Source organism: Aegilops tauschii, chromosome 4 (genome assembly GCF_002575655.3).
Source record: "Aegilops tauschii subsp. strangulata cultivar AL8/78 chromosome 4, Aet v6.0, whole genome shotgun sequence".
Lineage (NCBI taxonomy): Eukaryota > Viridiplantae > Streptophyta > Magnoliopsida > Poales > Poaceae > Aegilops > Aegilops tauschii.
The window spans coordinates 352,594,744-352,666,177 of NC_053038.3; the positions used below are offsets into that span (position 1 = coordinate 352,594,744).

A 71,434-nucleotide genomic window follows, 5' to 3' on the forward strand; every position below is an offset into this window, starting at 1 on the left:
GCCTTCTCAAGCAGAACTATAATCCGGCTGCCGAGCCCCTGGACACCACCAAGAGGGTCCGGACCACACTGCAACAGGACAGCTCGGCTCGTCAAGAGCTCGATTAGCAATACGGCCTCCGTCCCAGTCCCGATGAGGTAGCGGCATTCGCACCACGCGTACATAATTACGCACTCAAAATCCCATGGGCATCGACGGAGGCACAGCTAGCTTGTAGTCCATAGTTCGGCTACACCGATCCTGGACTCACTTTTATCTTTACTATTTCCTTTTTTAGGTCTCTTTTATACAGGCCTCCTTCGATGGCCTGGTTACTGGTCCTGTCAAAGGACAAGTACACCAGATTGGCACAGAGCACATGCATACTGGGGAAGCCCTAGAGGACAATCCAACGATCACTCTACCTGTTTTTCAGTACCCAAATGCAGCTCTCCTTTGGTTATGGCATGTTAAATAGCCGGTTGCTTCTTGCACTATTTGTATAAATGCGCTTTGACGCATTAACCCAACTATAATGGAAACAGTTCACGGCCAAGTCAAGGGGCCCCAGATACTACCTCTGCTCTCTTTCTGTTTTCCTTTGCCATTAATTACTTATATTCTCGCACCTGTGCACTTTGGCACGTTTCATATTCGCCAGAGGCTCCCCATCGCCCCATAATACGGCAACAAAGTCCGAACACTTCTTATAGATAAGTTCGGCACCCCGAATTTAGCATTATATGCATTGGCTCCAAATCATGTCTTTGGTCAATAGTTGGGTTGCCCGGCTCCTGTGCTTGCTACCCTACGTTCTGCTACATCGGCTAGGGTAGTAAAGGAGAACTACTACGATTGTGCCCTGGTCTAAACCGGATGAGCACCTCAGTAGAGAAAGCCGAAAACTGACTGTCATGATGCGGCGAGAGCTGGTCAGCTGTTTGGAGGTCACAAATCGTTGGAGATTTTTTCCGCATTCCATGAAGGATCGGTACTTCTCGATCAGACGCTGACAGCACTCTGGTTCGTATACCAGGTGCTGGGCCCATGTTTTATTATAAAACTCCTATGGCTAAGTGTGGGCGTTTAAGCCGCATAGTCTGATTGCCTGGTTCGTTGCGCTAGACAACTCCTTCAAGGACCATATAATTGGATAAAGATTGTTTAGATTCCATCCCGAACACCTCCGTACTACCTACGTGAGGGCAGAAGCTGACGACTGGCCAACCCTCAGATTTCATACAACACGGCCGCACAGGAGGAAACAATTAAAATATAACAAGAATTATATTACAAACCGGCTTTGTTTTTATCATACAAGGCAAGGACAAAACACGAGTGTATTCATTCGAACACAATGTCCTGCCCGCATTGCGCTGCTGCAAGTCGAGACCCTTCTAGGACATCCGCAAAATATCGCTCGGGTGTGCGGTGCTCCTTGCCCTCTAGCGGCCCCCTGGCCACCTCGACGGCGTCCATCTTTGCCCACCACATCTTGCAACGGGCGAAGGCCATGCGGGCACCTTCGATGCAGACTGATCGCTTGACGATGTCTAGCCGCGGACAGGCTTCCACCACCCGCTTCACGAGGCCAAAATAGCTGCTAGGTATAGCTTTGGCTGGCCACAGCCGGATTATCAAATCCTTCATGGCCAGTTCGGCCACCCTGTGCAGCTCGACCAACTGTTTCAGTTGATCGGCAAAGGGCACTGGATGTTCTGGCACAACATACTGCGACCAGAACAGCTTCTCCGTGGAATTCCCTTCTCTGGCTCGGAAGAACTCCGCAGCATCGGACACGCTACGTGGTAGATCCGCAAAATCCCCTGGGCAACTCTGAATCCGGGTTAGTAAAAGGTACTTCCTCTCCGCATACTTGCTTTGCATGTTAAAAGCCTTACCCGCTGCGACCTTCTTGGCCTCCTGCATCTCTTGAAGAGCGTCCCGGGCCTCATTCGTGCAGTCTCCGAGCTCTGGCGAGCCTTGGTAAGTTCGGTCTCTTGAACCGACGCATCGCGCTCCAAGGCTTCACACTTCTTCACCGCGTCCTGGAGCTCCTGCTGGACCTCGCTGACCCGGGCCTTGAGCTTCTTACGGGCGGCTTGCTGCTGGACAGCCTTCCCCTCGGCTTCGGCCAGGGCATTTTTCAGGGCCTCGACCTCGGTCACCGCCCCTACACATATTATGACACTCCGGTCAATACTCACCGCTTATTCTTTCTGAATACACAGCAAGTCGTCACTCACCTTGCTTCTCCTGGAGCTGAATCTTCACCTCGCCGAGCTTGTTCTCAGCCCGCTCCAACCTCTGCTTCAGTTCAGAGACTTCGGCAGCATGCGAGGTCGCGGCCAACAGCGGCGCCTGCTCATTCATACATATCAAGTTAGTCTCCTACAAAGGGTTGATCCTCTGTCCGGCCTTTCTTTCCAAACACCGGACAGTGTCTTAGGGGCTACTGTCAGCACGGGGTGTTCTCTTTCTACGTGACTTACCTCAAAACCTGTCAACAAATTGTTGCAGGCCTCGTTTAGTCCGCTCTTGACAGACTGAACCTTCTCGATCACCGTACCCATAAGGACACGGTGCTCGTCCACAATGGAGGCGCCTCGTAGCGCCTCCATCAGGTTATCCGGTGCCCCTGGTTGGACAGGGGCCATCGGTGGAATTGGCGCACCCCCCTCCTTCGAAGAAAGGTGCGCGCTGGATTCTGGGGCTGCATCGGTCCCCGGAATCGTATTCGGCTGAGGGCCGAACTGAATACGTCCCTCCTCGCCAGTCTCCATGGGGACCTGCTCCCCCATGTGTTCGGCAGCGGAGGTCTCGCCTAGTGGCGCCTCCTGGACAGCGTCCTGGGCCCCTCCCCGGCTCGGAGCGGTCCTCCGGGACAACACTTCGGTGTCGTCCTTGGCCTCGGGGGAATAAGCGGGCAGCGGCGACATGCTGGCCATTTCCGCCGGATCCAACGAACCTCCAGATGAGGATCGCTGGATGCTGTCACGGGCCGGACTGCAATAGCACAATTAACCACGTCAAAACAATAAAAAGGAGAGGCCTGGTACACTTGTATACGTGAGTCATAGTACTTATGATGCGGCCCGACGCTTAGTGCGGAGGCGTCGCTCCGGACTGCTGTCAACGTCCCACGCGGTGTTGACCGCAAGGGTGCCCTTCCCCTTCTTGGGCGTTCCCGCCTCCAGATTCGTGGAGGCCCCCTTTTCTTCTTTCCCTCCTCAGGGGGAGGGTTCTTCTCCTCCTCCTCCTCCTCTTCCTCGTCATCGTCCTCAGGGACGGAGGAATGGGCTTCTTCGTCTTCGGATATCACGTCCGAAGCGCCCTTGCGATGGGGGCCACTTTTGGCCCCCTTGGCCTTCTTCTCCGGCGCCTTATATGGTGCCGGCACCAGCATCTTCGCCAGACGTGGGATGACCGGTTCTTCAGGCAGCAGAGCCGGACACTGGATCCGCTTCGCCCTCTCCATCCAATCCTGAAAAAGTAAATGATAAAAGCTCAGACATCATTCTCGAAACAAACAAGTAGGGGATACGTTAAAAATAACACACCTCGCTGGCGAGGTGTTTAATGTTGTGCCCACGGTCTGAATTTGTGGCCGGCGGTTTCTCGTTGCCCTTGAAGAGCAACTTGCACCTTCGTGAGTGGTTTCGAAGAGCCTCACCAGGGTTTGATGCTTCTTCGGATTAAACTCCCACAGAGGGCGACTTCTGCGCTGGCACGGGAGGATCCGGCGAACCAGCATCACCTGAATTACATCGACAAGCTTGAGGTTCTTGGCTATCATGCTTTGAACGCGTGTCTGCAGTGCAATCAGCTCATCGGGCGAACACCAGTTCGGACTCTTCTCGACCCAGGAGGTGAGTCGCATGGGAGCGCCGGAGCGGAATTCGGCAGCTGCGGCCTAGGTGGTGCCGCGGGGTTCCGTGATGTAGAACCACTCTTTCTGCCACTCCTTTACTGTATCCACAAAAGTGCCTTTCGGCCAGGAGACGTTGGACGGCTTACTCACCATGGCTCCTCCGCACTCCGCGTGCTGGCCATCCACCACCTTCGGCTTCACGTTGAAGACTTTGAGCCACAGCCCGAAGTGGGGTTGGATGCGGAGAAAGGCCTCACACACGACGATAAATGCCGAGATGTTGAGGAAGGAGTTCGGGGACAGATCGTGAAAATCTATCTCGTAATAATACATCAGCTCGTGGACGAAAGGGTGGAGTGGGAACCCTAGTCCGCGGAAGAAATGAGGGATGAATACCACCCTCTCGTTGGGCTTCGGCGTGGGGACGACTTGTCCCTCGGCCGACAGACGGTGAGCGATTTCCTTCGCCAAGTATCCAGCCGCCCGAAGCTCAGTAATGTCCTCCTCCTTGACGGAAGAGACCATCCACTTGCCCTGACCTCCGGATCCGGACATGGTTGAGTGCTAACTCGAGCGGAAAGGAGATGAGAACTTGGGCGCTGGAGCTCGAGACTGGAAGGGCGGAGATAGAGAGAAGGCGTGGGAGAGGGAGTCCTTATCCCCTTATAAAGGCAGTAAATATTGAACGCCTCCCCACTCGCCTTAGAATTCGCCTATTCCCAAGGGTTGTATAAACGGCACAGTTGGGTTACCCATGCCCGCATTGATAAAAATCCCACGATAAGGGGACACGATCTCTGCTTTGACAAGACGTGCCAATGACAACCGCGTCTCGGGACGTGGAGCGGCGGACACAAAAACGGTTCGGAATTATGACCGGTCGGGCATGATGTCATGCTACAAAAATTTGTCAGCGGATTAGATTCGTGTAAAATTATATTCTCTCTGTGGTTGAGTATGGTGTGTGTGACAGGTCCGGATACTATCATCGCGTCCGAATACTATCTTGGAGTTCGGAAAAAAGGGAACCCGCCTTGCAATGCCGAAGACAATTTGCGCGCCGGACTCCTCGTCATTGAAGCCAGGTTCAAGGGCTACTGAGGGAGTCCTCGACTAAGGGGTTCTCAGGCGCCCGGCCTATTATCAATGGGCCGGACTGGTGGGCTGTGAAGACATGAAGGCCGAAGGCTGTACCCGTGTCCGGATTGGACTCTCCTTGGCGTGGAAGGCAAGCTTGGCGACCAACTATCAAGATTCCTTCTTATGTAACCGACTCTGTGTAACCCTAGACCCCCCCGGTGTCTATATAAACTGGAGGGTGTAGTCCGGAAAGGATATACTCATTACCATAGTCATACAGGCTAAGCTTCTAGGGTTTAGCCATTACGATCTCGTGGTAGATCAACTCTTGTAATACTCGTATTCATCAAGATCAATCAAGCAGGAAGTAGGGTATTACCTCCGTAGAGAGGGCCCGAACATGGGTAAACATCATGTCCCCCGTCTCCTGCAACCATCGACCTTAGACGCACAGTTCGGGACGCCCTACCCGAGATCCGCCGGTTTTGACACCGACAGTCGACGAGATCACCTAAACCTATCAATTAGGCTCTAGGGTGGCTCGGGGTCGACGAAACCACCTAAAAGAATCAATTGGGGTTTTGGGTGGCAACATAACAAAAGAATGATGAGGAAGCATTTAAGCATAAGAAACTATTCCTTTCGCAAATGCATTTAAGCATTAGTATAACATAAGCATTTTCCAATGCTTTGTATGTCATCATTTTCAGCAACAAACTAGCAACCATTTTCAGCAACAAACTAGCAACCATTTTTCAGCATCAGTATAACATAAGCAAACAATACTTACTGGAGTTCAACACATTATAGGCATACACAACCATTGTTCACAATACATAGTGGAGTTCAAATGCACAATCCATCCTTTTCTCACAACAGGATGAATAGCATAACTACTAGGTACATAAACAACCAGAGTTCACAATTACTAGAACCATACATTACACAACCATAATTCTAAGTTACTAGGTCATTGCACAACCATCCTTCCCAAAAGGACTGCAATGCCCACTAATCTCACTTCATCTTGTTCAGTTCTGTAAGATGGCCTGGATCCCCTTGATCTTCCCCTTAAGCATTTCCTCTGCCTTCATGAGCTCACTAATCTTAAGCTCTAGCATGTACTTCTTTTCATTATGGGTTTCCTTGAGCTTCAGCAGATCAGCAACCTGAAACTTCAACTCTAGCTTCTCTTGGGTGAGCTTCTCCTCAAACTTTGTGAACTCTGCATTCTTCAACTCCAAATTCATCCTAGCCTCACTAAGCAATTCCTTCTCTGTCATATTCTTCAATTCCAGGTTCTGGATGACAGTTGCTTGAGCACTTGTCAGGTTGCACAGGAGTTCATACTTCTGTTGAAGCTTTTCTGTAACTGCATCTTTCTTTGCCATTTCTGCCTTCATACCAGCCACCAATTCAGCTCTGCATTGGTGCTGATATGTGATGTTGGACTACAGACAACTAAAATCCACAACCCTCTCCTCCTGCATATCCACAAGTTGATGCACATCTTTCACTAACTTGTCATAGTCTGCATCCAGCTTGTTCTTTTCTTCTGTCAAATGGTGAATAGTTAAAGCACTTTCAAGATTATCATTCACCCTAGCAGACTTGCTCTCTTCAACCATTGACCAAAGCTTCAACAATTCATTCTCCATTGTTGGGGGCCACTGCTCATCAACCCACTGAACAAACCCACAATTCTGACCTTCCTGGAAAAATAACAAGGGCAAAATTTAGTACAATACAACTACTATGAGTAGTAAGCAACAGTTAGTTCATGGCAGTAGCTAATGTTGGTACTGACCAACACTGAATTTGCACAGCCATGTGCTAAGCAACAGGAGCACATTGTAAAATAACTTAATGTAATCCTACAATGGGTGATTAGTATATATTTAGCTGAGTAACACTCCATTCAACTTAGCATAATAACCAACTTAGAATTGGCCATTAATATAATGGAATCCTACAATGTGCACTACCACTCTACCAGTGAACTACTTTGCCATATATCACTAACAAATGGAACATAGACATCACTGAATGAAGGTTATCAAACCAGACTACATTAGCCTAGCTAAATACACTACATTAGCCTGCAGCAACAAACTAGCTAGTGACAGTACCTACTGTCAGCAGTGAGCAATAGTTACTCATTAGGAGTAACACATCAGCTAATGGAGGGGCTAATGTGAGTACTAAGCAACACTGCATACAAGTATAAATAAATAGCATGTGCACACAACAGAGCATGCTTGAGCCTATATTTAGCAAAAATGCACTCCGCTGAACTTAATATTCAGCATTCCTATAATGAGCACTACAGTAAGGCATATATGACTAACAAAATTACCATAGACATAACTGAATCACACTTGGCAAACAACACGTGCCACTTTCAATGAACACATCCTGTGCATAATCTATAAGGCAAGAAAAATACTGGCTCTGCACATGCTAAGAACCTTCTCCTAGTCATTGTTCCTTCAAATGCAACAAGCCTCTCTGATGGCTTTCCATACTTGTCGCAGAACGACATCAGATCTAGCTCAAGGCCCTTGTAATCCGGGTCCTCAAGTGAGAAAGGCACCTGCCCAAGCAAAATCCAAGTTACCATCATGTGCAGAGGGCGAGGACAAAGCAAATCAAACGAAATCCTCACAACAAAGACCACCTACACAGAAAAATCGCCAAATTTTTTAAACCTAACCCTAACCCTAGCTCCAATGGAGTAACTGGCCTGGTTGAGCCCATCGGTGGAGGTTTCAGAGTACATGTACGGGAGGCTTGAGTTGTCATCGCTGCTCTCGTCCTCCAAAACCATGGTTGCGGCCGCGTCGTGTGGCGGCCGGCGGGGGCGGGCGCAGGCGGTGGCGAGGCAGAGAGAAGGAAGAAGAAGGCAGAGCAGAGCGGGGGGAATGAGCGGGGGTTGGCTCGGGCTGCACCAGCCGCGCCTAAACGGTTCGACCTGGGGCTCGTCCGAGTCAGCGCGCGGGCACGCGCTCACTGGCCAGCGTGGCACCTGACGGGCGGGCCCAACCGGTCAGATTTCATGTCAATCTTTACCTAATAATAAAGCAAATTGGGTTTCTTTCGTCCGTCATGGCATTTTTCAGAAAAGTCCCTCTATTTCAGAGAATTCAACCCGCCGTCCGGATTTAAGTCACACCCGAACCGTTATTTTACATTTTTCGAACCCCCCCGATGTTTTAGGTAATTCATCTGCGGATCATATTTAAGTCAAACAAATGCTTTTTAAAATCATCCATATCTTTTAAACCGTAACTCCGATTTGAACATGTTATATATGAAATTTGATTAGAAAAATATGTAGAATATGAATATGAGATTATTTTTATCTGCTAAGTATTTTTAAATATTATTTTGGAATATATTTGAGTCAAACCAAATGATTTTTTAAATTATCTGTATCTTTTAAACCATAACTTCGATTTTAACATATTATATATGAAATTTTATTAGAAAAATGTGTGGAACCTAAATATGATGTTAATTTTACCTGTTAAATATTTTTTAAATATTGTTATGAAAGCAAACTTATAATTTATAGCGCAAGATCTTTTTTTCATACCGGCGGCGATCCAGGTTGCAAATAAACACCCCACTATAACCATATAGGGAAAAGAAAACATCGATAACTACACATGCATACCCCTGAAAAATGTCGCAGGGGAAAACAACAGATTTCTCATCGCGAGAATGAGAGAGAGCGAGCGGGAGAGAGAGAGGGGGAGGAGAGAGGGAGAGAGACGCCTTAGGATTAACCATATTCAACACACGTTTTTTATTGTTTTGTGTGAACACCGAGGCCATCGCCGGCGAGGGTGAGATGGAGGATAAGCGGCAACACAAATATGATGCCTCGCAAAAATAAAGGAGATGGACCTATTGTGGTCTTGAGTGATGGTTGTTGAGTTAAGAGCGTGTGTTATGTTTTCTCTCCCGTTGCAACACACGGGCTCTTTTGCTAGTATGTATAAAACGCACTTTTAGCCTCTTTTACAGCGTCTCGCCCTAAACTTGGTACCGACACGTAAAAATTACCAATCTTGGTACCAATCTGCTTCCAATGCCCCAATTGTGGTACTTCCGTGTAATTTACTCAGCGTGGCGTCTAGCTGTTGGACGCTACACAAAAGGATTGGCGGGATGAAATACTTTCACCAACAGTTCAATTTGTGAAATACTTTCGGTCATATTTGTCAATTGTGTCTAATGCCTACATTTTGTGCATTCGGAATCAGAGTTGTGTTCAGAGGCCGTCGTGCAGTGCAGACTGGAGACGGCAGTGCTGTGTTCAGCACCTATCCGAACGAAAATATCCGCGCCACTCCATGAAAGCCCCACCGTCCAAGTCACACTGCTCTGGCTTGGCTCTTTCATCTCCAATCCCCCAGCTCCTCAGCCTTCACCAGTCAACATGGGGATGGCCATGACCTCCTCCCCACAGCCACCACCTCCCCCGCGCCGCCGCCGCAGCCGCTTGCACTCGGCAACCACAATCTCCGCCCCCAGTGCCAACCCCAACCCCAACCCCAAGGCCAAGGTCATCCCCCTTCTATCCGACGTCGGCCGCCTTCAGTCCGCAACTCCCACTCCCACCCCAAATGGCAATCCTAGCTCCAACTCGAAGGGCAAGGTACTCCCGCTGCTCTCCGACGTCGGCAGCAACCCATCCGCCATCGACTACTACTCCCGCGTCGCCTCCAACCTCGCCGGCGCCGGCCGCCTCGGCGACTTCCTCATCGCCGCAGAGGGCCTCCGCGCGGCCTCCGGCGATGCCGGATTCGCGGCCCGCATCAACTGGCGCCTCCTCTCGCGCGGCGTCGTCGCCGCGCTCCGCGAGCACGGCCTGCCCCACGTGCTCGAGTTTCTCCGCGACGCCGACCGCATCGGCGTCCACGCCACCGTCATGCTCGACGCTGATGCGTCCGACGCCGTGGCGGCCGCCTGCCGGCAGCTGCTGGACGAGCGCATCATGGCGGAGTTTGTGGAGGCCATCGAGGCCCTAGCTAGTAAGTAATGTCGTCTCGAACCTCCTTATCCTGTGCGTTTCATCAAGCTTGGTGATACATCGATCGGGATCTGGTGCTTACCAATCATCACTCGTTTACCTGCTTTTACAATTGGTTCGTGCAGAGGCTGAAACCTCACAGTTACTGTTACTCCCTCCTTCCATCTATATAGGGCCTAATGCGTTTTTTCGAGGCTAACTTTGACCAAATGTTAGAGCAATAATATATGACATGCAACTTACACAAAGCATACGGTCAAATTCGTATGTGAAAGAAGCTTCCAATGATATAATTTTCACATTATACATCTCATGTGCCTACCCCAACTTGTTTGGGACTAAAGGCTTTGTTGTTGTTGTTGTTGTTGTTGTTGTATTATACATCTCATGTACTATTAGTCCTGTCAATAGTCAAAGGCGGTCTTGAAAAACGTATTAGGCCCTATATAGATGGAAGGAGGGAGTAGGTTTTGCTCTTAGATGCTTTAATTCCTTGACTAAAAAGTAACATTCATAGACCGTACGTAATCGAGTTTATCGACTGATTCAGATGTTACATCAGCACGCTGCACTTGTCAGTTTGATATGGTTACTCAATAGTTGTTTTGTTTCAGAAGTACCATTTCTGTTTGCCAAGTAGCAGTCCGTAAATCATGTAGTTGTTACTATTTTTTGTTCACGATGTTAATCCTGAAGACGGTGGTGTTATTTCTGCACGGCGTCCTGTTGGATTCATATAATGATATCTGTCATATGAATGTTTATATTACTTGTTAACATACAGTTATAGTAGCTTGGTATCTGGAATATCTGGAATCCATGAATTTTTCAACACCAGTTGGTACTTGGTAGCAGCACAAGGGATTGTGGTTTCATTCTAGCATCAGTCCTGTATCATGTTTCTTGATCAATATATATTTTCCCATCACTTGAGGTACAATTTATTCGTTTTATTTAGCAGTCGCACATCGAATGTTCAGTGTGCAGGAGGATAAATTCTTATGTATATGTTGAAGATATCTTTGTATTTAATTTGGCCCTATTTTAGTTACTTACTGAACTTTTAAGGAACTTGGTAGGGTAGGAACATAAATTCTCTGCCACGCTGAGTGTAGACATGATATGACTCTCACGGCCTGTTGGTTGTGTGTTTTTTAGTCACATGTTACATGTAAGTATGATTTAGCTATGAATTACGGATGGAGTGGCAGTGTGGCACTCACTGTTCTGCTGATTACTCCACTTAGGGCTTAACATTATTCACATGCAGTTTTCTTATTATGGATTTCTGCTATTTCATGCTTTGGATGGTGATGTACTTGTGAAGCCCATGTTAGTTTGAAGTTACCGCTGTTAATGTTTTTCTTTGTTATTTTTCTTTTAGACTGTGGATTCTTTGTTAAGGGCATCGTGGATCCAATGGATGTACTGAAAATATTCGTCAGGAAGCGAGATCCAGATATGGCGATCAGGTGATCATACTTGCTACATTTCTCTTCATTCGGTTTTACTTTTGCCAATGACACTTTCTTGTGGCAGATTTTTGTATTTATAAAAATCGTTAATCAATTTGAAAACTATGCTTTCCGATGATCAGGAATTTCACTTTGTGATACATTAGATTTTCCTACTCTTTTGGGTATCTTCATACCTGCTCATGCATTGCCTTTGACATGTAGGTATGCACGTATCTTTCCACACTCCCAACTTCTACTCTGCAATACTATGGAAGCTTTTGGGAAAAGAAAGGAATTGAAACATGCCCTAAAGGTCTTTGGAGCACTCAAGGACCAGTTGGGAGGTATCAATATGTTTGCGTGCCGAAGTATCATCGATATATGTAGTCATTGTGGTTCTTCTGTACAGGCTCGGATCATATTTGAGGTATGGGACTAGCGAATGCAGTTCAAATTTATACTTGCATATGGGGTCCTTCCTGGTGGGCGTACGGAACACGGTTGGTTTTTCTTAGGAAAAACACCCGTTTTCTCGTACGCCCATCCTTTCCCAACGTTGCCTCGGATGTCCCGTCGTTATGCCATCACGAAGGTGCTGGCCCGGTCCCGTGTACGTCTCGTGAGAAATCCTAACCCTACGGCCGAACGTGGCTCGGGAAACAGGAAAGTACCCCGTTACGTACACGATCCGATCGACGGTAAACAGTCGCAACGGTGTGCCTCGAATGTCGCCTCCGGAAAACCGTTGCCCCCCGGGGGCAACGTCATCGCTGTCCCGGTCCCCTGTACGTCTCAAGTGAAATTCTGACCCAACAGCCGAATGCGGCTCGGGAAACAGGAAAGTAGCCCGTTTCGTGTGGAAAAACTATATGAAGATCTAGGTGAACACATTCCTGATGAGGAACACTAGATGAGAAGAAAGAAAACACATGCCAGATCTGTTTGGCTACTTCTAGATGCTTCCACTCTAGTGTAGTATTTCTTTCCTTTTCTTTTCTATCCTACCTACTGTTTTCTAGAGTCTTCTAGTTGTGAGTAGCTATGAGTAGAATGGTGAAACTTACATAATGTTTTCTAGAGTATTCCAGCTATAAGTAGAAGTATGTGAAGGCTTCCCAAAGCCCTATAAATAGAGGTCCTCGCCTCTACTTTGGAGGAGACTATGTACCCCTACCTATAATAGAACTTGTTGTTCTTATCTAAGATCTTGGAGTAGATCTTGTGCCCTAGGAGTTCTGGATTGAACTCTTGCTGCCCTATCAACCTACATTCGCCTCTAGAGCGATATCTAGCGCAGCACGTTGAAGCTGTTCCTTCAACACTTGTGCTGTACACATTGTAGCAGCAAGGTGGAGCTGCTCCTCCACAAACTTTGTGCTGCTTCAATTCCAGAGCACCATAAATCACAGGTGCTGTTAGTTCCGCAATGATTCATCAATTGGGAAACTCCTAAACATAAATCAATAAAAATATCTTTCAAGCTGTACTATTTCTGGTAAAAGAAACTGTACTATCTAGGATGGTAAACCAGAAATTTTAGTACACCTGTAAATTTCTGAACAAATGGCCCTTCCTTAATCTTTTCAGTTTGTGTCGAAACCTCAGATGTTCCCCAGAAGAGAAATCTATGCATATTCCTTGAGTTGGACCATAAAAAGATATGAAGGAAAAAAAAACATCTGCAATTAACAATATGCATCTAATGAAATACTACTACCTTGTGCTCACCTTTTGTAAACAAATGCTATACTTTAGGTAGTCAGGTTCAGTATTCACTCATATGTATGGCTCTTACACAGGGGCTGCTTGCTGAGAAGATTACTCCGAATACACATGTCTTCAACAGCCTTATGAATGCGAATGCCCACAGCATGAGCTACAATTTTTCGGTCTACAAGCATATGCAAGTAATGCATCTTCTACCCTATTGTTGCTGTTCATAGGTAGGCTATTTAGCTTCAAGCGATTGTTTCCACTACATCATAATAAATCTTCCCTGCAACTCCACTTTTCCCAGTGAAGCTTCTAGAGGCTATCATATCCCCATTTCTTTGGCTACTATTTATTTGTTCTTACATGCTTGCTCAGGTTGTTTTGCATTATGAGGCTAATTCGTTTGCTGCCAGAATTTGACAAAACCAAAAGTTGGTAACTTTTTTGAGAGATGGGCAAGAACCAATTGATAGCCAATTTTTTGAACTTGCCGACCAAGTAGACTCTATATTCACTAGAATAAGCGTGTATGTTGTGCGTGCGTCTAGTCGCACCTTTCATTTTTGGAATAATTTCATGCTTGCCACTATAAAGGTTTGGGATTTGCCATCGAAATCTTGCTAATTGGCACCATAGTCATGCCATAGGAAAGAATGGAAATGAGTTTTTGATGTGCACTGTTGGCTCCAATTTCCATAAATTCCCAGTCTACCCTTGTACTTTCTTTCATCCTTGTTATGCTGTCTTCTTTCCTTTCAAGTTAGAACTGGATGAGCTGTTTGCTTTCATCGGCTTCGATGTCAGTGCCTGCAACTGTGAGGTTGCCGCTGCTGTGACCATGGCCCCTGGGATAGCCTGATCCTGTGTCTGCAGGGAGGTTTTGGTGAAGTTGTGACTGATGTGGAGCGTGACCGCATGGATATATACGGAGCTTGCGCTGGAGTCCCAGCCAGTGTCCCTGCACAGAGCCTGAGATGGGGCTGGGGTGCAAGGGGCTAGCATGAGTAGGCATGGTGGAACCGAACTCAGCCCGACTTGCCTCGAGCCATCATGGCACGGGACCAGCTCTGATTAGCGTTCGTCAATGCACCTGCATAGTCTGTCTCTCTGCACATACTTACAGCTAGGGCCTTGCAGTGGCGGGTACCTCCAAGACCGTACCCCAAGGTCATCATAGTTGTGCTGTCCACCCAATCTTAACTTGGGTGCACCACCTGCTTGATGAAATGCCTGAATGCTATGTTTTTTGAAAAAAAATAACGGGTTAAATGGTCATTATCACGGGCCAACTCCGTTGACTCTTGTTGGAGTAGCAACTGGCCAATCGATCTCATTTCCCATCTTTGCAGTGGCAAGTATACAGTCAGCTCAAATCTAGAAGCAAACATGCAAATCAGAAACCCTAACAGAAAGTGTTCAGTCCTGGTGGATTAAATTACACAACTCATGTGCAGCAACCTAATGCTTCACATATTCCATTTTGCAGAAACTTGGTGTCCGTCCTGATTTGGCGTCATATAACATACTTCTGAAGACATGTTGCAATGCTAGAGAGTTCAACACGGCACAAGAAATTTATGAGGAAATGAAGAAAAAGGAACACGATGGGATTTTAAAGTTAGATGTTTTTACATACAGTACGATGATGAAGGTATGAGGCTTCTGTTGTTATTGTCTTAGTCCATATGTGTTTCCTTTTTATGCCCCCGTAATTCTTCTCTTTGAATTTCAGGTGTTTGCAGAGGCAAAAATGTGGAAGATGGCTTCCAACATCAAAGATGACATGCGGGCAGTTGGTGCTCGTCTTAACCTAGTCACATGGTCATCATTAATCAATGCTTATGCAAATTCTGGTTTGGTTGATGGTGCCATAGAGATCCTTGAAGAAATGATAAGGGATGGCTGTCAACCTACTGCCCCATGCTTCAATATTATCCTTACTGCTTTGGTCAAGTCATGCCAATATGATAGAGCTTTCCGCTTGTTCAATAGCTGGATAGAATTTGGAATCAAGGTATCTCTGTCGCTTGAACAGAAAGGATCCCTTCCAGACAACTTCACATTCTGTGAAGAGCATCCGGGCACCAATGGCGGCACTATCTTGGTGGTTCCATTTAGGCCAACAGTTACAACTTATAACATTTTGATGATGGCATGTGGTACTAATGATGAACGTGCAAAGTCTGTAATGAATGAAATGAAGCGGAATGGTCTTTGTCCTGACCGTATTAGCTGGTCCATTCTGATGGATATTTATGGAACATCTAAAAATAGGAATGGAGCTATTCAGGTTAGTACTAAAGCTTTAAGTTGATAAGTTGATATGTCTTGTTGTAGCAACTGATGAACGAAGTATGATCACTCCACACTGAATGCTGCTATGATATTTCCCTGATATCCTGTCGTAGCAACTAATGACCTAAATTGTCTCTTCATTAGTTGAAGTATTCCACTATATAGAGCTGACTGCGTCTCTTGTAGAATCAATAACTAATAATGAATTTAAAATACAATCTGCAAGATTTTGAACTATTTATTAGTACAGCCAATCAAGAGTCTTCAGTTTTTCTGCAGTTTAGATGGTGAATAGTCCCTCCTCCATCTAAGACCACAGTGCATACTACTTTACTGTATGAGTATATGACAGTGTAATCATGGAGAGAGAAGAGTTCCTAAAATTAGTGCATATCATGGAAGAGTTTTTATGTAACCATATGACAATTTGCAAGTGTTATCTCATGGTTTATTTCTACAAGTTGCTTCCTTGCTAAATGTGGACTAATGTCGTCTAATTTTCCGGGTACAGGCACTCAGAAGAATGCAACGTGTTGGAATAAAACTTAATGTCTCTGCATATACTGTAGCTATTAAGGTTGGCCATTAGACAATGTAGTTGACTTGGTTAAGATACAGGGCACCGCATCATGTTTGTTGTAAGCTTATAGTACCAGTAAGCTTATGTGTCAATTTCCTGCAGGCATGTGTAGAAAGTAAAGATTTGAAGTTGGCGTTGCACTTGTTTGAAGAAATGAAAGCACACCAACTGAAGCCCAATATGGTGAGTCTAAATTGTTGATTGTTATCGAGGATAATTTTGTTCTATTTGACGACTCAACTCTGTGGATGCATGCATATTTTCTTGCACTATTCTTTCTTATATTCTGAGAGTACAGATTTTTTTTCTTATAACTGATTGTTGATGTTAGATAGTATCATATGGCACCTGGTCTCTCTGCTCTTCACCGAACGTCCATGTTATTGTTAGAGGAATTAAACTTTTGATTCCTATGGTCAATTATCAAGAATTGCATTGATGTAAGGTTGCATCAGATACTGAGGTACAAGTTCATGTTCCAGGTGACATACAGAACTCTCCTGACAGCGCGCTCCAAATATGGATCTTTAAAGGAAATCCAGAAATGCTTGGCAATCTATCAGGAAATGAGACAAGCAGGGTATGTGACTAGAACTTCTGTATACTGTTTCTTTGGCATTCCTTTGCTTTTCTTCTCCAGTTCTTTTAGTTTCGAAATTTGTGCTTGTTTAGATGGATGTGTCTACTATGCCGCCCATGAAATGTGCCTTGAGATCCACACACGTTCTCTTACCCTATCTGAATAAATGTAGGCAATCAAGTGATAATGTGTGCGCATCTGAAGTCACATTTCGTGCCGAGAAAATGTGCCTTGAGATCCCGCACATTGTATTGCCCTATCGCAATAGATGTAGGCAATCAGGTGAGAGAGCGTGTGCTCATCTCAAGTCACATTTCATGGTTGAGATATTAGGAGCATCCACCCATACAAGGACAAAATCCAATCTCTTCTTTCTAGAAGAGAAGGGGTTTAAAAGGTTTATTTGATATACAGGTTTCTGTATAGAAGCGCTTTCATAACAGAGATATATAGTAGAAATTCCTTCAAGTTACGAAGTTATGATTTATAAATAATACCAACAAATATCAACAGAGGAGCAATCGTGCGAGCATTTTTGTTGTTGTTGATAATCCTTCTATTGTTCCATGATAGGAAGCATGCCGAGCTCAGCGGATAGAGTGATACTATCACAGCAAAGGGTATATAAGTATATGTTTTGTTTCTGGGTTAAATTTGTTGTTTTGCCCGTGACAGGTATCAAGCATATGACTATTATCTCAAGGAATTGATAGTGGAATGGAGTGAAGGAGTTTTGTCTAGTGATGGTGGGAATCGAAATTTTTACCATTTAGATCGAAAAGATGAGAGGAACGAATCATTCAACCTTTTTCTTGAAAAAGTGGCAAGATTCTTGCAAAAAGATGTTGATCAAAATCAAACTGTTGATGTTCGTGGGCTTTCAAAGGTAATCTGAGATTGAGAGTATCTGTCTACTAATGTATCATATGCTAGTGTTTCAAATCTTTGCATTAATAGAAGGGAAGTTACAACCCACAGACCTTACAATCTGTTGTACTAACTGGAAGTGTCATCTTGCATCAAAGTGATAAATGATTCTGCATGAGTGATGTAACTCCAGTGGCATATTTTGAGCTCCGTTGAATATATTCTAAGCCGTCTACTCAACTGTATGTTTCACAGGTTGAAGCTCGCATAGTTGTTCTCTCAACTCTCCGCAAAATTAAAGAGAAGCATCTTTTAGGTAACCTTCACCACTGTAACTTTATCTGTATGACTATTAGAGTCAAGATGGTGTATATTCTACTGACAATTCAAGCATCCTACTTGGTTATTCTTATTTTTTCAGGAGTAGGAAGAGCAGTCCAGGATGATTTGGTCATCATCACGGGGCATGAGAAGACATCATACACTGATGTTGAAACGACTGCTACCGACGTCAAGCATGCAATAACTGCTGTTTTGACGGATGAACTGGGTCTTGAAGTTTTTGTTGGACCAGAAAGCCGCCCTCCTGTTTCATCCAAACTCAGAGCCCCTTCACGCCCTAGGAGACCACAGGGAATGATAAAAATAACTGTCAACTCACTGAATCATTGGCTGAAGAGGAAATCTGCGAGGGATGTACAGTGACATTTCCTTGGGGCATTTCTTTGGCCAATTTACCTGCAAGACTATCCTGGATGGATGATGTACATACAACAATAGGGCTGTTGCTCTGATGTCCCCGGGACTCGGCACAGGAAGATACCAGAAGGAAAGATTTGTTGGTGGCCAATGTAGTCTGATTTGGTCCAGTATATCAGATATATGGAAAATCACATTATTTGGGGCTGTAAATGTAACCACGTCAATCCTCAACCGGGTAGCATCCCAGGTTAAAATTTTGAAGTGATTAGATGATTGTTGTAATCGCCAATCTTCCACATCAAATGATAAACATTTTGACACAGTACTGATTTGTCCATCTTTTCTCAACAGATTTATGGGCCTCTTTAATTCACAGGATTCTCAAAACACAGCAATAGGAAAAAAAATACAGGATTTGAATGTCATGCCTATTCCAACCTTGCATTATTTTGGTTTGTTTGATTGGGAAACAAAGGGTTCGTTTCAAGAGGTTTGAGTGGATGCTAACTTTGATATGAGATGTAGTACAGTGGAATCCTTAGGAAAAGTTCCTATAGGTTCCAATCCTAACCAATCCACAAATAATTTCTGAAGAATCAGAACAACTAATCGGGAAATAATTTCTAAAGATTCTAATCCTCCAAACAATCTACGAAAATCATTTCAACCAAAGATAAATATTGAAACGAACTACATTTTGTTTTAACAAGATATACAGATAAACATAAGTATCCCCACCAAAAAAAACTAAAGTATGGCAGTAGCTCTCTAATCTCTTGCAACCCATTTTCCAGATGCGAATGCTAGCTTCTAAATACAGGCATCAGAACTTACACCAAATTCTATCTTCAGCAGTACAAGAAAAACGCAACATACAAATTTTCAAATACACATAAGTCATATCTAATTCCACAGATGCAGATACTTCTAAATGCAGGTCTCACAAGTACACAACATACGGTTTTTCAAATACATAAAATCATACAAAGGGACTGCCGCACAAATGTTATGCAGCACAGATGAGGTATTTTTAAGCTAGCCCCCCGCGGGTGTCAAATTGATGCTCCTAGATCAAGCTGCTCTTTCTCTGTATCATCTGCAGCTGGAAACATGATACCAGGTTTAGTAGCAATATTGGTTAACTCGTGCATCCTGATTGAATATTCTACGCTTTGTCAGTCGACTAGTCATGAGGAAGGATGCCCTTATGTAATGCCAAGGTACACTGAATACTACGTAATTCTCAGTCACAGATCATAACATTTTTCTACTAACTTGCATAAGGCTTATGTCCTTGGTAAAATGCATCAAGAAGATGAGAATGTATTGGATCACTAATGAAATCAACCAAACTTAACATGAACACAAAGATAAAGAGCAACGCGACCATCTATTCACCTGCCATCAGAAGAGATCTCAAATCCAGTCCTCCTGCTGCAGCTTGAGGGGTAGATATACCTCAGTCAGGTACTGGAACCCAAAGGAGCTGAGAGCCTGAATCTCAGCCTTTTGTTTTGTTCGCAACATCGTCTCCAACTCCTTCACCCACCCTTCATTTTGCTTCACGAAGTCTTCCTCTAGCATCTCTTTTCCTACCTTGATATCGTGATCAGTCATGGGAAGCCGGCACTGCTCCGGTACCCTGTACTTGTCCAGATCACTTGGCCGCACGCCGAGCCACTTGATATCCGGCGTTGTAAGATTGGCACTGTCATACGACATGTTCTTGGAGCCACACATGTACACTGACAAGATCTTCAGCCCATATGGATCAGAGTCCACCAATGCGAGAACGGGCAGCTTCAGCTCTACCTTAAGCCGGCGCAAGAACAACCTGGTGGCAACATCCGGCTGCCCCTTTGCTGTCAATATGATGCATGGAAAACGGTTGTAGAACCGGTCCTCGGCGAGGCGCATGAAAGCGGCATCTTTCTCCACAAGCAAGATGAACAGAGCGTCGCTCTCGATGCCTGACACCCTGTCGATGTTGGGCGGGATGGCCTTACCGCCGACGCCCATTCGCGTGCAGTCGATGACGTCGCCGTCATCAGCAAAAATGAGGCGGCCAACCACAACGCCCTTCTCAGAGGCGACGACATGGAGCGACGAGCGGGTGCACCCAAGCATGCAGGAGACGTCGTCGAGGATGGCGTCCGACTGGGACTGGTCGCCGAAGAGCTTCACGTCGGTGTAGAAGAGATCCCTCTTGGTGACGTGGATGCCCCTGCGCAGGACGGCGTGGACGAGGGAGAGGACGCGCGCGGTGACGGTGGCCTTGCGCGCGGTGGCGACGTTGGCGAAGGGCCTCGCGGACTCGCGGCGGAGGAGCACGATGCGGTCGAGGTCCGGGAGGTATACCTGGTTCGAGGAGGCGCGGGAGGGGACGGCGAAGGAGAAGCCGCGGCCAGCCAGGATGCTCCGCGCGACGGAGAGGACGAGGCGGTTGATGCGGGAGGTGACGGAGGTGGTGTCCTGGTCGGCGACCACGATGTAGTTGGAGGAGGCGGAGGTCGGGTCGTCCTCGGAGAGGGCTTTCGCTCCGGCTGAGGACGCGGCCGCGGGCTTGGATTTGGAGGCGGCGGAGGCGAGGGCGCGGAGGGAGGCGAGGATGGAGGCGTCCGGGCGGAGCTTCGAGCGGAGGGATTGGGCGTAGGATGCGGCGGCCGAGGCGCCGCGCGGTTTCTTCGAGGTCGAGCCCCCCGCGGCCGCATCTGCCCCAGCCCGGCGCTTCCTCTCCGACATGTGGAGAGATCTGAAGGCGGAATCACCGGGGACGAGGGGTGGGGGGCACTACGGCGGAGACGGCGGCAGGATTCGAACTGGAGTGTGGCTGTGGCTTTGGTTGGGGAGCATGGGAGGGACGGAGACGGTCCGCACTCCGCACCTACCCTATGCGCCAAGCGCGCGGCCCACGAAGCCCGTAGAAGCTCGGCCCAGCAACACGTCTCGCTGACGTCTTTTTTTCTTGTGCGCCAGATGTCTCCGTGAAGGTTAAAAAAGAAAAGAAAAGATGTCTCCGTGAAGTTTTTTTACTCGCTGTCCATCTACACCCGGCGACAATAAATTCAAAAAAATAGTAAAAGATATCAAAGAATCTGAAAATTTTAGGCATCCAAAATGTTCATATACGCAAGATTCGTGCAATTTTTTGTGGTATTTGGACATCCGAGGAGCTTGTGATATTTGGACATCTGAAAGGAACACTATTCAGAGCCGAGAGCCGATTTTGTTTTTTTTATGAGCTCCTCGGATGTGCAAACACTCAAAATTTACATGGACATGAGCATCTTGGATGCCTAAAAGAGATTATATTATTATTATTCCAAATTTACTGTTCATCTGTTGTAGATGAACCTAAGCATCGTTTTGAATTATTAGATGACAGACCCCTATTTTATTCTTGTTACAGCATCTTCAACAGCCCCCCTTTCCCTAATAAAATTCATATATTGGGGGAGTTAGGAAAAAAAAACCCTGTCCTATCCGTTTGGACAAATAGGGAGGATTTAGGGACGCTCTTGGAGATGCCTTGAGCGTACCTTTTGCATCAAATACCGTGTGTGCCCCATCTGTCAATATTATAGAGTTTCATTTTCACTGTACATCTTATTTTTGTGCGATCTAAATTTCAAATCGAAATATGTTTTGCTAGGCATCCAAATTATGAACTATTTTCACCGTTGAGGTTTTCGCATTGATATCTTGAAACTAGATTCAATTGATAGACTAGTGTACAATGTTTCATTAATAGCACGCTATAGTATGATATATCACGCCAATAGCATATTTCAAGACCAGCGCTATTTTGCCAATGGCGCATTATTTTTTTTCGTTGGAACAAACACATGTCTATATACATCTGACTCAAAAAATAAAAATTCCAAATATCTTACATTTATGAACGAAGGAAGTACTTGTGTAACAAAAGACCTTGCTTAGTTACGTGATCTTAAGTATAAAATACTTCCTCTGTTCCTAAATACAAGTCTTTTTAGAGATTCTAATATGGACTACATACGGTGCAAAATGAGTGAATTTGCACTCTAAAATATATCTACATTCATCCATATGTAGTCCATATTCAAATCTTTTAAAAGACTTATATTTAGGAACGAAGGAAGTATATGAGAGTGCATGTTGGGGATGCGATTTGGAGGTTTTGCTGGAGCGGAAGTATAGGGTATAGGGATATAGGGGTGAGGTGTTTTGCTGGAGATGCTCTTTCGTTTGACGCTTGAAAGTACTGATGCAGGTGAAAGCAATGTTACCTACAAAAAAGAAAGGTGAAATCACAACAAGTGCAATGAACATCATATTTTTATAAGCTAATGCAGTAGGTTTACTAGGCTTTATACAAACACAACCAAAGCATCGCACGCGCTATGCTCCCTAGTTCATATGAACATATCTTGTTTTCACCGGCGCTGGACAAGTGTTGCTGGACTCATGATCTATGCACTGACTAGTACGACTATACACGAGAACATTTGATAGTGGGGATACTAAAGGAGTTCTACTCTTATTTTCGAGATCAAAGCAATACTAAAGATCTAGGAACAACAAGCTCTCAAAACATCCTCCATTTCAGGGTCATCTCCAGCTTCTTTGTCCTGTTGCACGATCACACAACACAAAGTTACAACCATTAATTCACCATCCAGCGAATGATCAAATAGAAAATGTTGTCACGAAGGGCTTGCTTATTGACCTTGTGGATGTAGGAGATGTTGTCGATGCCTGGGCCTGCAACAAGGAGCCCCCCTTGATACCTAAGAAAGAATAGACAAATGTTCCTAAACTGACCCATGACTAACCAATGCCCCGAAGAGAATTATATCAGAGCTCCAACAGCCAAAGCAAGGCCGAAACATACCATCCGCCTTTTGTCCTGGTGTTCTTTTCAAATGACAGTTCCCAGTCCTGCCTGTATCCTTCCCTGTACAGTTGTATAATCTTCAGACCCGCCTGCGACATGATGAACGTTTACGTATCTGTAGATGAACAGAAACTACACAATAGGAAAGTTATCCAGCAGGACTTACCGATGGAGTAAATGTTGAGAATAAGCCATTGGCAAATTCCAGAGCCTTATATGATGAGTAATCTGGATCGGCATATACTTCTGCGAAGTGTTATTGTCAGATTTGTATAGTGGAACAATTCCCACAAATTGTCCAATCTGAATCAACATCAGTACTCCCTCCGTAAAGAAATATAAGAGCGTTTACATCAATACTTTAGTGATCTAAACGCTCTTATATTTCTTTACAGAGGGAGTATGATTTATACAGTCAAATACCTTTAACGAGGGATCCAAATAATTTTCATTTCCAGTTTTTAAGAACTATTAATAAACCAAAATGTTTCGTCAACAACTCATCCCCTTTCCCCAAAAGACTACTTAAGCTGCCCTTGTTGCATAGTTACTGGGAATTTGTAAACTTTGAGCTTCAGGAGCACTCTGTGCAAAGCGTTTCATGAGAAAAGGTTCATAATTAAGAAAACTGGTTTCACGCGACACTGATTATTTTGAAGGCTAAAATACTTCCGCACAAAAAAGGTTCCACATACTTTCAGAACCTAAGTGGAACATGCTTTCAAGATATACTGATGCATCACAACACTGAATCATTGCTACAAGTGGCGGAGCCTGAACCAAAATGTAGAGACGGCCAATAAATTATGCTACATAATTCAAACAAACTATTGCTAACTTCCTTTTGGTTGGTGTATAACTAGAAAGTAATGATACTTAGTAGTGAGACTTATATTTAGAAGGGACACTAGGGCCCACTCATCACAACTAAACTCCGGCCCCATGCTACCACTTTAATATATATACTAGAGGACAATTTATTTAGATAATTATTTAATATTTATTTATGTCAATGCATATACTCGCATGTTAACATTGTTCTAGGTGTAAGTCATACGGGCTAGAAAGAGATGATTTAATAATATTACCTCCTTTGAATTTCGTTTGATCAGAAAACGCCTTTGCCTGGATCAATACAAAAACAGTATTATTTCATCAATTATTGACATGATAGATTATCTACAATTAAAATGGAGTCCATCTATCAAATAACTAATTTAATCAACCACCGGAATACTATGTGAGTATGCAACTTTTCTTCGCAAGTTATACTCAATTTCAAGGGCCTTAGTTTTCCTTATACAGTAATAAATCAAACTTCAAAGAAAGTACAAGATCAGGGGTCAATATATATCACAATCAAGGCAAATAAAGCAAACAGACCCTTAGAGACAACTACATGCCAATTTGTTCATGAATAGAAGTACATGTAGTATTAAAGACTATGGCATATGCCCATCAAACCATGATAATAACGCATCTGTGGATTCGTGGTTACTTCAGGAATAGGTGTCTACCACAATATCACATCAAACACCAGTACATATTATCCTTACCCTCCACATTAGCCTTTTGTATTTCACAACCACCGAGTACACCAAAAAAATGAAGTGTTCTCATACTAGAGCACATACCTGTTCAACAGTACCTGGTCCGATTAAAACAAGAGAAACTCCTGCAGCTTCCATTGCCTCCTGGATATGGGAGTTAAGCCCAAAAATTAAGATTAGAATACAAAAAAGGACAGTTTACAAAAGGTATACGCCGTATTTAGGAGCTACATAAACTAATGAAACTGAACGCATCACGTTGACTTTTGCAAGCATTAACTAACTTAGGAAGGCCTTATGATGTGCCGAATTACTGAAACATCTGGGCAGCCAACAGATATTCAGCAGGTGTTAGTATGTTACCCACGGCCTCTGAAAAAGGGAGTTTCATTTTAGTTCAATGGCAAATGGCAAGCAACAGATTGTATAGCTTTGAGCAATTGACGGCATTTCTCATGTTCCTGTATCACTAGTAATTAACAAAGTGAGGAATCAATGAGACATCGATTTAACCTGCTTAGCCGCCAGAAGGTCAGCCCTCTTCCGGCAGAGCACACACCTGCAAACAACCAGCACCAACAATCTCAGCTACACAAAATAATCACCGTAGCTCGACAAATTATCCCGTCAGAAGCAGTGAAATCCACCCGAAATGGCGGGCGAACGCAACCACAGCCTTCCTGTCCTTCCATAGATCAGCGACGCGCACCGCCTTCCCGCTCAGGTCGAACACCTCCACCCCCTGCAGCGACCTCACGAGCCCCTCCGCCGGCGCTGCAGCAGCCTCCGCGGCGCTCCCTGCGAATGGCGCCGATCATGTCGTGCGTGTGGCTTTCACAGATCGAGCTGAGAGCATCACCAAAGCGACCAGTGTGAGCGACGGAGGTCGCGGGATACCTATGGCTCCGGGCTTGGTGGCCGCAGCGGCAGGGTGAAGGTGGCGCAGCCGTTGCTGCTGGTTGGTGAGGGAGCCGGACCGGCAGTTCGCGCGGCAGAGGCTCGGCGAGGTCGCCGCCGGGGTGAAAAGCGGTGCGGCCAGTCGCGGGCCGGCGGTCGCGTGCGGCACGGTGAGCAGCGCGTGCGCCACCATGGTGGTGGGCGCCGGTGGCGAGTGGAGTTTGGGTGGTGACCAACGGGCGGTTGTGCGGCTGTCACTGCCCCGAGAGTTGGCCTTGGAACCGGAGCTGGAAGAAGAGGGCGCGGCGCTGTAGCGGGACGTCGGTCCGCCACGTCTTGTGCTGCGGCACACACAACGGGTGGTGGCCCGCGTACGTCAGCGAACCCGGAAATAAAGAGTCCGGAACTCTTTTTTTGTTGCGAGAAAAAGAGTTCACAATTCGCCACGCCACGTCGCGTTCTCTGACGGCATGAGGGGCTTCCGCTCCGCTCTCGCTCTCGCTCGCGCGGCGGCGCGGACGCGGGCGGAGCTCCAGGGCACGCGCGGCCGCCGACTGTCCCACTGCGCCGCGGCGCCGGCTAGGCCTTCCTTCGGCATCGCCTTCGACATCGACGGGGTCATCCTGCGCGGCCGTAGCCCTATCGGGGGCTCGCCGCAGGCCATCCGACGCCTCTACTCCGACGATGGTAATCCCGTGCTTCTCGGAACCTGCTGCATTTGCTTGAATTACCTCGGTGCTTGTAAAGGACGTTATAAGGGAAGTGTTTCGTCCGTATTTGTGCCGGCGGATTGGCGACATGTGCTAGGCGCCTTTGCGTTATTTCATCAAATAGGTCGTAGGCATTAGGTTTGTGTTCGGCGTGGTGTTCATGCGGACTATGTCAATTTGACTACAGATCATCGATTTTTGTGCTGTGCACTACTAATAGCTGTGTTTGTAAATTGATGACTTCCTAGAGAGCATGTGGTCAAACAGTCAAACTTATAATAGTATAGTACATAAAAGATATTTAGGTTGCTCAAGTGGAAATAACTCCAGTACATCTTCATGAAATATACTTCATAGCAACATGATTTTCTAATTTTCTTACTAACATATTCATACTGGAAGTAAATGGTCAAAACTGCAGGGAGGTAGTAATAGGTTGGTGAACTCTTAGGCTGCATCAGTATGTTGTTTTTTAGTATACATGCTGGCAATGTAAATTAATGCCCTACCATCTGTTACTTAGTAGCTTGTGGATCATCATTTGTTGCCTCTTTTCCAGGTACCCTGAAGATTCCTTTTCTGTTCTTAACCAATGGTGAGTAGTTTACTATGTGCTATAGCACATCCTATTTATCTCCAATGGCCGCCAATTAATTTCTATACAGAGTGATGGATTGCTTTCGTTGTTTAGACCAAAACAAGCTGGATGTTGGCTTAACTCTTATAATGAGCTTAATATCTTCCTGTACTACAACAAAACCAGTTGCATGCGTGATGTTTTTCAATATATGCCACTATATTGTAGGCAGTGGCGGCGGCGTGTCGCAATCCTGTGGGGTCACATACGCAATTATTTATGAAAGTTACACCATTCATAGTGTTAATTTCTTGAAATTTCACGAGCATAATGTGGTTTAAAACAAACATCCCTAACATGGCACCATCTGTATTATCATCTTAACTCACATGGATTCAGCCTTATAAAGATTGAAATGCCGAGGTTGACCTGTGTATTTTGCTTAGACAAGAATAATGCTGAACGATCTGGATAATTAAGAGGAAAAATGTTTTCTATAGGAAGAATGGTTTACAATGTTGAACAGTTAGTTTTTCATACCCATCCTATGTTTAATGGTTTGTACTTTTTACAGTGAGGCACCGTGATGCTTACCAGTTCTCAGTTATATTACTGAATCTCTTTATTGATATTATTAAGATTTTTCAATTTGTTGGCAGGAGGTGGTGTTCCAGAGCATAAACGAGCCCTGGAATTAAGTGAGCTTTTGGGAGTTAACATCTCTCCAGCACAGGTATTTACACTATCATCATGGCTCATTACTCATTGCTTATGAACAGTCATACACAACCTAGACTTTTAACTAACAACTAACACAACAAAGTTTAATGAAAAAGAATATCGCATCTATTTCATTTCTGCAAATTTTTGTGATGATGATGCAGGTTGTGCATGGCCATTCTCCTTACAGAGATCTGGTGAAGCGGTAATGATATTGAAGTACATAAGTAGTCTTTATAAGTTCTGTTCTATAGATAATGTTTGTGATTTTCACCCATGATTTTTTATTCCTGAATGGAATATACAACTTTTTCCTGTTACTACAGTTTTGAAGATGATCTTATTGTTGCTGTTGGAAAAGGAGAGCCTGCATCAGTGATGGCTGAGTATGGGTTTAGGTACTCCCTCCGTTCCTTTATATAAGTTGTATTTGTTTTTTCAAAAGTCAAACTAGTGCATGTTTGACCGTGTTTTTAGAAAAATATATCAATATCTAGAATACAAAATTTATATCGTTTGATCCATCCTGAAAAGTAGTTTCATATTTTATCTATGAGGTATTGCAGCTGTTGTTATTTCATTCTATAATCTTGGTCAAACATTGAAACGGTTGACTTGCACGGAAATCAATACACCTTATATTCTGAAACGGAGGGATTAATCCTTAATGTTGCTTTTAGGCTATTACGACCGTAGGTGAATTATGTTGTGTGTATTTCTCATGAATTGTCTGTTATGTGCAGAAAGGTTCTGTCCATAGATGAGTATTCATCACTTTTTAAGGAAATTGACCCCCTAGCTCCTTTCAAGAAATGGAAAGTGGGACAACCAAACTGTAAAGACTTTATGTCTGAGAAAATGCATCCACCATATGATGTTTACCAGGAGAAAGTTAAAGGAGTGTTTGTTGTCAGTGACCCTGTTGATTGGGGTAGAGATCTACAGGTAGTCTACTGTATGTTCAATTATTGTAAAATCTTCAGCAATTTTTTTTCAATCTTCCTTGTAACTGCGTGAGTCGTAAACCTCCTCTTCTATAGACATGTATGCAAAGTGCCATGTTTATGTTTTTCAGTTGAAGTGGTTGGCATGCATAAGTTAAATTGTTTGTTAATTATATCTTAAAGGTACTTTGTGACATCTTGTCAACTGGTGGACTTCCTGGAAATGGAAAAGGAGATCAACCTCCTTTATATTTTTCGGCTGATGATCTTGAATATCAGGTATGAGGAGATCATATTGTATAGCACGTTTCTAAAATGTCATATTTATGAACAGAGGAAGTATCAAATCTTAATCTATAGTTTGGTGTCATGATAGAAACTGGGGCATCCCAGACATTCTTTCTCCATCAAATGGGCTCATATTTTACTGCAGATTAGTAGATCTGTAAACTCACTTTCAGATTTAGGGACTTAGTCGTGCTTTCGTACAGGTTCAAGGATTTCAGTTCAGTATCTCAATTAAAGGCCCTACTTGTTTAGCCTTGACTTTAATGGTAGAGGAAATAGATTTAAGTTCATTTGCATAGGTGGAGGAGTGTTTGTGTGGGTTATTAGTAGATTGAAAACAAAATAATACCAGATTTGTTTTTTTTTGGTAGGGGCTCCTACTTCCCTAACTCTACACATACATCAAGTTGAATTTATATCTGGGGGAGAGATGTATATATGAGGGGTATCTTGCCAATAGACCATGTTCCATGCATAAGGAGGTAGATGTAGTTAGGTTTAGGACACTTGTGTCATGCCTATATGTGGAAAAGGAAAGGAGACAAAACTTTTAGTTTCCCTGGGGGTCCCTGTTGGTACCCAGAGTCATGTGCAAATGGAGTGAATAAACTCGGGTGTTTGAGGTATTTTACATTTTTACAATGATTTCACAGTGCTACAAAATTTGGTGTTGTAGTTTGATGGTCCTATGTTACGTGGATGACTATATTGAGCAATGGTCAAATGAATAAAGTATTTTTTTAGGGAAAGCCATCATGGCGCATATTGATAATAACTTGTTTGGGACCTCCTATGGCAGGCTGCATTTCCTTCTGAGCGGCTTGGGATGGGTGCCTTCCGGATAGCACTCGAAAGCGTCTTCAATCAGTAAGCCATTATATTATATAATTAATCAACTGTACTTCTAAGCGCATACATGTTAAATACTTATCTGTCTCCTGTTAACTTAAATTTTCAGAGTTAATGATGTTCCGCTGAAGTATACATCTTATGGGAAGCCTAATCCATTTGTGTTCAAGAATGCAGCTAATATACTAGAAAAAATTGTTATGGGTATCTATCCAAATTCACAGCCGAGGAATGAAGTACAAGACCATCAGTTCTCTACTATCTACATGATCGGTGATAATCCTAAAGTTGATATCAATGGAGTTTTGAAGGTTAGCCTATGCTATGATTCCACTGATTCTTCCAATAAAGAAAATCACTGTTTCCAGCAGTTGACAGCGTTAGGAAGTTGTGCAGTTATGAACTCAGGGTTGAACAGTTAGCATGCAATCCTACAAAATATCCGAAGACAGCGTTTACCTTGTTGTTTGCATTCTGGCAAGAGATGTGAACATTGATGAATTTACACTTTGCAGGCTGGCCCCCCTTGGTCGTCCGTCCTTACTAGGACTGGTGTTTTTAGGGGAAATGATAATGATCCAAAGTTTCCTGCTGATTTGGTATGTATTTACCGCTGATTCTCTAGTTGGACCTTACAAATGTTGTCAACTGTAACAAATGTTGTCAACTAAATTTATGTATAACTGATAGTAGTTTCAGTCTGAAATCTGAATAACCATAAGGCAGTTGTCATGTTTCTTGACCTCAATGTCTTCTACATTTTATTTGACTTCACCCTAGAGTACATCAGCTCACACAACTAGCAACTCACTTTGGAGTTCTGTTCTTCATACAGTGATGCCACCACACAATCATATACTATGTTTGAAATCAAGATTAGCGGGTCTTCGGCCGGCTTTTGCCCATTTCTTTTACATGCTGAAAACAGGCTTTCACCCATTATTTTAGGTTAGATAGATTCAGTCAATTTCATTGCTTAGTCCACCATTCTTTGTCACGTATTGGTTCTTGGTTTGATGATATAAACGAGTAGTGAAAGCATGAAATACCAACTTAGAAATTGTTTAGTACTGTCTTGATCAGTCAAATCTACTTTGTGACAGCGAACAACAACGGTCAAATCCTGTCTATTACTCCCTTGATTAATCCCACCAAGAAGTAATCAGTATCCTGCTGCATGACCCTGCCTGCAACCTACTGTGTTTACTTTATTACCTCCATGTACCATTCATTTGCATGCATAGCTAAGACTACTATTACATGTCGCATCAGTTGATTAGCCTTTTTTTGGGGAGGGGCATCAGTTGCTGGACATGATAAATTGGCTTTTCTTCGCAGCTTCAGTATGATGCCGTGGATTTACCTGTACAACCTACAGCTTGATGCTTTCGCCTTTTACATCGTTTGTTTCAAAATATAAGCCGTGTTGGACTTAAACAGTCTCCAGTGCATCCGACTACTATTTAAATCTTAGCATGCTACTAAAAATAGTACGCAGATCAGTATATAACATGAAATGGTTTCACAAAGATGCACGTAATGACATAATTTTACATCATCAATTATTTACCTTTGCGTAAATTAGTGGTCAAAGTTTTATAGCGTTGACTGCAAGCATAATAATGCACCTTAAATTTTGGGCTGGATGAAGTAATATTTTGTTACTGCACAACTATTATTGTCACTGCTTAAGGGCCATATGGTTAGCTTTAAAGTTTTAGACTAGAGCAAGCCAAAGAAATTATAGTTGTTAAGATTACTATGGCTCATCATATAATTCAATCCGCTATTTAACTTCAATATCTATTTTATGCTAGTCTGATTCCAAAGTAAGATAGTTATCTTACCATGCTTCAATGAGTGTAAAGGTAGTTGTTTTGTAAAACTAGATAATTTGCCCGCCCAAATGTGAAAAGATAACTCATAAAAGGTTAGTTTGGTATTTTTGTGATATATACAAGCAGCTGGTTATGGTTCTGATCCCAAAGGAGGTGTAACGCACTCCCTCTGTCCCATAATATAAGAACGCTTTTGACACTAGTGTAGTGGCAAAAACGTTCTTATATTATGGGACGGAGGGAGTAAATGTTTGTGGGGATGTTGTCTTCTGTAGTTTATTAACAATATGTACAATGTTTAATTTACAAGCACCGCGATGCCATCTCCCATCATACATGTGACACATCCAGTACTCGATGTTTTGGACTTTTGGGAGCGTATGATGGCAGCAGAACCATAAGCACAAACTAATGCTCTAAGCCATTAAGCATCGGAAGTACACCAAGTTTGATGGGAGATGGCATAAAAGAAGAATTTGCAGTAGTGGGTAAATAAAACATAGTAGACACGTTTGATAAACTACAGAAAACAGCATCCACTCAAAAACTTTGCGAACCATAACGACGAACTATCCATTGCTGTGATGTCATGTTTGTGTATTGGCTTGCTGTTCTAACTGCACTTGTTTATTTCTTACAGGTTGTTGATACTGTTGACGATGCCATCAGCTGTATTTTGGAAAAGGAATGTATACGGTGACATTTTTGCGATGGAGCCTGCGCATATATTCTCACAGCGTTATTATTTGGCACGCTTGGCAACACATTTTGCCATTTTTTGTCTAGCAAAGTTGGAACAAGTGCTGGCTGGAGTCCCGTCTCTAAGTCATTGTACCATACAGATATGCTCCGGAGAGGAAAAGGCACCAATCATTTAGTTAGTGCACCCGTCGGTTAAAAAATTAAAGAATCTGTCTTTAAAACATCCACCAAATTGTCAGTCTTGCAACATACTATAAATCTTTTTAGATCTTGTGCAAAAACATTACTGTTATATTATACTACACTATAAAGGACACGCATGATAACATCTCTTTCATATTTTCCTTTTTGCAAATGTATATAGGAGTATTTATTATTTTCAAATGTACGTATGATTTTCAAATGTATATATGATTTAACATAAAGGTGTATACCAACCGTTCGTCAATTAGACGGGGTGAATAAGGCTGGCGAGTCAGAACTGAAGAGCGAAACATAAAACCTACAATTTTTATATAGTACTCCTTCCGTCCTAAAATTCTTGTCTTAAATTCGTCTAGATACGGATGTATCTAATACTAAAACGTGACTTATACATCCGTGTTTAGACAAATCTAAGACAAGAATTTTGGGACGGAGGGAGTACGAGTACAACCTCCGTCCAGAATTACCTGTCGTTGAAATGAGTGAAATGAGTGTGTCACTTAATTTCGGACGGAGGGACATCTCCAACGCCGACCTGCAACTGTTCGGACCGTGCTGTTTGGATCGCGGAAACCATCCAACGTGGTCCTGTATCGGTCCGCTAGGCGGTCCGGACGTGATTTCTCCCGCAAACCAGAGACAAAAATGGGGGAGGTTTAAGGGAGTGTGGACACGTGAAACGTCGCTCTCTGCCCCCCGGGCCCACCCAAAAGGAAGGCGGAGCCTGCACTTTTGTAGCATCCTGCATTGTTTCCGTGCCAAAATCCCCCACTCTCTTCTTCCACTCCCCGAAGCTCTTCGCCCAATTCCCGCTCTTTTCTCCCACTCTCTCCTTCCCTCCACCATCGACGCATGGAACCGTCGGAGAACCTGTCGGAGATGGAGCCGGCGGAGGTGCCGGAGGATCCGAGCATCATGCTCGCCCAGAAGATCAGCTCGGAGACGTGGCAAAATCGTCGCGTCAAAGCAAAGGCCGCAGAGGAGAAGCTGAAGAAACGGCTGACCGTCGGTGCGCCTGGTGGTGGTGATGGGCGTGGAGGGCGTGGTAGACGAGGCGGTCGACAAGACCGTGGCTGACACCTCCAGACGGGCGCATCCACAGTACAGACGGCGCCGTGGTCGGAGCCTTATAAGGCTCCGTACTACTACGCCACCAAGCAGCTTGCAACCCCCGATGATATAGTTCCTTACATCGTCGACGTTAACGCGGCGCCGCTTTTCTCCGAGTATTCTTCATCGCAGCTCGTCCGGGCGAGGACGGCGGGCGGGGAGCAGATGGGTGCCCACACGCTGTTTGCTGCAATGCCGAGAGCGGGGGAGTCAGTCTACGACGCGGATAGGGAGATGCTCGATATCATCCACGACGGAGGCGAGGGAGGAGGGGGCTATGAGCAGCAGTCCTACACCCAGATGACCACACAACAGTCCTACACCCTGACCGGCGATGGCACACAGCAACAACAACATTGGGCCGCCGGAGAGCAGCATCCAGAGGGGGAGAGGGGGAGGGGAGGAGGAGAACAGCGACGACGATGATCCTGATGATACAACCGGCGATCCAAAGAAGAAGGGTAGAGGAGAAAGCTTCAACATGCGGGAGGACGAGCTGTTGTGCGATGCATGGTTGGCCACTAGCCTTGATCCTGTCCATGGCACGAAGCAAAAGAGCACAACCTTTTGGACGAACATTCACATATGGTTCCATGAGCACAAGCATTTCGAGCCCTACTCCGACGCGTTGATCCGCAACCGTGAGGGGAAGTCCCTCAACCATCGATGGTACACCATCCAAGAGGTCGTCTCCAAATATTGCGGGCACTTAAAGCATCTCATCGCACAGTGGCCTAGCGATGCACAAATCACCGAGCAAGTAAGTTGATCACTAGCCGGATATGCTTTAGTTTTGTTGAACACTAGCCAGACATGTATTATTTTGTTGCTCACTAGACGGATACGCATTGTTTCACTTTGTAGCCTACTTGTGCTTATGTGATGTACAAGAAGTTGGAGAAGAACTCCTTCACCGTCATGCATTGTTGGTTGAAGTTGAATGGGCAACCGAAGTGGAACCTTTTCATTGTCAAGACCGCCACCCAAGCGAAAGAGGAAGAAACCGGTGACCGTAACGACCCAGCCCAACAATCGCCGAAGAAGGTTAGAAGAAATTTATGGGGTAAGAAGTGGGAGGAGGAGAGGGCGGAGCGATAAGGTACGACGGCCAAGCTGACAGAGAGGTTCGAGGAGATCTTGGTGAAGAAGGAGGAGGCATGCGTGCGACAGTCGGACATCAAGCAGGAGAGGAAGGCGGAGAGGTTCAAGCAGTTGATGGAGGCGACGGAGAAGAAGATCAAGCTCGAAGAGAGGAGGACCATGATTGAGGAGAGAAAGGCAGCGCTCGAGGAGAAGAAGGCCACGCTTGAGGAAAATAGGGTGAAGATCGCCGCCAATGCCGAGGACACCAATATGTTGACCTTGAGTATTGACTCCTTGGATGCCGACGCTAGAATTATCGTGTAACCCATCCGCTACAAGATGTTGGAGCAGCAAAAAGATGAGTTAGTGGCGGCGGAAGATGAGGACGCGACGGAGGTGGAGGCTGCCTACGCTACAACGACGTCACCTTCTTGGTCGGGGAGTAGCTTGCTGGGATGGCCGGTCTGGCAAAGGAGAAATGCACAGACTGTTGGATTGATATTCTTTTGGCTTCGCACATGTAAAAACTAAGCATATTTGCCTCTTTTGGGTTGTGATCGGAGATGCGATCCGGCGCAGGTGTGATCTGACGCGTTGTGTGGATCAGCATACATTTGAATTTGAATTTGCTGGCGGACATATACAAGCTAGGGTTGGATGGCGTCTCCCGCATCGCGGACTGGTTCCCCTGTCTGCAAATGTATGCGGAAGGAAATTTGCGGGTCACCGTTGGAGATGCCCTAACTATACGTGTTGATATGGCGTGATATCTCCAATACCAACTCTCAAACCACCCGCAACCATTCGGACCACATGGTCCAGACGTGTTTTGCAATCTAATGCGGGCCAACATCAATCCGTCGACCGGTCCAGATGCACTTTTTCTCGCAAACTAGAGACAAACTAGGGGGAAGGCTTTGCGGGCGTCCGGATCGCTGCCACGCCTGCGTTTGACTAACCCGACCCACCCAAAATCCCTCCCGTGCCCGTGCGCTTTCCCGTTCAAAGTTAGCTGACTGCATTCATGCCGCTCTAGAGTAGCCGCTCCGCATTGACACCGCCCCAGAGTGGGCGTGACCTCTCGCCGACGCCAGCATTGAAGCAGCTCGCCAGACGAGGGCGCCGGCCGTGTTGCGTCACCGGTGTTTGTGCTTGTTCAATGTCAAAGAGACGTTTACTAGACGGGACGTGACAGTTATCTACCACGCCCGTTCAATGCCCCGCCCCTTAGTCTGCTACCATTAAACATGCTTGTCGACCGAGAAACCAACTCCAGCGCCCACGCATTTGTTGGGAATCGTAGCATAATTTTAAAATTTTCCTACGCTCACCAAGATGCATCTATGGAGTATACTAGCAACGAGGGGAAAGGAGTGCATCTACATACCCTTGTAGATCGCGAGCGGAAGCGTTCCAATGAACGTGGATGACGGAGTCGTACTCGCCGTGATCCAAATCACCGATGACCGAGTGCCGAACGGACGGCACCTCCGCGTTCAACACACGTACGGTGCAGCGACGTCTCCTCCTTCTTGATCCAGCAAGGGGGAAGGAGAGGTTGATGGAGATCCAGCAGCACGACGGCGTGGTGGTGGATGTAGCGGGATGCCGGCAGGGCTTCGCCGAGCTTCTACGAGAGAGAGAGGTGTAGCAGGGGAGGAGGGAGGCGCCCAAGGCTGAGATATTCTGCCCTCCCCCCCCCCTTTATATAGGCCCCCTGGGAGGGGGGGCGCCGGCCAAACCCATCTAGGGTGGGGGGCGGCGGCCAAGGGGGGTGCCTTGCCCCCCAAGGCAAGTGGGAAGCCCCCCCACCCTAGGGTTTCCAACCCTAGGCGCATGGGGGGAGGCCCATGGGGGGGCGCCCAGCCCACTAGGGGCTGGTTCCCTTCCCACTTCAGCCCACGGGGCCCTCCGGGATAGGTGGCCCCACCCGGTGGACCCCCGGGACCCTTCCGGTGGTCCCGGTACAATACCGGTAACCCCCGAAACTTTCCCGGTGGCCGAAACTTGACTTCCTATATATAATTCTTCACCTCCGGACCATTCCGGAACTCCTCGTGACGTCCGGGATCTCATCCGGGACTCCGAACAACTTTCGGGTTCCCGCATACACATATCTCTGTAACCCTAGCGTCACCGAACCTTAAGTGTGTAGACCCTACGGGTTCGGGAGACATGCAGACATGACCGAGACGCCTCTCTAGTAAATAACCAACAGCGGGATCTGGATACCCATGTTGGCTCCCACATGTTCCACGATGATCTCATCGGATGAACCACGATGTCGAGGATTCAATCAATCCCGTATGCAATCCCCTTTGTCAATCGGTATGTTACTTGCCCGAGATTCGATCGTCGGTATCCCAATACCTTGTTCAATCTCGTTACCGGCAAGTCTCTTTACTCGTACCGCAATGCATGATCCCGTGACTAATGCCTTAGTCACATAGAGCTCATTATGATGATGCATTACCGAGTGGGCCCAGAGATACCTCTCCGTCATACGGAGTGACAAATCCCAGTCTCGATCCGTGCCAACCCAACAGACACTTTCGGAGATACCCGTAGTGCACCTTTATAGTCACCCAGTTACGTTGTGACGTTTGGCACACCCAAAGCACTCCTACGGTATCCGGGAGTTGCACGATCTCATGGTCTAAGGAAAAGATACTTGACATTGGAAAAGCTCTAGCAAACGAAACTACACGATCTTTTATGCTATGCTTAGGATTGGGCCTTGTCCATCACATCATTCTCCTAATGATGTGATCCCGTTATCAATGACATCCAATGTCCATAGTCAGGAAACCACGACTATCTGTTGATCAACGAGCTAGTCTACTAGAGGCTTACTAGGGACACGTTGTGGTCTATGTATTCACACATGTATTACGATTTCCGGACAATACAATTATAGCATGAACAATAGACAATTACCATGAACAAAGAAATATAATAATAACCATTTATTATTGCCTCTAGGGCATATTTCCAACAGTCTCCCACTTGCACTAGAGTCAATAATCTAGTTACATTGTGATGAATCGAACACCCATTGCGTCCTGGTGTTGATCATGTTTTGCTCTAGGGAGAGGTTTAGTCAACGGATCTGCTACATTCAGGTCCGTATGTACTTTACAAATATCTATGTCTCCATTTTGAACATTTTCACGAATGGAGTTGAAGCGACGCTTGATATGCCTGGTCTTCCTGTGAAATCTGGGCTCCTTCGCAAGGGCAATAGCTCCAGTGTTGTCACAGAAGAGAGTCATCGGGCCCGACGCATTGGGAATCACCCCTAGGTCGGTAATGAACTCCTTCATCCAGACTGCTTCCTGCGCTGCCTCCGAGGCTGCCATGTACTCCGCTTCACATGTAGATCCCGCCACGACGCTTTGCTTGCAACTGCACCAGCTTACTGCTCCTCCATTCAAAATATACACGTATCCGGTTTGTGACTTTGAGTCATCCAGATCTGTGTCGAAGCTAGCGTCGACGTAACCCTTTACGACGAGCTCTTCGTCACCTCCATAAACAAGAAACATATCCTTAGTCCTCTTCAGGTACTTCAGGATATTCTTGACCGCTGTCCAGTGTTCCATGCCGGGATTACTTTGGTACCTTCCTACCAAACTTACGGCAAGGTTTACATCAGGTCTGGTACATAGCATGGCATACATAATAGACCCTATGGCTGAGGCATAGGGGATGACACTCATCTTTTCTCTATCTTCTGCCGTGGTCGGGCATTGAGCCGTGCTCAATTGCACACCTTGCAATACAGGCAAGAACCCCTTCTTGGACTGATCCATATTGAACTTCTTCAATATCTTGTCAAGGTATGTACTCTGTGAAAGACCAATGAGGCGTCTTGATCTATCTCTATAGATCTTGATGCCTAATATATAAGCAGCTTCTCCAAGGTCCTTCATTGAAAAACACTTATTCAAATAGGCCTTTATACTTTCCAAGAATTCTATATCATTTCCCATCAATAGTATGTCATCCACATATAATATGAGAAATGCTACAGAGCTCCCACTCACTTTCTTGTAAACACAGGCTTCTCCATAAGTCTGTGTAAACCCAAACCCTTTGATCATCTCATCAAAGCGAATGTTCCAACTCCGAGATGCTTGCACCAGCCCATAGATTGAGCGCTGGAGCTTGCATACTTTGTTAGCATTCTTAGGATCGACAAAACCTTCCGGCTGCATCATATACAACTCTTCCTTAAGGAAGCCGTTAAGGAATGCCGTTTTGACGTCCATCTGCCATATCTCATAATCATAGTATGCGGCAATTGCTAACATGATTCGGACGGACTTCAGCTTCGCTATGGGTGAGAAAGTCTCATCGTAGTCAACCCCTTGAACTTGTCGATAACCCTTAGCGACAAGTCGAGCCTTATAGATGGTCACATTACCATCCGCGTCTGTCTTTTTCTTAAAGATCCATTTGTTTTCTATGGCTCGCCGATCATCGGGCAAGTCAGTCAAAGTCCATACTTCATTTTCATACATGGATCCTATCTCGGATTTCATGGCTTCTAGCCATTTGTCGGAATCCGGGCCCGCCATCGCTTCTTCATAGTTCGAAGGTTCACCGTTGTCTAACAACATGATTTCCAGGACAGGGTTGCCGTACCACTCTGGTGCGGAACGTGTCCTTGTGGACCTACGAAGTTCAGTAGTAACTTGATCCGAAGCTTCATGATCATCATCATTAACTTCCTCCCCAGTCGGTGTAGGCACCACAGGAACATTTTCCCGCGCTGCGCTACTTTCCGGCTCGGAAGGGGTGACTATCACCTCATCAAGTTCCACTTTCCTCCCACTCAATTCTTTCGAGAGAAACTCCTTCTCCAGAAAGGACCCGTTCTTGGCAACGAAGATTTTGCCTTCGGATCTGAGGTAGAAGGTATACCCAATAGTTTCCTTAGGGTATCCTATGAAGACGCATTTCTCCGACTTGGGTTTGAACTTTTCAGGTTGAAGTTTCTTGACATAAGCATCGCATCCCCAAACTTTTAGAAACGACAGCTTAGGTTTCTTCCCAAACCATAATTCATACGGTGTCGTCTCAACGGATTTCGACGGAGCCCTATTTAAAGTGAATGCGGCAGTCTCTAAAGCATAGCCCCAAAATGAGAGCGGTAAATCGATAAGAGACATCATAGATCGCACCATATCCAATAGAGTGCGATTACGACGTTCGGACACACTATTTCTCTGAGGTGTTCCAGGCGGCGTGAGTTGTGAAACTATTCCACATTTCCTTAAGTGTGTACCAAACTCGTGACTTAAATATTCTCCACCACGATCTGATCGTAAGAATTTTATTTTCCTGTCACGTTGATTCTCAACCTCACTCTGAAATTCCTTGAACTTTTCAAAGGTTTCAGACTTGTGTTTCATTAGGTAGACATACCCATATCTACTTAAGTCATCAGTGAGAGTGAGAACATAACGATATCCTCCGCGAGCCTCAACACTCATTGGACCGCACACATCGGTATGTATGATTTCCAATAAGTTGGTTGCTCGCTCCATTGTTCCGGAGAACGGAGTCTTGGTCATCTTACCCATGAGGCATGGTTCGCACGTGTCAAATGATTCGTAATCAAGAGACTCCAAAAGTCCATCTGCATGGAGCTTCTTCATGCGCTTGACACCAATGTGACCAAGGCGGCAGTGCCACAAGTATGTGGGACTATCGTTATCAACTTTACATCTTTTGGTATTCACACTATGAATATGTGTAACATCACGTTCGAGATTCATCAAGAATAAACCATTGACCAGCGGGGCATGACCATAAAACATATCTCTCAAATAAATAGAACAACCATTATTCTCGGATTTAAATGAGTAGCCATCTCGAATTAAACGAGATCCAGATACAATGTTCATGCTCAAAGCTGGCACTAAATAACAATTATTGAGGTTTAAAACTAATCCCGTGGGTAGATGCAGAGGTAGCGTGCCGACGGCGATCACATCGACCTTGGAACCATTCCCGACGCGCATCGTCACCTCGTCCTTCGCCAGTCTCCGTTTATTCCGTAGTTCCTGTTTTGAGTTACAAATATGAGCAACCGCACCGGTATCAAATACCCAGGAGCTACTACGAGTACTGGTAAGGTACACATCAATTACATGTATATCACATATACCTTTGGTGTTGCCGGCCTTCTTGTCCGCTAAGTATTTGGGGCAGTTCCGCTTCCAGTGACCACTTCCCTTGCAATAAAAGCACTCAGTCTCGGGCTTGGGTCCATTCCTTGGCTTCTTCCCGGCAACTGGCTTACCGGGCGCGGCAACTCCCTTGCCGTCCTTCTTGAAGTTCTTCTTACCCTTGCCCTTCTTGAACTTAGTGGTTTTATTCACCATCAACACTTGATGTTCTTTTCTGATCTCCACCTCCGCTGATTTCAGCATTGAATATATCTCAGGAATGGTCTTTTCCATCCCTGCATATTGAAGTTCATCACAAAGCTCTTGTAGCTTGGTGGAAGCGACTGGAGGATTCTGTCAATGACCGTGTCATCCGGGAGATTAACTCCCAGCTGAGTCAAGCGGTTGTGCAACCCAGACATTCTGAGTATGTGCTCACTAACAGAACTATTCTCCTCCATTTTACAGCTGAAGAACTTGTCGGAGACTTCATATCTCTCGACCCGGGCATGAGCTTGGAAAACCAATTTCAGCTCCTCGAACATCTCATATGCTCCATGTTTCTCAAAACGCTTTTGGAGACCCGGTTCTAAGCTGTAAAGCATGCCGCACTGAACGAGGGAGTAATCATCAGCACGCTGTTGCCAAGCGTTCATAACGTCTTGGTTTTCTGGGATTGGTGCTTCACCTAGCGGTGCTTCTAAGACATAATCTTTCTTGGCTACTATGAGGATGATCCTCAGGTTCCGGACCCAGTCTGTATAGTTGCTGCCATCATCTTTCAGCTTGGTTTTCTCTAGGAACGCGTTGAAATTGAGGACAACGTTGGCCATTAGATCTACAAGACATAGTGTAAAGATTTTAGACTAAGTTCATGATAATTAAGTTCATCTAATCAAATTACACAACGAACTCCCACTCAGATAGACATCCCTCTAGTCATCTAAGTGAAACATGATCCGAGTTAACTAGGCCGTGTCCGATCATCACGTGAGACGGACTAGTCAAGATCGGTGAACATATCCATGTTGATCGTATCTTCTATACGACTCATGCTCGACCTTTTGGTCCTCCGTGTTCCGAGGCCATGTCTGTACATGCTAGGCTCGTCAAGTCAACCTAAGTGTATTGCGTGTGTTCCGAGGCCATGTCTGTACATGCTAGGCTCGTCAACACCCGTTGTATTCGAACGTTAGAATCTATCACACCCGATCATCACGTGGTGCTTCGAAACAACGAACCTTCGCAACGGTGCACAGTTAGGGGGAACACTTTTCTTGAAATTATCATAAGGGATCGTCTTACTTACTACCGTCGTTCTTAAGAAAATAAGATGCAAAAACATGATAAACATCACATGCAATCAAATAGTGACATGATATGGCCAATATCATTATGCTCCTTTGATCTCCATCTTCGGGGCACCATGATCATCTTCGTCACCAGCATGACACCATGATCTCCATCATCATGATCTCCATCATTGTGTCTTCATGAAGTCGTCACGCCAACGATTACTTCTACTTCTATGGCTAACGTGTTTAGCAACAAAGTAAAGTAATTTACATGGCGTTATTCAATGACACGCAGGTCATACAAAATAATAAAGACAACTCCTATGGCTCCTGCCGGTTGTCATACTCATCGACATGCAAGTCATGATTCCTATAACAAGAATATGATCAATCTCATACATCACATATATCATTCATCACATCTTCTGGCCATATCACATCACATAGCACATGCTGCAAAAACAAGTTAGACGTCCTCTAATAGTTGTTGCAAGTTTTTACGTGGTTTGTAGGTTTCTAGCAAGAACGTTTCTTACCTACGTATGACCACAACGTGATTTGCCAATTTCTATTTACCCTTCATAAGGACCCTTTTCATCGAATCCGTTCCGACTAAAGTAGGAGAGACAGACACCCGCTAGCCACCTTATGCATCTAGTGCATGTCAGTCGGTGGAACCTGTCTCACGTAAGCGTACGTGTAAGGTCGGTCCGGGCCGCTTCATCCTACAATGCCGTCGAAACAAGAAACGACTAGTAGCGGCAAGAAGAATTGGCAACATCAATGCCCACAACTTCTTTGTGTTCTACTCGTGCATAGTAACTACGCATAGGCCTGGCTCATGATGCCACTGTTGGGAATCGTAGCATAATTTTAAAATTTTCCTACGCTCACCAAGATGCATCTATGGAGTATACTAGCAACGAGGGGAAAGGAGTGCATCTACATACCCTTTTAGATCGCGAGCGGAAGCGTTCCAATGAACGTGGATGACGGAGTCGTACTCGCCGTGATCCAAATCACCGATGACCGAGTGCCGAACGGACGGCACCTCCGCGTTCAACACACGTACGGTGCAGCGACGTCTCCTCCTTCTTGATCCAGCAAGGGGGAAGGAGAGGTTGATGGAGATCCAGCAGCACGACGACGTGGTGGTGGATGTAGCGGGATGCCGGCAGGGCTTCGCCGAGCTTCTACGAGAGAGAGAGGTGTGGCAGGGGAGGAGGGAGGCGCCCAAGGCTGAGATATTCTGCCCTCCCTCCCCCCTTTATATAGGCCCCCTAGGAGGGGGGCACCGGCCAAACCCATCTAGGGTGGGGGGCGGCGGCCAAGGGGGGTGCCTTGCCCCCCAAGGCAAGTGGGAAGCCCCCCACCCTAGGGTTTCCAACCCTAGGCGCATGGGGGGAGGCCCATGGGGGGGCGCCCAGCCCACTAGGGGCTGGTTCTGTTCCCACTTCAGCCCACGGGGCCCTCCGGGATAGGTGGCCCCACCCGGTGGACCCCCGGGACCCTTCCGGTGGTCCCGGTACAATACCGGTAACCCCCGAAACTTTCCCGGTGGCCGAAACTTGACTTCCTATATATAATTCTTCACCTCCGGGCCATTCCGGAACTCCTCGTGACGTCCGGGATCTCATCCGGGACTCCGAACAACTTTCGGGTTTCCGCATACACATATCTCTACAACCCTAGCGTCACCGAACCTTAAGTGTGTAGACCCTACGGGTTCGGGAGACATGCAGACATGACCGAGACGCCTCTCTAGTCAATAACCAACAGCGGGATCTGGTTACCCATGTTGGCTCCCACATGTTCCACGATGATCTCATCGGATGAACCACGATGTCGAGGATTCAATCAATCCCGTATGCAATCCCCTTTGTCAATCGGTATGTTACTTGCCCGAGATTCGATCGTCGGTATCCCAATACCTTGTTCAATCTCGTTACCGGCAAGTCTCTTTACTCGTACCGCAATGCATGATCCCGTGACTAACGCCTTAGTCACATAGAGCTCATTATGATGATGCATTACCGAGTGGGCCCAGAGATACCTCTCCGTCATACGGAGTGACAAATCCCAGTCTCGATCCGTGCCAACCCAACAGACACTTTCGGAGATACCCGTAGTGCACCTTTATAGTCACCCAGTTACGTTGTGACGTTTGGCACACCCAAAGCACTCCTACGGTATTCGGGAGTTGCACGATCTCATGGTCTAAGGAAAAGATACTTGACATTGGAAAAGCTCTAGCAAACGAAACTACACGATCTTTTATGCTATGCTTAGGATTGAGCTTGTCCATCACATCATTCTCCTAATGATGTGATCCCGTTATCAATGACATCCAATGTCCATAGTCAGGAAACCATGACTATCTGTTGATCAATGAGCTAGTCTACTAGAGGCTTACTAGGGACACGTTGTGGTCTATGTATTCACACATGTATTACGATTTCCGGACAATACAATTATAGCATGAACAATAGACAATTACCATGAACAAAGAAATATAATAATAACCATTTATTATTGCCTCTAGGGCATATTTCCAACAGTCTCCCACTTGCACTAGAGTCAATAATCTAGTTACATTGTGATGAATCGAACACCCATTGCGTCCTGGTGTTGATCATGTTTTGCTCTAGGGAGAGGTTTAGTCAACGGATCTGCTACATTCAGGTCCGTATGTACTTTACAAATATCTATGTCTCCATTTTGAACACTTTCACGAATGGAGTTGAAGCGACGCTTGATATGCCTGGTCTTCCTGTGAAATCTGGGCTCCTTCGCAAGGGCAATAGCTCCAGTGTTGTCACAGAAGAGAGTCATCGGGCCCGACGCATTGGGAATCACCCCTAGGTCGGTAATGAACTCCTTCATCCAGACTGCTTCCTGCGCTGCCTCCGAGGCTGCCATGTACTCCGCTTCACATGTAGATCCCGCCACGACGCTTTGCTTGCAACTGCACCAGCTTACTGCTCCTCCATTCAAAATATACACGTATCCGGTTTGTGACTTTGAGTCATCCAGATCTGTGTCGAAGCTAGCGTCGACGTAACCCTTTACGACGAGCTCTTCGTCACCTCCATAAACGAGAAACATATCCTTAGTCCTCTTCAGGTACTTCAGGATATTCTTGACCGCTGTCCAGTGTTCCATGCCGGGATTACTTTGGTACCTTCCTACCAAACTTACGGCAAGGTTTACATCAGGTCTGGTACATAGCATGGCATACATAATAGACCCTATGGCTGAGGCATAGGGGATGACACTCATCTTTTCTCTATCTTCTGCCGTGGTCGGGCATTGAGCCGTGCTCAATTGCACACCTTGCAATACAGGCAAGAACCCCTTCTTGGACTGATCCATATTGAACTTCTTCAATATCTTGTCAAGGTATGTACTCTGTGAAAGACCAATGAGGCGTCTTGATCTATCTCTATAGATCTTGATGCCTAATATATAAGCAGCTTCTCCAAGGTCCTTCATTGAAAAACACTTATTCAAATAGGCCTTTATACTTTCCAAGAATTCTATATCATTTTCCATCAATAGTATGTCATCCACATATAATATGAGAAATGCTACAGAGCTCCCACTCACTTTCTTGTAAACACAGGCTTCTCCATAAGTCTGTGTAAACCCAAACGCTTTGATCATCTCATCAAAGCGAATGTTCCAACTCCGAGATGCTTGCACCAGCCCATAGATTGAGCGCTGGAGCTTGCATACTTTGTTAGCATTCTTAGGATCGACAAAACCTTCCGGCTGCATCATATACAACTCTTCCTTAAGGAAGCCGTTAAGGAATGCCGTTTTGACGTCCATCTGCCATATCTCATAATCATAGTATGCGGCAATTGCTAACATGATTCTTACGGACTTCAGCTTTGCTATGGGTGAGAAAGTCTCATCGTAGTCAACCCCTTGAACTTGTCGATAACCCTTAGCGACAAGTCGAGCCTTATAGATGGTCACATTACCACGTCTGTCTTCTTCTTAAAGATCCATTTGTTTTCTATGGCTCGCCGATCATCGGGCAAGTCAGTCAAAGTCCATACTTCATTTTCATACATGGATCCTATCTCGGATTTCATGGCTTCTAGCCATTTGTCGGAATCCGGGCCCGCCATCACTTCTTCATAGTTCGAAGGTTCACCGTTGTCTAACAACATGATTTCCAGGACAGGGTTGCCGTACCACTCTGGTGCGGAACGTGTCCTTGTGGACCTACGAAGTTCAGTAGTAACTTGATCCGAAGCTTCATGATCATCATCATTAACTTCCTCCCCAGTCGGTGTAGGCACCACAGGAACATTTTCCCGCGCTGCGCTACTTTCCGGCTCGGAAGGGGTGACTATCACCTCATCAAGTTCCACTTTCCTCCCACTCAATTCTTTCGAGAGAAACTCCTTCTCCAGAAAGGACCCGTTCTTGGCAACGAAGATTTTGCCTTCGGATCTGAGGTAGAAGGTATACCCAATAGTTTCCTTAGGGTATCCTATGAAGACGCATTTCTCATACTTGGGTTCGAGCTTTTCAGGTTGAAGTTTCTTGACATAAGCATCGCATCCCCAAACTTTTAGAAACGACAGCTTAGGTTTCTTATCAAACCATAATTCATACGGTGTCGTCTCAACGGATTTCGACGGAGCCCTATTTAAAGTGAATGCGGCAGTCTCTAAAGCATAGCCCCAAAATGAGAGCGGTAAATCGGTAAGAGACATCATAGATCGCACCATATCCAATAGAGTGCGATTACGATGTTCGGACACACCATTTCTCTGAGGTGTTCCAGGCGGCGTGAGTTGTGAAACTATTCCACATTTCCTTCAGTGTGTACCAAACTCGTGACTTAAATATTCTCCACCACGATCTGATCGTAAGAATTTTATTTTCCTGTCACGTTGATTCTCAACCTCACTCTGAAATTCCTTGAACTTTTCAAAGGTTTCAGACTTGTGTTTCATTAGGTAGACATACCCATATCTACTTAAGTCATCAGTGAGAGTGAGAACATAACGATATCCTCCGCGAGCCTCAACACTCATTGGACCGCACACATCGGTATGTATGATTTCCAATAAGTTGGTTGCTCGCTCCATTGTTCCGGAGAACGGAGTCTTGGTCATCTTACCCATGAGGCATGGTTCGCACGTGTCAAATGATTCGTAATCAAGAGACTCCAAAAGTCCATCTGCATGGAGCTTCTTCATGCGCTTGACACCAATGTGACCAAGGCGGCAGTGCCACAAGTATGTGGGACTATCGTTATCAACTTTACATCTTTTGGTATTCACACTATGAATATGTGTAACATCACGTTCGAGATTCATCAAGAATAAACCATTGACCAGCGGGGCATGACCATAAAACATATCTCTCAAATAAATAGAACAACCATTATTCTCGGATTTAAATGAGTAGCCATCTCGAATTAAACGAGATCCAGATACAATGTTCATGCTCAAAGCTGGCACTAAATAACAATTATTGAGGTTTAAAACTAATCCCGTGGGTAGATGCAGAGGTAGCGTGCCGACGGCGATCACATCGACCTTGGAACCATTCCCGACGCGCATCGTCACCTCGTCCTTCGCCAGTCTCCGTTTATTCCGTAGTTCCTGTTTTGAGTTACAAATATGAGCAACCGCACCGGTATCAAATACCCAGGAGCTACTACGAGTACTGGTAAGGTACACATCAATTACATGTATATCACATATACCTTTGGTGTTGCCGGCCTTCTTGTCCGCTAAGTATTTGGGGCAGTTCCGCTTCCAGTGACCACTTCCCTTGCAATAAAAGCACTCAGTCTCGGGCTTGGGTCCATTCCTTGGCTTCTTCCCGGCAACTGGCTTACCGGGCGCGGCAACTCCCTTGCCGTCCTTCTTGAAGTTCTTCTTACCCTTGCCCTTCTTGAACTTAGTGGTTTTATTCACCATCAACACTTGATGTTCTTTTCTGATCTCCACCTCCGCTGATTTCAGCATTGAATATATCTCAGGAATGGTCTTTTCCATCCCTGCATATTGAAGTTCATCACAAAGCTCTTGTAGCTTGGTGGAAGCGACTGGAGGATTCTGTCAATGACCGTGTCATCCGGGAGATTAACTCCCAGCTGAGTCAAGCGGTTGTGCAACCCAGACATTCTGAGTATGTGCTCACTAACAGAACTATTCTCCTCCATTTTACAGCTGAAGAACTTGTCGGAGACTTCATATCTCTCGACCCGGGCATGAGCTTGGAAAACCAATTTCAGCTCCTCGAACATCTCATATGCTCCATGTTTCTCAAAACGCTTTTGGAGACCCGGTTCTAAGCTGTAAAGCATGCCGCACTGAACGAGGGAGTAATCATCAGCACGCTGTTGCCAAGCGTTCATAACGTCTTGGTTTTCTGGGATTGGTGCTTCACCTAGCGGTGCTTCTAAGACATAATCTTTCTTGGCTACTATGAGGATGATCCTCAGGTTCCGGACCCAGTCTGTATAGTTGCTGCCATCATCTTTCAGCTTGGTTTTCTCTAGGAACGCGTTGAAATTGAGGACAACGTTGGCCATTAGATCTACAAGACATAGTGTAAAGATTTTAGACTAAGTTCATGATAATTAAGTTCATCTAATCAAATTACACAACGAACTCCCACTCAGATAGACATCCCTCTAGTCATCTAAGTGAAACATGATCCGAGTTAACTAGGCCGTGTCCGATCATCACGTGAGACGGACTAGTCAAGATCGGTGAACATATCCATGTTGATCGTATCTTCTATACGACTCATGCTCGACCTTTTGGTCCTCCGTGTTCCGAGGCCATGTCTGTACATGCTAGGCTCGTCAAGTCAACCTAAGTGTATTGCGTGTGTTCCGAGGCCATGTCTGTACATGCTAGGCTCGTCAACACCCGTTGTATTCGAACGTTAGAATCTATCACACCCGATCATCACGTGGTGCTTCGAAACAACGAACCTTCGCAACGGTGCACAGTTAGGGGGAACACTTTTCTTGAAATTATCATAAGGGATCGTCTTACTTACTACCGTCGTTCTTAAGAAAATAAGATGCAAAAACATGATAAACATCACATGCAATCAAATAGTGACATGATATGGCCAATATCATTATGCTCCTTTGATCTCCATCTTCGGGGCACCATGATCATCTTCGTCACCAGCATGACACCATGATCTCCATCATCATGATCTCCATCATTGTGTCTTCATGAAGTCGTCACGCCAACGATTACTTCTACTTCTATGGCTAACGTGTTTAGCAACAAAGTAAAGTAATTTACATGGCGTTATTCAATGACACGCAGGTCATACAAAATAATAAAGACAACTCCTATGGCTCCTGCCGGTTGTCATACTCATCGACATGCAAGTCATGATTCCTATAACAAGAATATGATCAATCTCATACATCATTCATCACATCTTCTGGCCATATCACATCACATAGCACATGCTGCAAAAACAAGTTAGACGTCCTCTAATAGTTGTTGCAAGTTTTTACGTGGTTTGTAGGTTTCTAGCAAGAACGTTTCTTACCTACGTATGACCACAACGTGATTTGCCAATTTCTATTTACCCTTCATAAGGACCCTTTTCATCGAATCCGTTCCGACTAAAGTAGGAGAGACAGACACCCGCTAGCCACCTTATGCATCTAGTGCATGTCAGTCGGTGGAACCTGTCTCACGTAAGCGTACGTGTAAGGTCGGTCCGGGCCGCTTCATCCTACAATGCCGCCGAAACAAGAAACGACTAGTAGCGGCAAGAAGAATTGGCAACATCAATGCCCACAACTTCTTTGTGTTCTACTCGTGCATAGTAACTACGCATAGGCCTGGCTCATGATGCCACTGTTGGGAATCGTAGCATAATTTTAAAATTTTCCTACGCTCACCAAGATGCATCTATGGAGTATACTAGCAACGAGGGGAAAGGAGTGCATCTACATACCCTTGTAGATCGCGAGCGGAAGCGTTCCAATGAACGTGGATGACGGAGTCGTACTCGCCGTGATCCAAATCACCGATGACCGAGTGCCGAACGGACGGCACCTCCGCGTTCAACACACGTACGGTGCAGCGACGTCTCCTCCTTCTTGATCCAGCAAGGGGGAAGGAGAGGTTGATGGAGATCCAGCAGCACGACGACGTGGTGGTGGATGTAGCGGGATGCCGGCAGGGCTTCGCCGAGCTTCTACGAGAGAGAGAGGTGTGGCAGGGGAGGAGGGAGGCGCCCAAGGCTGAGATATTCTGCCCTCCCTCCCCCCTTTATATAGGCCCCCTAGGAGGGGGGCACCGGCCAAACCCATCTAGGGTGGGGGGCGGCGGCCAAGGGGGGTGCCTTGCCCCCCAAGGCAAGTGGGAAGCCCCCCACCCTAGGGTTTCCAACCCTAGGCGCATGGGGGGAGGCCCATGGGGGGGCGCCCAGCCCACTAGGGGCTGGTTCCCTTCCCACTTCAGCCCACGGGGCCCTCCGGGATAGGTGGCCCCACCCGGTGGACCCCCGGGACCCTTCCGGTGGTCCCGGTACAATACCGGTAACCCCCGAAACTTTCCCGGTGGCCGAAACTTGACTTCCTATATATAATTCTTCACCTCCGGACCATTCCGGAACTCCTCGTGACGTCCGGGATCTCATCCGGGACTCCAAACAACTTTCGGGTTTCCGCATACACATATCTCTACAACCCTAGCGTCACCGAACCTTAAGTGTATAGACCCTACGGGTTCGGGAGACATGCAGACATGACCGAGACGCCTCTCTAGTCAATAACCAACAGCGGGATCTGGATACCCATGTTGGCTCCCACATGTTCCACGATGATCTCATCGGATGAACCACGATGTCGAGGATTCAATCAATCCCGTATGCAATCCCCTTTGTCAATCAGTATGTTACTTGCCCGAGATTCGATCGTCGGTATCCCAATACCTTGTTCAATCTCGTTACCGGCAAGTCTCTTTACTCGTACCGCAATGCATGATCCCGTGACTAACGCCTTAGTCACATAGAGCTCATTATGATGATGCATTACCGAGTGGGCCCAGAGATACCTCTCCGTCATACGGAGTGACAAATCCCAGTCTCGATCCGTGCCAACCCAACAGACACTTTCGGAGATACCCGTAGTGCACCTTTATAGTCACCCAGTTACGTTGTGACGTTTGGCACACCCAAAGCACTCCTACGGTATCCGGGAGTTGCACGATCTCATGGTCTAAGGAAAAGATACTTGACATTGGAAAAGCTCTAGCAAACGAAACTACACGATCTTTTATGCTATGCTTAGGATTGGGTCTTGTCCATCACATCATTCTCCTAATGATGTGATCCCATTATCAATGACATCCAATGTCCATAGTCAGGAAACCATGACTATCTGTTGATCAATGAGCTAGTCTACTAGAGGCTTACTAGGGACACGTTGTGGTCTATGTATTCACACATGTATTACGATTTCCGGACAATACAATTATAGCATGAACAATAGACAATTACCATGAACAAAGAAATATTATAATAACCATTTATTATTGCCTCTAGGGCATATTTCCAACAGCATTGACGCACCCGGAAACTGGGCCTCACTGGCATCCGGTATTTAAAGGCGGCCACACCCGGCTCACAACATGCCACAACACATTCGCTCCAGATTTTCCTCCCGAGCACCAAATCTGCTATGATTGCGAGCGGGGATGCTCTGTGGGAGAGCTTATCGAGTGTCGACGAAGATGAAGCACGAGGTGGCCGCCCTAGCAGCCGCCTGGCAGAGCCGCCGCGCCAGGAGGACTGAGGCCCGCATGCCAGCCAGCTCCCCCGAGGTATCTGACGACGATGCCACCATGATGGAGACATGCTCCAACGACGACTCAGCGACGGACCCTATGCCGGTGCATGTCGGCTTGACCATGGAGGAGGCGCCTGCACACCTCAACGCCGCCATGACGGAGGAGCAGCGTGCGACGGCGCCTATGTCGGTGTTCCGGCTGGCGCAGGAGGAACAATGGTACAACTGGTTTCTCCTCAAGCAGCATAGGCTCGCGGATGACCAAAACTACGGCGAGCGCGCGAGCTAGAAAGCCATGGTGGCCATGGCCGCTGCGAATCCCAACTTCGTCACTGAGTAGCACGCTCTATGAGGCCGCCCACGCTCAAGCCGTTGTTCGCAACGCACAACCGGACGCGGAGGCGGCGCTGGCTGCGCAGGTGGTCGCGGACAAGAACGCTGCCAGCGGCGCGTCCTATGCACTGCCAAACACTGTTTGGCCGCGCCGGCCCCTCCGTTTCCATCATGGACCTCACATCCACCGGCGACGGACAGGTCGCAGACTCCGCCGAGGTTGAGTAGGGCATGGGAGGCGGCAGGGGCCTGTGTCCTATGTGGGCCGGTCTGTTTCCCATGTTATACTCTTCCTCGCCGACCACACCTTCACTTCACAAGTCTTGTCGCCACCGCTCATGGAGACGGCGGATGCAGGACAGGGTCGCCGGAAGGGAACGCAAGACTTAGACGATGGGTGCCACCATAGTTTAGGTTTAGGCCCACCCCCTCCCTTTTTAATGCAAACTGTCCGAAATGTAATGAATGTACTCCGATTTGTATGAATATCATCTGGCTTGCATGAATTTCATTCGGTTATTTTAAATCTACTTTGAAATGTATGCGGATAGCATTAGATTGCCAGCTCCCACATCTGTGTCCACGGCGTGACCCCATGTCCCGCGGATGGATGAAGTGTCCAGTTTGCAGGTCCGCGTTGGAGATGACTTAATGTATTTATTTGGTATTGTAAATATCTGTAATTTTTCTATGAACTTATTCAAAATTAAGATTTTTTTTGCAGGAAAAGTTTCAATTTATTCATCTTTAGTCATGCAATACAACAAACACTAGAAATAATAAAAGGAAAAAGCTCTCCTTCACCCGACCGATCACTCGCGCCGCATCCGCCGGCTCCGCATCCGTCGGATCGTCTATTGATCGGACAGACGACAGCCTCCCTGCTTCCGCATGACGCGCGTGCGTTTCTGAAACAGAGCCATTGTTTCAGTACAGTTATTCTTGCAACTGACCAGCTCTATCGACTCTTGTCTCTGAGAGGGCTAGGGATACGTTGCTGGATTCGGGAGGGCGGTGGCGGTAGGCGGCGGGGCCGACGGCGGCGCATATCCTCCGCGGTGGCGATGACGACGACGGGTTTGGCGGTGGCCGACAAGTATGGATCGGACAACCGCCCTCCCCCCCAAACAAGATGCTCTGGAAGACGGGTGGCAGCCGGAAATTAGCGCGGATTTTCCTGCACTTATTGATTTTGTTTCCCTGTTCGATTTCTTGAGCATGCATTTGCCCGAAGTGGCACCAAGCTTCTGGCATTCTCTGTGACAAGAGAGTGCCACAAAAGCTAAAAGGCAAGTTCTACAGGACGGCGGTTTGACCAGCAATGTTGTATGGCGCTGAGTGTTGGCCGACTAAAAGGCGACATGTTCAACAGTTAGGTGTGGCGGAGATGCGTATGTTGAGATGGATGTGTGGCCACACGAGGAAGGATCGAGTCCGGAATGATGATATACGAGACAGAGTTGGGGTAGCACCAATTGAAGAGAAGCTTGTCCAACATCGTCTGAGATGGTTTGGGCATATTCAGCGCAGGCCTCCAGAAGCTCCAGTGTATAGCGGACGGCTAAAGCGTGCGGAGAATGTCAAAAGAGGGCGGGATAGACCGAATTTGACATGGGAGGAGTCCGTTAAGAGAGACCTGAAGGATTGGAGTATCACCAAAGAGCTAGCTATGGACAGGGGTGCGTGGAAGCTTGCTATCCATGTGCCAGAGCCATGAGTTGGTTGCGAGATCTTGATACGTCTCCAACGTATCTATAATTTATGAAGTATTCATGTTGTTATTTTATCATTCTTGGATGTTTTACAATTATTTTATAGCAACTTTATATCATTTTTTGGGACTAACCTATTGACCCAGTGCCCAGTGCCAGTTGTTGCTTTTTGCTTGTTTTTTACATCGCAGGAAATCAATACCAAACGGAGTCCAAATGCAACGAAACTTCACGGAGATTTTTTATGGACCAGAAGACCAACAGTGGGCCAAAGAAGCACCTGGGGGGTGCCCCGACGGGGGCACAACCCAGCAGGGCGCGCCAGGGCCCCCTGGCGTGCCCAGGTGGGTTGTGCCCACCTCGGTGGCCTCCCGCACCCCTCTTTACCCTATAAATTCACAAATATTCGAAAACCCTTCGGAGTTAACCTATATCAGAAGTTCCGCCGCCGCAAGGCTCTGTAGCCATCAAAAACCAATCTAGACCCATTCCGGCACCCTGCCGGAGGGGGGAATCATCTCCGGTGGCCATCTTCATCATCCCGGCGGCCACCACGATGAGGAGGGAGTAGTCCACCCTCGGGACTGAGGGTTTGTACCAGTAGCTATGTGTTTGATCTCTCTCTCTCGTGATCTATATCATGGGCTTTGTTAATATAGATGGATCATATGATGTTTCTCCCCTCTATACTCTTGTTGTGATGAACTGAATCTTTACCCTTTGAAGTTTTGTCTTGTCGGATTGAATATTCAGATATGAGAACACATGATGTATGTCTTGCGATATGAATACTTGAGGTGACAATGGGGTATCGTATTGATTCACTTGTTATATGTTCTGGCACTCAACTCGCGGATTCCCCGAGTGACATTGGGGTAATCTATGCATAGGGGTTGATGCACGTTTTTATTATCTTTTCTCCGATAGAAACTTTGGGGTCTCTCTATAGTTCTTTGTGTGGATTGAGTATTATGATTATGAATTTGCTTTGGTGTTATTTTAGTACGAACTCTTGATTAGATCGATCGGAAAGAATAGCTTGCGTTATTTTAGTACGAACTCTAGGATAGATCGATTGGAAAGAATAGCTTTGAGGTGGTTTCGTACCCTACAAACAATTTCTATCTTCTATTCTCCGCTAATAGGAACTCGGGAGGGATTCTTTATTGCACTTTGAGGGATAATCATATGATCCAACTAGCGAAAGTACGGACCCTAGGCCTTATTTTCAAGCATTGCAATACCGTTTTTGTGCCCGTTTACTATTTGCTACCTTGTTGTTTTTATTTATTCAGATTATAAAAATATATTTCTACCATAAATATTACAGTTTTATCACCATCTCTTCGCCGAACTAGTGCACCTATACAATTTGCCATTGTATTGGGTGTGTTGGGGACACAAGAGATTTCTTGTATTTGGTTGCAGGGTCATTTGAGAGAGACCATCTTCATCCTACACCTCTCACGGATTGATAAACCTTAGGTCATCCACTTGAAGGAAAATTGCTACTGTCCTACAAAACTCTGCGCTTGGAGGCCCAACACGTGTCTACAAGAATAAAGTTGCGTAGTAGACATCAAGCTCTTTTCTGGCGCCGTTGCCGGGGAGGTGAGTGCTTGAAGGTATATCTTTAGATCTTGCAATTAAATATTTTAGTTTCTTGTTTTTCACTAGTTTGGTTCATAAAACAAAACTACATAAAAAATGGAGTTTAGGTTGCATCATATTATTGATCTTCTTTATAATATCTTTCTTGAAAATGATGGTTAGGAAAATTGTGCTCAATTGTTAGAAGAAGAAGTCAATAAAATGCTTGGCACAAAATATTTGAATGATGAGCATGATTGCAATGTTGTTAGTATGAATTCTTTGAAAATCCAAAATGCTAATGATGATTGCACAAGTCATGACAAAAATGTTTCTTATAAGCATGTCACTTTTTGCGGAGTGAATTGGGAGTGCAATTGCACATCAAAAAGGGAAGATAGATTTTGTAACAAGCATAAATATTTAGAAACGAAAAAGTTGCAAGAGAGGCTAGATGATTGTGCTGAAAGATGTAATTTTTTCGCCATCCTTGTGAACTTTGCAATGAACGTGGTCATTTAAATCTCCAATGCAAATTATATCATGATCAAATCGTGTCCAAAAATTGTGATAACTTGATTACCCTTGAGCATCATAAATAGCTTAGTCTTCTTTTGGGGTATGAAGAAATGAAACGTATAACTAAGGGTTTTCCATATCCCGAGAGATTTCTTGATTTTGATCTAGAAGAAATTTATATGTTTTGTGAGGTAAATTGCATTGATAATCCTTATATTGCCAACTACCTAAAGACAAGAAAACAAATGGAATATGAAGAGAGTACTAATGAAAGGGAAAATGTTTCCCAATACCCTCCTAGCTAGTGTTTATTATGATGAATCGGGTAACGAGGAGGAGCTTCCTATCCAATCAATCTCTTCAACAAGAAGCTTGAAAAAATTAATTAAACCCACACATGATGTGGTGAAGAAGAAGAAAAGAATAAAGGTAAAAGGTATCTCTCCCAAATAATGTTGCTCCTATCACCATTGTGCCTCATGAAAGTGAATCAAATATGTTGATGGAGGATGATGATATTGAGTATGATTTTGTGATACCTACTACTTTTTGTAATGATTATGATTGGGAAGACAACGATATCCCTTATGATCTTGAAAATCCTTTTAGCACTTGCTTGGAAGAATATGATAATAATTTTTGCTATACTATTGGTGCCATTCATGCTATTGATAAGAATGATTGTGATGATATGCAAAACCACAAGCTTGGGGATGCTATGTTTAATGAGTATGATATGTTTGAAGATTTATTTGCTGGAAATAATGCTTGTCCTAAGCTTGGGGATGCTTTGCTTAATGAATATGATCCTTTGATTCCTTCTACTTTCGATAAGAAAATTTATTTTGATGATAGCATGCTTCCTATTTATGATGATTACGTTGATAAAAGTGGGTTTGGAAGAGTGCCAACTCTAGGTAGTAGTGATCCCACTATTTTGGAGGGTGTTGAATCTTATTACAATATTGATGAAAGTGGATTTGGAGAGGTCATGACTTTATTTAGTGATACATCCACTATTTTGGAAGAGGTTTCAATTGACTATGACAATAAAGTTGCTATCTATGATGATTATTATGATGCCATGTATGCCATAAAGGGTGATAAATCTTCTATGCTTGTGCATCATGAAAAGAGTGTTGTATGTAATAGTTATATTGTTGAATCCACTCATGATGTTTTCTGAAAATTATTATGAGGAAGGAACTTATGCTCTTACATATCTCAATAATATCAAGTTTCTTCTCTATGTGTTGATTGTTTTGAAGTTGCACTTGTTTTGCCTTCCTATGCTAGTTGATTCTTGTTCCCATAATTTGTTTGATCACAAAATCCCTATGCATAGGAAGTGGGTTAGACCTAAATGTGCTAGTCATATGCTTCATGATGCTCTTTTTATGTTTCAATTCTTATCTTTTATGCGAGCATCATTGAACTCATCATGCCTAGCTAAAAGGCATTAAAGAAAAGCGCTTGTTGGGAGACAACCCAACACTCTTACTTACTGTTTTTGTGTGTTCACATGATTATTCTACTGTATTGATCATGTTTTATTGCTTTTGTTTCAATAAAGTGCCAAGTAAAGCCTTTGGGATCATGTTGGGTGATAGTTGATTTGATCTTGCTAAAAAACATAAACTTTTGCGCTCACGAAAATAAGTCTCAATAGAAGAGTGCTTTTGAGTTGATTATTTTTGCAGAAGTTACAAATTTCTCACGTGGTCCTAATTTTTTCATAATTTTTTGAGTAGCAGAAGTATGGTAGTTATCCATATCATTACAGGTTGTTCTGTTTTTGACAGATTCTGTTTTCAATGCATAGTTTGCTTGCTTTCTAGTTTCTATGGCTTATATTTCTCAATATAAATTGTGGAAATGATATGCTACAGTAGGCATTGTGTGGAAACAATTATGAATCTTGTCTTTGACAGTACCAAAGTGAAATGGTTTGCTCTTTATCATACTAACCTATCTCACGAAGTTCCGTTAAGTTTTGTGTGATTGAAGTTTTCAAGTTTTGGGTGAGATATCGATATGAGGAGAATAAGGAGTGACAAGACCCTAAGCTTGGGGATTCCCCAGGGCACCCCAAGATAATATTCAAGGAATATCCAAGCAACTAAGCTTGGGGATGCCCGGAAGGCATCCCCTCTTTCGTCTCCAACATTATCGGTAACCTCACTTGGAGCTATGTTTTCATTCGTCACATGATATGTGTTTTGCTTGGAGCATCATTTTATTTTGTTATGATTTTCTTGCTGTTATTTAGAATAATGTTTTGCATCTTTTATTTTAATAAAAGTGGTATTGATAGCCTTTACTATGCTTATTTTGCAAGTATACATGTTGCTGTTTCAAAACAGAAAGTTTATCGATGTTGCAAAAATTCACTAGACAATTCAGAATGTGATAAAATGTTGAAACTTTTTGCAAAATAAGCTCTGATAAATTTTCTACAGTGTGGTAGAATTTAATAATGTTTGGAGTTGAATAAGTATTGATACTCTTGCATTCTTTACAGATTGTACTATTTTGGCAGATTGTTGTTATGTTTGCATATGTTTGCTTGTTTAATCATTCTATTTGAGGATAGGAGTATTAAATATGCAGAGGCATTTAATATGCAATGTTGAATAATAATTTTAGTGATTTGCTACAGTATAGAATGATAAAGCTTTTGCATTGGTTTATACTAACTTATCTCACGAGTTCTTTTTGAGTTTTGTGTGGATGAAGCTTTTGAGATTTAGGAAAACCGTGATGTGAGAGGAATTAAGGAGAACAAAAGCTCAAGCTTGGGGATTCCCAAGGCATCCCAAGATAATATTCAATAAGTCTCAAGCATCTAAGCTTGGGGATGCCCCGGTAGGCATCCCACCTTTCTTCTTCAACAATTATCGGTTAGTATCGGTTGAGCCTAAGTTTTTGCTTCTTCACATGAGTTGTGCTATTCTTAGAATGTCATTTTATTTTTGTTTTACTTACTGTTTTAATAAAAATACTTAGATGTGAAAGTTTTTTTAAATAGAGTCCTCAAATAGTTGCCAAGGAGCTAAGTAAGCGGCATTCACATCCCGTCAACGAAGCTCTTTTCTTTGGAATTGCTCTTGTGCTTCACTTATATCCTATGAGTAAATTGTTGAATAAATTGAATGTCATGAAGTTGAAATCATATCATGCCTAGTGGTAGCTTCACATTGGGTTTAGAAAGTGAAAATCTTTTGAGGCTTGACAATCACAATTTTGGTCATACAAGCAATTCACGAATAATTAGTATAAGGAAGAGAACTTTCACATGCAAATACACTATCATGGAAATCTTTTGTGATTGTGAGCCCCCATCAAAATATTATATGCCAAAACTGTTGACGTTGGACAAGGAAGACAACGTAATGATTTATGTTTGTTCATATTCACATAGAAGTTATGTTGTCATAGATCCTTCAACATTTGGTGCTTGCCCCCCATCTTTGCTAGCCAAAAATTCCGCACCAAGTAGAGATACTACTTGTGCATCTAAAAACCCTTAAACCCAAATTTTATTTTCAAGAGTCCACCATACCTACCTAAGGATTGAGAAAGATCCTTCAAGTAAGTTGTCATCGGTGCAATAAGGCAATAAAAATTGCTTCTAAAAGTGTTAGATCATTTAGTGTAAGAGAAAATTGAGCGTTGTACGAACTTGTGATGGCAAAGCAATAAAAGCGACGGACTGCATAATAAAGGTTGCTATCATAAGGGGCAATATAACGTGACGTTCTTTTGCACTAAGGGGTTGAGCATACAAACAAATAAGCGCATGGCAACCCCTGCTTCCCGCTGCGAAGGGCCTATCTTTTAATTTTCAGTATTTATTTTTATGCAAAGAGTCAAAGTTATTCTCTCTATTCCTTTTTCTTTTTCTTTTTTGGCAAGCATCATGTGGTGAGGAAAGATCTAGGCACATATGTCCAGTTGAATATGGGTAGCATGAGTTATTATTGTTGACATCACCCTTGAGGTGAATACGTTGGGAGGCAAAACAATAAGCCCCTATCTTTCTATGTGTCCGGTTGAAATGTTTTGCTCATGTGTATGCGGTGAGTGTTAGCAATCATAGAAGACTATATGATGGTTGAGTATGTGGAGGTCTTACTTAAACTCTGTTGAATAAGTTGAATTGCAATTGCTTGGTGACTAAGAACATAGGTTGTTGAGTTTCAAGAGAGTTCATTGTTTGAACCTTAACATGTGAATTGGTTGCCACTATAACATGAGAAGTTTTATAAGAAAGAATTGTTGTTATGATGCTAGGAAAAGTGATTGAAATTGTCATTGATCAAACTTGTGCACTTTGCTAGCATTGACACTTCATAAATTATTTCTATTATCATTTACCTACTAGAGGACGAGTAGGAATTAAGCTTGGGGATGCTGATACGTTTCCAACGTATCTATAATTTATGAAGTATCCATGCTGTTATTTTATCATTCTTGGATGTTTCACAATCATTTTATAGCAACTTTATATCATTTTTTGGGACTAACCTATTGACCCAGTGCCCAATGCCAGTTGCTGTTTTTTGCTTGTTTTTTACATCATAGGAAATCAATACCAAACGGAGTCCAAATGCAACGAAACTTCACGGAGATTTTTTATGGACCAGAAGACCAACAGTGGGCCAAAGAAGCACCTGGGGGGTTGATGTCTACTACGTAACCTTCTTCTTGTAGACGTTGTTGGGCCTCCAAGTGCAGAGGTTTGTAGGACAATAGCAAATTTCCCTCAAGTGGATGACCTAAGGTTTATCAATCCGTGGGAGGCGTAGGATGAAGATGGTCTCTCTCAAACAACCCTGCAACCAAATAACAAAGAGTCTCTTGTGTCCCCAACACACCCAATACAATGGTAAATTGTATAGGTGCACTAGTACGGCGAAGATATGGTGATACAAGTGCAATATGGATGGTAGATATAGGTTTTTGTAATATGAAAATATAAAAACAGCAAGGTAACTCTTGATGAAAGTGAGCACAAACGGTATTGCAATGCGTTGAAACAAGGCCTATGGTTCATACTTTCACTAGTGCAAGTTCTCTCAACAATAATAACATAATTGGATCATATAACTATCCCTCAACATGCAACAAAGAGTCACTCCAAAGTCACTAATAGCGGAGAACAAACAAAGAGATTATTGTAGGGTATGAAACCACCTCAAAGTTATCCTTTCTGATCGATCTATTCAAGAGTCCGTAGTAAAATAACACGAAGCTATTCTTTCCGTTCGATCTATCATAGAGTTCGTACTAGAATAACACCTTAAGACACAAATCAACCATAACCCTAATGTCACCTAGATACTCCAATGTCACCTCAAATATCCGTGGGTATGATTATATGATATGCATCACACAATCTCAGATTCATCTATTCAACCAACACAAAGAACTTCAAAGAGTGCCCCAAAGTTTCTACCAGAGAGTCAAGACGAAAACGTGTGTCAACCCCTATGCATGAGTTCACAAGGTCACTGAACCCGCAAGTTGATCACCAAAACATACATCAAGTAGATCACGTGAATATCCCATTGTCACCACAGATAAGCACATGCAAGACATACATCAAGTGTTCTCAAATCCTTAAATACTCAATCCGATAAGATAACTTCAAAGGGAAAACTCAATCCATTACAAGAGAGTAGAGGGGGAGAAACATCATAAGATCCAACTATAATAGCAAAGATCGCGATACATCAAGATCGTGCCGAATCAAGAACACGAGAGATTGAGATCAAACACATAGCTACTGGTACATACCCTCAGCCCCGAGGGTGAACTACTCCCTCCTCGTCATGGAGAGCGCCGGGATGATGAAGATGGCCACCGGTGAGGGATCCCCCCTCCGGCAGGGTGCCGGAATGGGGTCCCAATTGGTTTTTGGTGGTACAGAGGCTTGCGGCGGCGGAACTCCTGATCTACGTTTCTTTTCGTGGGTTTCTATATTTATAAGGATTTTTGGCGTCGGGAACAAGTCAGGGGGGTCTCCGAGGCGTCCACGAGGTAGGGGCGCGCCCAGGGGGGTAGGGCGCGCCCCCCACCCTCGTGGGTGCCTCGGGACTCTTCTGGCCCATCTCCGATACTACGTGGGCTTCTTCTGGTCCAAAAATAATCTCCGTCAATTTTCAGGTCAATTGGACTCCATTTGGTTTTCCTTTTCTGCGATACTCAAAAACAAGGAAAAAGCAGAAACTGGCACTGATGACCCACAAGTGTAGGGGATCTATCATAGTCCTTTCGATAAGTAAGAGTGTCGAACCCAACGAGGAGCAGAAGGAAATGACAAGCGGTTTTCAGTAAGGTATTCTCTGCAAGCACTGAAATTATCGGTAACAGATAGTTTTGTGATAAGGTAATTTGTAACAGGTAACAAGTAATGAAAGTAAATAAGGTGCATCAAGATGGCCCAATCCTTTTTGTAGCAAAGGGCAAGCCTGGACAAACTCTTATATAGAGAAAAGCGCTCCCGAGGACACATGTGAATTATCGTCAAGCTAGTTTTCATCACGCTCATATGATTCGCGTTCGTTACTTTGATAATTTGGTATGTGGGTAGACCGGTGCTTGGGTGCTGCCCTTTCTTGGACAAGCATCCCACTTATGATTAACCCCTATTGCAAGCATCCGCAACTACAAAAGAAGTATTAAGGTAAACCTAACCATAGCACGAAACTTATGGATCCAAATCAGCCCCTTACGAAGCAACTCATAAACTAGGGTTTAAGCTTCTATCACTCTAGCAACCCATCATCTACTTATTACTTCCCAATGCCCTCCTCTAGGCCCAAACAATGGTGAAGTGTCATGTAGTCGACGTTCATATAACACCACCAGAGGAGAGACAACATACATCTCATCAAAATATCGAACGAATACCAAATTCACATGACTACTTATAATAAGACTTCTCCCATGTCCTCAGGAACAAACGTAACTACTCACAAATCATATTCATGTTCATAATCAGAGGGATATTAATATGCATAAAGGATCTGAACATATGATCTTCCACCAAATAAACCAACTAGCATCAACTACAAGGAGTAATCAACACTACTAGCAACCCACAGGTACCAATCTGAGGCTTTGGGACAAAGATTGGATACAAGAGATGAACTAGGGTTTTAGAGGAGATGGTGCTGGTGGAGATGTTGATGGAGATTGACCCCCTCCCGGTGAGAGGATCGTTGGTGATGACGATGGCGATGATTTCCCCCTCCCGGAGGGATGTTTCCCCGGCAGAATAGCTCCGCCGGAGCCCTAGATTGGTTCCGCCAAGGTTCCGCCTCGTGGTGGCGGTGTTTCGTCCCGAAAGCTTGCTTATGATTTTTTTTCCAGGGTAAAAGACTTCATATAGCAGAAGATGGGCACCGGAGGCCTGCCAGGGGGGCCACGAGGCAGGGGGCGCGCCCAGGGGCGTAGGGCGCACCCCCCACCCTCGTGGATGGTGGGTGGACCCCTCTAGTTGATTCTTTGACCAGTATTTTTTATTAATTCCGAAAACTGACTCCGTGAAGTTTCAGGACTTTTGGAGCTGTGCAGAATAGGTCTCTAATATTTGCTCCTTTTCCAGCCCAGAATTCCAGCTGCCGTCATTCTCCCTCTTCATGTAAACCTTGTAAAATAAGAGAGAATAGGCATAAGTATTGTGACATATCGTGTAATAACAGCCCATAATGCAATAAATATCGATATAAAAGCATGATGCAAAATGGACGTATCAACTCCCCCAAGCTTAGACCTTGCTTGTCCTCAAGCAGAAAACGATAACGAAAATATGTCCACATGTTTAGAGATAGAGGTGTTGATAAAATAAAAATACGGACATGAGGGCATCATGATCATTCTTATAACAACAACATATGTAAATATTGTCATATGATTTCTTATGCTCAAGTAATAATCTATTCACAGTGTCAAGTATGAATCAAAAACTTCACTGAAAACCAATAAACTATAATCTCGGTCATTGAAGCAATTGCAATTTATCATAACATCGGAAAGAGTCATTATAAGAGCTTTTCAGCAAGTCCACATACTCAACTATCATTTAGTCTTTCACAATTGCTAACACTCACGCAATACTTATGGTTATGGAGTTTTAATCGGACACAGAGAAAGATAGGGGCTTATAGTGTTGCCTCCCAACCTTTCACAGCAAGGGTAATGTCAACAATAATAATTCATGCTAACTTACATCCAATTGGATATATATATATCAGGATCTTTCCAACACAATGTGCTTGCCAAAGGATAAAATGTAAAAAGAAAGGAAGGGTGAAGATCACCATGACTCTTGTATAAGGTAAAAGACAAAAGTGAAAGATAGGCCCTTCGCAGAGGGAAGCAGAGGTTGTCATGTGCTTTTGTGGTTGGATGCACAAAATCGTAATGCGAAAGAATGTCACTTTATATTGCCACTTGTGATATGGACCTTTATTATGCAGTCCGTCGCTTTTAGTGCTTCCACATCACAAGATCGTATAAAGCTTATTTTCTCCACACTAATAAATCATACATATTTAGAGAGCAATTTTTATTGCATGCAACATGACAACTTACTTGAAGGATCTTACTCAATCCATAGGTAGGTATGGTGGAATCTCATGGCAAAACTAGGTTTAAGGATATTCGGAAGCACAAGTAGTATCTCTACTTGGTGCAAAGAATTTGGCTAGCATGAGGGGGAAAGGCAAGATCAACATGTTGGATGATCCATGACAATATACTTTATTTCGGATATAAGAAAACATAACCCATTACGTTGTCTTCCTTGTCCAACATCAACTCTTTAGCATGTCGTATTTTAATGAGTGCTCACAATCATAAAAGATGTCCAAGATAGTATATTTATATGTGAAAACCTCTCTTTCTTTATTACTTCCTATTAATTGCAATGATGACCAAAACTATGTTTGTCAACTCTCAACAACTTTTATTCATCATACTCTTTATATGTGAAATCATTACTCTCCATAAGATCAATATGATCTCTTTACTTCTTTTTATTCTTTCTCTTTTCTTTACTTCCCTCACGATCATAGCAAGATAATCAAGCCTTTGACTCAACACTAATCTTTATTATATATAGCTCACGGACTCGATTACATAGAAGGATCATAAGGCAAAACTCAAAACCAAAATCATACTAAAACTTTTATTCTACTAGATCAAGATATTACCAAAAGGATCGAACTAAGAAAAACGGTAAAGATAGGAGTGTGATGGTGATACAATACTGGGGCATCTCCCCAAGCTTGGCATTTGCCAAGGGGAGTGCCCATACCCATGTGATTATGTCCCCCTTCTTCGGAGGTGAAGAGGATGGTGATGATGAAGATAACTGTGCCTTTAACTTTTTCATATTGTAATTGAGAAGAGCAATTTCCTCCTTCAAGTCATCGACCTCAGATTCCAGCTTCGAAATCTTGTCACATAAATCCCCTTTGCTTTTCTGCCAAAAACGAGAGGGAATAGATCGGTTGTTAGACAGTTTAGCCCTCTTAGGGAGACTAGACTTCTTGAACTTCACGTGCATATCCCCAGGTTGAGGTAGAGGAACATCCTCCTCCTCTGGACTTGAATCATTGATCTTCCTCGGGTGAGCATCCTCCTCATCATCTGTAGTTCGACCACAAGGAGATAGATCCCCATAGGTCTTTGGGTCAGCAATGAGATGTGAGACATAGCTCTCTCCGTCGAAGTCCTGAGATGATGTCTTGCTCTAAATCTGCAACAGAAACAGCTCGAAACAAAAACAGAGGATATTTGTGTGGTACGGTGGTCAAAACCTTCCGGAGATTATATAATGAATTTTTACCGACCAAAAGAAGTATCGTGCAAGAAAACATAGTCCGGAGAGCACACGAGGTGCCCACGAGGCAGGGGGGCGCGCCCAGGGGGGTAGGGCGCGCCCTCCACCCTCGTGGACGCCTTGTGTCCTTCCCGGACTACTTCTTATTTTTCCTATTTTCTTAAATATTCCAGAACGGAGAAAAACTGCCATTAGAACTGTTTTGGAGTCGGTTTACTTACCGTACCACATACCTATTCCTTTTCGGAGTCTGAAACATTCTAGAAAGTGTCCCTTATGTATTCCTCCGGGGTTACGGTTTCAATAACATTAGTTTCAACATTTATAGGGTTACCTGAGATGTAATGTTTGATTCTTTGACCGTTCACCACCTTCGGATTTGTGCCTTCGAAGTTGTTGATTTTTATGGCACCGGAACGATAGACCTCCTCGATAACGTAAGGACCTTCCCATTTAGAGAGAAGTTTTCCTGCAAAAAATCTTAAACGAGAGTTGAATAGCAACACATAGTCACCTATATTAAACTCACGCTTTTGTATCCTTTTGTCATGACATCTTTTAACTTTTTCTTTAAACAGTTTGGCATTCTCATAGGCTTGGGTTCTCCATTCATCAAGTGAGCTAATGTCAAATAGTATCTTCTCACCGGCAAGTTTGAAATCGTAATTGAGCTCTTTAATGGCCCAATATGCCTTATGTTCTAGTTCGAGAGGTAAGTGACATGCTTTTCCATAAACCATTTTATACGGAGACATACCCATAGGATTTTTATATGCAGTTCTATATGCCCATAATGCATCATCAAGTTCCTTGGACCAATTCCTTCTAGATCTATTAACAGTCTTTTGCAAAATTAATTTGAGCTCTCTATTAGTAAGTTCTACTTGACCACTAGACCGTGGATGATTTGGAGATGCAATTCTATGATTAACATCATACTTAGCAAGGATTTTACGAAAAGCACCGTGAATAAAATGTGAACCACCATCAGTCATTAAATATCTAGGAACTCCAAACCTTGGAAAAATAACTTCTTTAAGCATATTAATAGAGGTGTTATGATCAGCACTACTAGTTGGAATTGTTGGGTTACGTAGCAGAAATTCAAAATTTTCTACGCATCACCAAGATCAATCTATGGAGTAATCTATCAACGAGGGGAAGGGGAGTGCATCTACATACCATTGTAGATCGTGATGCGGAAGCGTTGCAAGAACGCGGATGAAGGAGTCGTACTCGTAGCGATTCAGATCGCGGTTGATTCCGATCTAAGCACCGAAGAACGGTGCCTCCGCGTTCAGCACACGTGCAGCCCGGTGACGTCTCCCACGCCTTGATCCAGCAAGGAGAGAGGGAGAGGTTGGGGAAGACTCCGTCCAGCAGCAGCACGACGGCGTGGTGGTGATGGAGGAGCGTGGCAATCCTGCAGGGCTTCGCCAAGCACCGCGGGAGAGGAGGAGGGAGAGGGGTAGGGCTGCGCCAAGAGAGAGGAAGTCTCATGTGTATGGCAGCCCCAAAACCCCCACTATATATAGGGGAGGGGGAGGGGCTGCGCCCCCATCTAGGGTTCCCCCCCCCAAGGGGTGCGGCCAGCCCTAGATGGGACTTGGGGGGCGGCCAAAGGGGGAGAGAGGGGGCGCCCCACTAGATGGGCCTTAGGCCCATCTTAGCCTAGGGTTTCCCCTTCCCCCCCCCCCTTCCTGCGCCCTGGGCCCCTTGTGGAGGCGCACCAGCCCACCTAGGGGCTGGTCCCTTCCCACACTTGGCCCACGCAGCCCTCTGGGGCCGGTGGCCCCACCTGGTGGACCCTCGGGACCCTCCCGGTGGTCCCGGTACGTTACCGATAGCACCCGAAACTTTTCCGGTGACCAAAACAGGACTTCCCATATATAAATCTTTACCTCCGGACCATTCCGGAACTCCTCGTGACGTCCGGGATCTCATCTGGGACTCCGAACAACATTCGGCAACCACGTATATCTATTCCCTATAACCCTAGCGTCATCGAACCTTAAGTGTGTAGACCCTACGGGTTCGGGAACCATGCAGACATGACCGAGACGTTCTCCGGCCAATAACCAACAGCAGGATCTGGATACCCATGTTGGCTCCCACATGTTCCACGATGATCTCATCGGATGAACCACGATGTCGGGGATTCAATCAATCCCGTATACAATTCCCTTCGTCAATCGGTATGTTACTTGCCCGAGATTCGATCGTCGGTATCCCGATACCTTGTTCAATCTCGTTACCGGCAAGTCTCTTTACTCGTTCCGTAACACATCATCCCGTGATCAACTCCTTGGTCACATTGTGCACATTATGATGATGTCCTACCGAGTGGGCCCAGAGATACCTCTCCGTTTACACGGAGCGACAAATCCCAGTCTCGATTCGTGCCAACCCAACAGACACTTTTGGAGATACCTGTAGTGCACCTTTATAGCCACCCAGTTACGTTGTGACGTTTGGTACACCCAAAGCATTCCTACGGTATCCGGGAGTTGCACAATCTCATGGTCTAAGGAAATGATACTTGACATTAGAAAAGCTTTAGCAGACGAACTACACGATCTTGTGCTAGGCTTAGGATTGGGTCTTGTCCATCACATCATTCTCCTAATGATGTGATCCCGTTATCAACGACATCCAATGTCCATGGTCAGGAAACCGTAACCATCTATTGATCAACGAGCTAGTCAACTAGAGGCTTACTAGGGACATGGTGTTGTCTATGTATCCACACATGTATCTGAGTTTCCTATCAATACAATTCTAGCATGGATAATAAACGATTATCATGAACTAGGAAATATAATAATAACCAATTTATTATTGCCTCTAGGGCATATTTCCAACAGTCTCCCACTTGCACTAGAGTCAATAATCTAGTTCACATCACCATGTGATTAACACTCACAGGTCACATCACCATCTGACCAACATCTAAAGAGTTTACTAGAGTCAACAATCTAGTTCACATCACTATGTGATTAACACTCAATGAGTTCTGGTTTGATCATGTTATGCTTGTGAGAGAGGTTATTAGTCAACGGGTCTGAACCTTTCAGATCCGTGTGTGCTTTACGAATATCTATGTCATCTTGTGGATGCTACCACGCGCTACTTGGAGCCATTTCAAATAACTGCTCTACTATACGAATCCAGTTTACTACTCAGAGTCATCCGGATTAGTGTCAAAGTTCGCATCGACGTAACCCTTTACGACGAACTCCTTTTCACCTCCATAATCGAGAAAATTCCTTAGTCCACTAGATACTAAGGATAAGTTCGACCGCTGTCATGTGATCCATTCCCGGATCACTATTGTACCCCTTGACCAACTCATGGCAAGGCACACTTCATGTGCGGTACACAGCATAGCATACTGTAGAGCCTACGTCTAAATCATAGGGGATGACCTTCGTCCTTTCTCTCTCTTCTGCTGTGGTCAGGTCTTGAGTCTTACTCAATACTCACACCTTGTAACACAGCCAAGAACTCCTTCTTTGCTGATCTATTTTGAACTCTTTCAAAATCATGTCAAGGTGTGCGTTCTTTGAAAGTATCATCAGGCGTCTTGATCTATCTCTATAGATCTTGATGCCCAATATGTAAGCAGCTTTATCCAGGTCTTCCTTTGAAAAACTCCTTTCAAACAACCCTTTATGCTTTCCAGAAATTTTACATCATTTCGGATCAACAATATGTCATTCACATATACTTATCAGAAATGTTGTAGCGCTCCCACTCACTTTATTGTAAATACAAGTTTCTAACAAACTTTGTATAAACCCAAAAACTTTGATCACTCCATCAAAGCGTACATTCTGACTCCGAGATGCTTGCTCTAGTCCATGGAAGGATCGATGGAGCTAGCATACCTTTTAGCATCCTTAGGATCGACAAAACCTTTCTGATTGTATCACATACAACCTTTCCTTACGAAAACTAGTAAGGAAACTTGTTTTGACATCCATCTGCCAGATTTCATAAATGCAGCTAATGCTAACATGATTCCGACGGACTTAAGCATCGCTACGGATGAGAAAATCTCATCGTAGTCAACTCCTTGAACTTGTGAAAATACTCTTTGCCACAAGTCGAGCTTCATAGACGGTAACATTACCGTCCACGTCCGTCTTCTTCTTAAAGATCCATTTATCTCAATGGCTTGCCGATCATCGGGCAAGTTCACCAAAGTCCATGCTTTGTTCTGATACATGGATCCTATCTCGGATTTCATGGCTTCTAACCATTTGTCGGAATATGGGCCCACCATCGCTTCTCCATAGCTCGCAGGTTCATTGTTGTCTAGCAACATGACTTCCAAGCTAGGATCACGTACTACTCTGAAGTAGCACGCATCCTCGTCGTCCTACGAGGTTTGGTAGTGACTTGATCTGAAGTTTCATGATCACTATCATAAGCTTCCACTTCAATTGGTGTAGGTGCCACAGGAACAACTTCCTGTGCCCTGCTACACACTAGTTGAAGTCATGGTTCAATAACCTCATCAAGTCTCCACCATCCTCCCACTCAATTCTTTCGAGAGAAACTTTTCCTCGAGAAAGGACCCGTTTCTAGAAGCAATTACTTTTGCTTCCAGATCTGAAATAGGAGGTATACCCAACTGTTTTTGGGTATTCTATGAAGATGCATTTATCCGCTTTGGGTTCGAGCTTATCAGCCTGAAACTTTTTCACAGAAGCATCGCAGCCCCAAACTTTTAAGAAACGACAATTTAGGTTTATCTAAACGGTGTCGTCTCAACGGAATTGTGTGGTGCCCCTTTTAAAAGTGAATGCGGTTGTCTCTAATGCCTAACCCATAAACGATAGTGGTAATTCGATAAGAGACATCATGGTATGCACCATATCCAATAGGGTGCAGTTATGATGTTCGGACACACCATCACACTATGGTGTTCCAAGCGATATTAATTGTGTAACACTTTCCATAATGTCTTAATTGTGTGCCAAACTCGTAACTCAGATACTCATCTCTATGATCATATCACAGACATTTTATCCTATTGTCACGACGATCTTCAACTTCACTCTGAAATTACTTGAACCTTTCAATAATTCAGACTTGTGTTTCATCAAGTAAATACACTCAGCATCTACTCAAATCATCTGTGAAGTAAGAACATAACGATATCCACTGCATGCCTCAGCACTCATTGGACTGCACACATCAAAATGTATTACTTCCAACAAGTTGCTCTCTTGTTCCATCTTACTGAAAATGAGGCCTTTCAGTCATCTTGCCCATGTGGTATGATTTGCATGTCTCAAGTGATTCAAAATCAAGTGAGTCCAAACGATCCATCTGCATGGAGTTTCTTCATGCATATATACCAATAGACATGGTTCGCATGTCTCAATCTTTTCAAAAACGAGTGAGCCCAAAGATCCATCTACATGGAGCTTCTTCATGCGTTCTATACCAATATGACTCAAATGGCAGTGCCACAAGTATGTGGTACTATCATTACTATTTTATATCTTTTGGCACGAACATGTGTATCACTGCGATCGAGATTCATTGTAGGTGCAAGATCATTGAAGGTATTATTCAAATAAACAGAGTAACCATTATTCTCCTTAAATGAATAACCGTATTGCGATAAACA

The 71,434-nt window shown here is 44.7% G+C and overlaps 4 protein-coding genes across 5 annotated transcripts; 2 read left to right on the forward strand and 2 right to left on the reverse strand.

Moving 5' to 3' along the window:
• Positions 1-5,961: 5,961 nt before the first annotated feature.
• LOC109739097 (uncharacterized) lies at positions 5,962-7,757 on the reverse strand. The gene is made up of 4 exons (XM_020298179.1): positions 7,644-7,757; positions 7,377-7,523; positions 6,452-6,642; positions 5,962-6,352 (listed from the first exon to the last, which is right to left on the reverse strand). The coding sequence occupies exons 1-4, from the start codon at positions 7,755-7,757 to the stop codon at positions 5,962-5,964; spliced, it is 843 nt and encodes a 280-aa protein (XP_020153768.1).
• Positions 7,758-9,283: 1,526 nt separating this feature from the next.
• LOC109739098 (pentatricopeptide repeat-containing protein At5g02830, chloroplastic) lies at positions 9,284-18,484 on the forward strand. Its single transcript, XM_020298180.4, has 12 exons — positions 9,284-9,969; positions 11,353-11,440; positions 11,648-11,852; positions 13,225-13,332; positions 14,625-14,789; positions 14,871-15,428; positions 15,945-16,010; positions 16,116-16,196; positions 16,496-16,593; positions 17,269-17,479; positions 17,716-17,776; positions 17,882-18,484. The coding sequence occupies exons 1-12, from the start codon at positions 9,375-9,377 to the stop codon at positions 18,163-18,165; spliced, it is 2,520 nt and encodes an 839-aa protein (XP_020153769.1). The 5' UTR covers positions 9,284-9,374; the 3' UTR covers positions 18,166-18,484.
• A 508-nt stretch (positions 18,485-18,992) lies between these two features.
• LOC109739102 (DNA topoisomerase 6 subunit A3) lies at positions 18,993-25,770 on the reverse strand. Of its 2 annotated transcripts, XM_073496723.1 has the most exons (11): positions 25,486-25,770; positions 25,236-25,386; positions 25,102-25,147; positions 24,673-24,732; positions 24,127-24,163; positions 23,205-23,284; positions 23,036-23,127; positions 22,871-22,931; positions 21,702-21,731; positions 19,561-20,790; positions 18,993-19,264 (listed from the first exon to the last, which is right to left on the reverse strand). In XM_073496723.1, exons 1-10 carry the CDS (start codon positions 25,676-25,678, stop codon positions 19,579-19,581), a joined length of 1,962 nt encoding a protein of 653 aa, XP_073352824.1. In that variant the 5' UTR covers positions 25,679-25,770; the 3' UTR covers positions 18,993-19,264; positions 19,561-19,578. The 2 variants fall into 2 exon arrangements, with proteins under 2 accessions (XP_073352824.1, XP_020153771.1); XM_020298182.4 differs by lacking the exons at positions 21,702-21,731; positions 22,871-22,931; positions 23,036-23,127; ... (4 more) ...; positions 25,236-25,386; positions 25,486-25,770 and having other exon boundaries at positions 19,143-19,258; positions 19,561-21,028.
• A 78-nt stretch (positions 25,771-25,848) lies between these two features.
• Positions 25,849-32,452, forward strand: LOC109739101 (mitochondrial hydrolase YKR070W). Its single transcript, XM_020298183.4, has 11 exons — positions 25,849-26,172; positions 26,755-26,790; positions 27,432-27,505; positions 27,657-27,697; positions 27,819-27,890; positions 28,236-28,437; positions 28,620-28,715; positions 29,524-29,591; positions 29,683-29,884; positions 30,089-30,172; positions 32,052-32,452. The coding sequence occupies exons 1-11, from the start codon at positions 25,956-25,958 to the stop codon at positions 32,109-32,111; spliced, it is 1,152 nt and encodes a 383-aa protein (XP_020153772.1). The 5' UTR covers positions 25,849-25,955; the 3' UTR covers positions 32,112-32,452.
• The last annotated feature ends 38,982 nt before the right edge of the window (positions 32,453-71,434 follow it).

Excerpts from the sequence above, each read along its gene's own strand:
- LOC109739097 (XM_020298179.1), bottom strand. The coding sequence starts at position 7,757 with ATGGTTTTGGAGGACGAGAGCAGCGATGACAACTCAAGCCTCCCGTAC. Across the intron at positions 7,524-7,643 it reads CCATTGGAGCTAGGGTTAGG|GTGCCTTTCTCACTTGAGGA; the intron begins GTTAGGTTTAAA and ends TTGCTTGGGCAG. Across the intron at positions 6,643-7,376 it reads TCTTAGCATGTGCAGAGCCA|GAAGGTCAGAATTGTGGGTT; the intron begins GTATTTTTCTTG and ends TTATTTTTCCAG.
- LOC109739098 (XM_020298180.4), top strand. The coding sequence starts at position 9,375 with ATGGGGATGGCCATGACCTCCTCCCCACAGCCACCACCTCCCCCGCGC. Across the intron at positions 11,853-13,224 it reads AGGCTCGGATCATATTTGAG|GGGCTGCTTGCTGAGAAGAT; the intron begins GTATGGGACTAG and ends GCTCTTACACAG. Across the intron at positions 17,777-17,881 it reads TAAAGAGAAGCATCTTTTAG|GAGTAGGAAGAGCAGTCCAG; the intron begins GTAACCTTCACC and ends TTATTTTTTCAG.
- LOC109739101 (XM_020298183.4), top strand. The coding sequence starts at position 25,956 with ATGAGGGGCTTCCGCTCCGCTCTCGCTCTCGCTCGCGCGGCGGCGCGG. Across the intron at positions 26,173-26,754 it reads ACGCCTCTACTCCGACGATG|GTACCCTGAAGATTCCTTTT; the intron begins GTAATCCCGTGC and ends CCTCTTTTCCAG. Across the intron at positions 29,885-30,088 it reads ATATCAATGGAGTTTTGAAG|GCTGGCCCCCCTTGGTCGTC; the intron begins GTTAGCCTATGC and ends TACACTTTGCAG.
- LOC109739102 (XM_073496723.1), bottom strand. The coding sequence starts at position 25,678 with ATGGTGGCGCACGCGCTGCTCACCGTGCCGCACGCGACCGCCGGCCCG. Across the intron at positions 23,285-24,126 it reads TCAAACGAAATTCAAAGGAG|AAGTATATGCCGATCCAGAT; the intron begins GTAATATTATTA and ends AACACTTCGCAG. Across the intron at positions 23,128-23,204 it reads TCTCAACATTTACTCCATCG|GCGGGTCTGAAGATTATACA; the intron begins GTAAGTCCTGCT and ends ATCATGTCGCAG.